General features: G+C 32.7%; 5 protein-coding genes, 1 non-coding gene and 1 pseudogene across 8 annotated transcripts; 4 read left to right on the top strand and 3 right to left on the bottom strand.

The window, feature by feature from the left end:
• Positions 1 to 14,099: 14,099 nt before the first annotated feature.
• Positions 14,100 to 14,170, bottom strand: TRNAG-GCC. The gene has a single exon. It is a non-coding gene; the product is annotated as a tRNA-Gly (tRNA).
• A 70-nt stretch (positions 14,171 to 14,240) lies between these two features.
• LOC123201513 (putative DEAD-box ATP-dependent RNA helicase 33) lies at positions 14,241 to 15,413 on the top strand. Its single transcript, XM_044617048.1, has 2 exons — positions 14,241 to 15,048; positions 15,234 to 15,413. The coding sequence occupies exon 1, from the start codon at positions 14,324 to 14,326 to the stop codon at positions 15,032 to 15,034; it is 711 nt and encodes a 236-aa protein (XP_044472983.1). The 5' UTR covers positions 14,241 to 14,323; the 3' UTR covers positions 15,035 to 15,048; positions 15,234 to 15,413.
• Positions 15,414 to 16,351: 938 nt separating this feature from the next.
• LOC123202225 lies at positions 16,352 to 17,803 on the top strand (annotated as a pseudogene).
• A 3,058-nt stretch (positions 17,804 to 20,861) lies between these two features.
• Positions 20,862 to 23,318, top strand: LOC123201514 (protein NRT1/ PTR FAMILY 5.6-like). The gene is made up of 4 exons (XM_044617049.1): positions 20,862 to 21,000; positions 21,305 to 21,522; positions 21,700 to 22,244; positions 22,332 to 23,318. Exons 1-4 carry the CDS (start codon positions 20,862 to 20,864, stop codon positions 23,191 to 23,193), a joined length of 1,764 nt encoding a protein of 587 aa, XP_044472984.1. The 3' UTR covers positions 23,194 to 23,318.
• A 2,192-nt stretch (positions 23,319 to 25,510) lies between these two features.
• Positions 25,511 to 54,283, bottom strand: LOC123202103 (protein NRT1/ PTR FAMILY 5.6-like). Its single transcript, XM_044617850.1, has 6 exons — positions 53,155 to 54,283; positions 49,256 to 49,260; positions 28,146 to 28,250; positions 27,796 to 28,013; positions 26,469 to 27,013; positions 25,511 to 26,395 (listed from the first exon to the last, which is right to left on the bottom strand). The coding sequence occupies exons 1-6, from the start codon at positions 54,102 to 54,104 to the stop codon at positions 25,528 to 25,530; spliced, it is 2,691 nt and encodes an 896-aa protein (XP_044473785.1). The 5' UTR covers positions 54,105 to 54,283; the 3' UTR covers positions 25,511 to 25,527.
• Positions 41,125 to 46,401, top strand: LOC123202104 (BEL1-like homeodomain protein 9). The gene is made up of 4 exons (XM_044617851.1): positions 41,125 to 42,468; positions 44,630 to 45,000; positions 45,191 to 45,251; positions 45,431 to 46,401. The coding sequence occupies exons 1-4, from the start codon at positions 41,521 to 41,523 to the stop codon at positions 45,959 to 45,961; spliced, it is 1,911 nt and encodes a 636-aa protein (XP_044473786.1). The 5' UTR covers positions 41,125 to 41,520; the 3' UTR covers positions 45,962 to 46,401.
• A 6,165-nt stretch (positions 54,284 to 60,448) lies between the features above and the next one.
• LOC123202440 (serine/threonine-protein kinase ATG1c-like) lies at positions 60,449 to 66,341 on the bottom strand. Of its 3 annotated transcripts, none has more exons than XM_044618387.1 (13): positions 65,758 to 66,341; positions 65,543 to 65,660; positions 65,371 to 65,429; positions 65,065 to 65,129; positions 64,601 to 64,694; positions 64,442 to 64,522; positions 64,174 to 64,282; positions 63,861 to 63,933; positions 63,400 to 63,776; positions 62,934 to 63,292; positions 62,000 to 62,288; positions 61,347 to 61,421; positions 60,449 to 60,883 (listed from the first exon to the last, which is right to left on the bottom strand). In XM_044618387.1, the coding sequence occupies exons 1-13, from the start codon at positions 66,001 to 66,003 to the stop codon at positions 60,657 to 60,659; spliced, it is 2,172 nt and encodes a 723-aa protein (XP_044474322.1). In that variant the 5' UTR covers positions 66,004 to 66,341; the 3' UTR covers positions 60,449 to 60,656. The 3 variants fall into 3 exon arrangements, with proteins under 3 accessions (XP_044474322.1, XP_044474321.1, XP_044474323.1); XM_044618386.1 differs by having other exon boundaries at positions 60,449 to 60,887; positions 61,351 to 61,421; positions 65,758 to 66,338; XM_044618388.1 differs by having other exon boundaries at positions 60,449 to 60,887; positions 61,351 to 61,421; positions 65,761 to 66,338.
• Between the last annotated feature and the right edge of the window lie 4,509 nt (positions 66,342 to 70,850).

Raw genomic sequence — 70,850 nt, 5'->3', positions numbered from 1 at the left:
AAGATTGGTAGATAGGAACATATTTAATCATTATTACTATATCTAGTTGATCATAAGCCATTAAATGTTGCAAATTTGAATAAAGAAAACTTTCTCCATATAACTATTGCAACCTAATTTTGGAGTTTGTCAAGAGTTCGAAAACACTTTGTCTTTTAAGTAGATAAACACGTAACAATCTATGATAGGTTGTCAAACATTGGGATGATAACATTTGTATATTGTATTTATTGTAGAGTATGCTTGCACCATACATTAATTATTATAATTTATGATATCAAGAAGTCTTGGTGATCATGTTTCATGCACATTGCTTGGATTAATAACACGTGTTCTAGGGTTACAATGGATATTAAGGATTACTTTCCACTTAACTCGAATTTTCTTATAAAATTTAGTGATAATCACATTTTTATATTAGATTTTTCTAAAACTCTTTAACATTTTTTGTTTTTTTGTAGTGTTTCATACTATTTGAATAATTTTTTATTGCAGTTATGAGGTCAAATATGAAGGAAACTCTAAGAGGTCACCCACTTTTGTTTTTTTGTTTTAAATTTTTCCCATTTGATGAATCTAGGTCTAGTCCTTTCAAATACTCTCTTGTGAACCTATCAATACTAAGTCAACTATTAGTGGGTGAAAAGTGTTCGTTGGAGATTGAGAAGGGAAAGAGGTCAATGGGGCCTTTGGAAAAGAGATTACAAGATAATGTAACACCTCACTTTAAAGGTGTTGACCTCTAGAGAGGAATGTTACAACTCTTGACTTATATGCATGATATAATTTAATATAAAAATTTGAGAAATTAAAACAACATATAATTATTGAAATACCCTCGCATAAAAACCATTAAAATATAGGAAAATGTAAAAAGATGTCAATTAAAACCTTTATACATAAGTGTGTTGTGATAAAAATGTAACACCCTTACTCAAAAGTATTGTCTTTCGAAGAGAAGTGATACTATTTATGTGTATGTTTTTATAAGATGTTTTCAAACTATTTTTTATGATTATTTGATGTTTGTATTTTGCTACACACTTTATACTTGGAATATGTATTTTTGTTAGACATATTTGTACAATTCCATCGGTTGTGTTTGTATAAAGGTATTAAGTCATTTTATGAAAGTTTTGATTTTTTCTGCATTAAGTTGTCTAGTAATGCTTCCATTTGAAGGACAATATTTTTAGAGCAAGTGTTACAATTAAGTTATTATTCATGTTGAGTAGTCAACACTTAAGCAGTAATATCTCTTATCAATTGCACATTCACCTTATAGGGTAGTATTCTAGAGAAGCATGTTACAACCAATATGCATTCAGGTGGTTGTGCACATTTGGCTTATAAGCTTGGTGACTAGATTTGGTTCGATGACAAAAGTCAACTATATATATAACACCAACATGCGTTGGTACTAAATGAATGTTGTCCATTCAACTAAAGGCCTAATTCTTGTGTCAAAAGTCATTATCAACTAATTTTCATTTTGAAATTCAATTTTGATGACTCAAATTAACTTTCTTGTTGTAGTCGAGCGAAGAGCTAGTACATAGTGGTGGTATATGGATGGCGTCTATTGAATAGGGATGTTGTCCCGTAGGTTGTGTAATGTCATCCACTAAAGTGCATTTGGCCATCTTTTTCAGAGAGGCCTGATGAACATGCAAGATTTGTCATAAGGTTTGCCATTCAACACTACTTGTCCCATCATCAACTGATCTTCAACAAATGCAAGGCTTATTAGTGCCTTGGGTGGCGATCGTAAGCTTAAGGTATGTTGTTTGGTAAGTAAGGCTTAATGTTCTATGTTCGAAAGTATTATGTTCTCTCCTTTATTTTAGGGGTCTTTGTTGGAAAATCAGAGACTTAGGGCATGAGGTATGCTAGGGAGGATATGAGATCCTATGCTCGGTGGCGTTTTATCATCATTGTCATTGGTGAGAGTAGGTAGTAGCTGAATGGGAAGTAGATGCTTCCCTCTAGCTAGCAAGTCCTCTTGATGATAAAAACATTATCAGGCTAGCATTGCATGTCTATTCGGTCATGTTACAGAGATTTCCCATAGTTGATTTTTGTTGTGTAGTGTATCAGAAGTTGGTTGTTACGTTGTAGTCATTGTAAGTGGCTAACTATCAATGATGGGATTAGGTGGTACGAAACTATAGCTTTTTTTTTTTAAGTATGAAGAAGATAATAAAAGAATCACATAGATGCTAGAAAGATGTATTGTCTTGTCAATTTTTTCTTATTATATTTAGATAAGAGGCTTATCTACACTTCTAAACAATTGGTCAATAAAAAACATATTTAGTTGTTTGTTGTCATAGTAGATAATCACTTATCATAAGCTATTGGATGTTGTAGACAAAAATTATAGTTAAGAAAACTTTCCCCACATAACAACATTGGAATAATTTAAAATGACAAAATCATTTAATAGAAGATTTGAGGAAAAAAAAAAACTTGATAATTATGGATAAGATATTATTAAATAAAGAATTATAAAGTAAGATAAGATAATGATATCAACAAATCAGATATTTTATTTTATTTAATCAAATCTTTCTTATGGGCAATAAATAGATTAAGATATGATGAGTATTCATTTTACACTTGTGCAAGTTTATCCATAGAAATATATTATATATACTTTCTAACGGGTCACTTAATTAGATCTAATTAGATGATGTAGATAAAACGTTAAGTTGTTAAAGTATTTTAATAATGATTTATTTTTAACTAAATATTCAAATAATTTATTATTATATGATGAAAAATTATATAATTTAAATATTTAATTAGATACTCATAATTAGGTATATATAAGTTGATGTAGATGACATTGCAGATGATGGATAAGAACAAATGGAAAAGGAAAAGAGAATCAAATGGAGGAATACTCAAGAAGGACTCAGCAAAGTTTGTTTGTTTCTATGGGCTTACAATCTTGCTGACTTTATAGTCAATTATGATAATCAACTTGGTATAATTTTAATTCATTAATTGCAGAATGGGTGATGACAAATTTGACTTTAAAACTCTTCTTTTTCATAATCCAACAAAATAGAGGACATGAAATATCAACATTTCTGTGAATGCTGAAGTGCCTAAACATGTCAACTCTCATTGTTTTTATTCCAAAAATAGTGATTTGTGTTTACATAATAATACAATTGGGATTTTTAAGGGTAGTTTGAGTAGTTAAAAAGAAGATTTTATATATAAAAGATTATAGATTCAACTCCTTTTCAATGATATATTAAGATCAAATTTTTAACTTATCTGATTCAGTAATTATATAGTCAATCACTGGATTCAGAATTTATCCTATTCAGTATGATTAGTTTAAAATTAGATGCATATAAAGTTGATCTTTGCTTAATCCCTATTTGCACATTCACTAATTATACGTATACCCCAGGGATGTTTCATCCAATGTTGCAAAGTTATAATAGAAGAGATTTTTAACCTCTCCCTTCCTTTGACAATTTTTTTAACTTATGTTTTTATGTGAGATTTAAAAAAAAAAAAATCAAACTTTTATGTGGAAAATAAAGAAATTGACAGCTTCTGGAAATGACACAAAATGCCAGCAGCCCAATGGGCAATGGGTGTTAAAAGCCCGAAGGCTGAAACTGTGGAGGACTGCTTGCGCTTAATTAAGTAGGCCAGCCGAGTTCCTGGCAGAGTCCAACAAATTTGGTATATTCGACCTTTCATAAATGGTGGATTCGAAGCCGAGCTGAACCCAAACAAGATATTTTACCTTTCTTCAGGGATGGATTCCAGCCCAGTTTCTGTAAAGCCAGAGACACCAGTGCGATGAAAGGATTCAAAAGGAGTCAACATTAATTCGAATTGCTTCCTGCTTTTGGCTCCCTGCAAGAGTTTCCCTCCAGATTCAACAAAGTGTATCCAACAATATCCTTCCACGGTGGCTCTGGTCCTGATGTTTACACATTTCTCTGCTGGCTGGGTTCTTTTTTGCTTCTTCTCTGCCATCATTTCGCAAGTTGGAGTAGTCTTTGTTACTTTCAGATTGGCGTTGTAGTCTATCCTTCTTCGGAGTGGATTCCTCCTTTTGTTTTCTGGTTGCTGTTGGGTTCTAAGCTCTCTGTGGTTCAGGAATGATGCTCTCTTTTCTAGTTTGCCTGCTGAGGTCCATGGCATTCCCTCTGTCAAAATGATGCAGATTCCTTCAGACAAGAAGTTTGTTTTCCTGTGGCTCCTGTTTTGGCTGGTTGATGGTCTCCTTTTGCTTGGCACTTTCCGTTATTGAAACCTATCACCGTCATTATCTTGATAGTCTTTCAAGAGATGATTCTCAAGTTACCTTTTTTTATTGCGTCTCCGTTATGCTCTTGTTCTCCAAGTTGGGTCCTTTTTCTGTAGGCCGCCCTTGGTTTGGTTATCTTTGTTTTGTTAGCTGTGTACATGTTTGTTTTTGCTCTTATAGATCTTTTGCATGGTTGCTGCCTTAGCTTCCTTTTTGTTTGGTGTGCTTTGCTTGTTGTGCTTTGCTTGTTTTGCCTCCCTTTTGGTTAATATCCTTTACTTACCAATTAATAAAAAAAAAAAAAACCTTAATCCAAACTTGAGTAGTTCAAATTGAATTTACCCATATCCTTAACTTTGTCATTGTAAGATATTAAAAAAGTTAAATCAACAAAACTAAAATAAAACATATAATAGTTTTATAATATTTGAATAAACTCATTAAATCTTTTTTTAGATGCAAAAAAGATGATTTCATATATTTTGTAATGTTTGAACAAACTTATTAAACCTCTTTTTAAATATGAAAATAATGATTCAATTCAAATAAGTGTTACTCGTTTGCAAAAAAAACAAAAACAAAAACCAAATCTCAAAAGCCCATCTATAAAAGAAAATATTCCTCAAAAATTTGATGGTCACTTTCCAAATTAATGTACTTTTCCGTGACCATTTATTTTCTTGACCAAAGCTTAAGAAATGAATGTTACCGAAATGGTGGAACTTTCAGAGAAAGTAGACTTTCTACAACGCAACATGCATTTATTTATTTTGGGTGTTAATGAGAGATGAAAGTATCTCGTTGAGTACCCTTCAAGACATTGACATTTAGTAATACTAATTAGAATTAGAATACTAGTCAGGCTTATGATATGTTGTATTTTAATCAAAAAGTAAGATTGTATCATAATTATCAGTGTCTTATGATATATAATAACATACGATACAAATAAAAATGAGAAATATCATAAGATATATCGAATTAATAGATACAATGAACATATTATATGATATAATATATATCATACGATATGATATATATTACTAATATAAATTAATACATATTTTTAGAGAAAACGATGATATAATAATGTTATATATAAAAATTTTTAAAATTTTAAAGGTATTTAAATATTTTCTAAAATGATGATATGTCAATTATAATTTTTTTATTATTTTATTTTTTAAAAGGTATATCATAAGATACGATATGATACATGATACAAAAAATTAAATTTTTAATACATGATATAATTACCATATGCTATATATATTTAATTTTGAGTATCAAATTAATTTGAATATTATGTATTATTATGTAATTTAGTATATTTTATTTTTAATTCTAAATCACGTAATCATATAATGATATATCATTTTGATATTTAATTTGATATTCAAAATTAAACACACATAATTTTATTGAATATGAGCAAAAGGCTGGGCTTGGTCATCAATGTTATTAATACAAAAGGAGTACTGTCCTCCTATTCAAAAGATTGCCCCTTACATTTATCTTCAAAATTTTAACTTATAAACTAAGTGGACAAGTCTTCATTATATATTATGTTATATTTTTTTTACTAAACTTATGAGATGACATCGAATGAAACAATAAATTACAATAACAACAACTAAACACCTCCTCGATACAATTCGAAATGTGGGTAGATGCACAACTATCATGTGCTTAACTAGGAAAATAATAACTTTTTACTAAAATTATCCCATTTTCATATAAAATTAAATTTGAAATGTTATGGATAAGATTATAATTTTATCTTTTATGATAAAGAATGATGGTGGGAAAGGAAGATGAGAGACATAAAACCAACAAAAATCTCTAGACAAACAAGTCTTTATATATCTTTTAACACTATGTCAGTGCATAATCGAATATGTAGGCTTTCGAATTATAGATAAAAACCTTGTTTATCTTCTTGTCAAGTGCAATCAAAGGAAATACTCTAAATTGGGTATTCTAGTTGGGTAGGAAAAAAACAAATTCAAAACAACAAAACGCATCCTTTTCACTAGATTAAACTCATATAACAATACTTTTTGAACTTGCAGAAGTTTGTGGCCATCCAATTCCCACATGCAGAGCATCTTAGTGGGTTCAATTCAAGCGACAAACTGGTTAGCTTGAATTAATTATGCTCTAAATCAAATTGGTTTTACTTCCTGGTTTCTTAACAATCATCTAAGCTGAAGTAGAAGCTATAGCTTGAACTGAATCAAGTTTTACCAAAATTGATGTGGAAATGTAAAAAACAGAAAAGCCAGAAACAAAAAAATACCCATGTAAAACTCAAGTTATAAGAACAAGCTAGTCTCTTGAACTGATTTAAACACTTAATTTCAATGTATATAGATATATACGAACCATATGCAAAAAGTTTAACTAGGTTGAACAGTAGTGTTTCTGGTATACTTCCATGGCAGACACTGAAGCTTTGAGCAAGGCTCAGTCCAAGTACTTGAGCATTTACTTCCACTCACATCACAGCACTTGCAAGCAATTCCAAGTGTTTCAAATATCTTCATATATCCTGAAATTCACATACACAAAATAAGAAACCTAACTAAATCGTCAAGAATCAGTAACTGAAAGAGATGAATAAACACTTTCTGGGGTCTAATTCTTACTGTTTTGAGGCTGGATGGACAGTGGCCTTCCTTCTGCAGCTCTCTGTTCATGGGACATGGAGACAATCATAATCATCAGGATCAGAAGTAAAGAAGGCTTAGACATGCCCATGACTCAACAAAGAGCTAAACCCAGAGAAGACTAGCACTGGGTTTGAACTTTGGAGCATCAGAAATAAGGGAGATGGCAATTAATATTAAAATGGTTGGTTGGGCTAAAGAAAAAGTTTATTAACAATTAATTAATCTAGAAGTTGGTGGCTGTTTCTGTTTGAATTCGTGCAGATTAGACGCAAGTGATGAGCGGTTTCTACTTTCTAGAACCGATTAAAAGGGACGTGCCACACGTTTCCAAGTTACTTACGTTTCCTTGGCTGAAGGGAATCTTCAAGGGGCCTACCCCAGTTTGTCCCTTTTAAACCAAGGAAGAAAATCATTCATGGGGTGTCTTGCTCTTGGCTTTATTCACATTTTTTATTGAGTTTGACGTTCATTATGCCATCTGATACATTGTGAAATCAGTATTTTGTGTCGTGTCTGCACTAGAGATTGTCCTTTTTCTAGCCTCTAATTGTTGAAATTTTGCATTAACTGTCTATCCTTTTTCTCGAGCTGTAAATGCTCAAGAAATTACACTCCACCATAGGCATATGCCTAGGAATTCTCTTGTGCTGTAAATGCTCAAGAAATTACACCCCACCATAAGCATATACTTAGGGAGCTTGGAAACACAAATGCGAAAATATAAAAACGTAGAAACGGAAATATTAAAATATATTTTCTTAGAATTATAAAAAAATATAGTATATATTTCTTAAAAAAATAATAAAATACAACAATTTTTTAGTTACAATCAACCAACTTCATCTATCAATCAACAACCGTGTATATCAAATATGTTGAAGCAAATTTTTAAAGCATTTGCGATAGTTGAATAAGTTGAAGATGGAGAGAAAATAAGTTTTAACACGATGAAGAGAAAAGATGCTTTAGATATCGGAGAAAAGAGGAGATGAAGTCAAAGTTAGAGTTTAAAATTGTGAAGGGGAGTGATATATGAAATCGATTTTTATTTTTTTTCCCTAAAACATCTTTCAATTGTTTTTAAAATTTTTAAAATGTCCCAAAACGTTTCATACCAATTAAAAATAGAAACATTTCAGAAACACAGAAACACATCATCTGTGCTTTTTAGGGGCATAGACTTGTCAAATGTTACTCTGTGTCGACTAACTTATGCATACTACAATAGGCCAAAAGACTTGTTCCCACCCAAGGTTAGGTGTAATCCCAAACTCTTACCCTCAGTTTTCAAAAACCTAAAGTTTCACCCATAAACAACATCCTGCTAAAATTTTCAGTTAAAGTTAAAGGTAAAACGATTATTTAACAAAATAATTTTAAAAACTAAAGTTTCATTACATCCCCCTCTCAGCTTGAAAATCTAACATTTTTTTCACGTAAAGTTTGAAAAGTAAAATTTTTACCCTTAAGGTTTTGAAACCATCGTAGCAGATTGTTTCATCTTTATCGGAGGATATCACTTTTGTCGATGGATGAAAACAAGTTGATAGGAGAAGATAAGTTGGGAGGGAAGTTTAACGCTATTAGAGACGACGAACTTTGCCATTTCCGACGAAGGTTTTAAAACCTTAAGGGTGAAATTGCTAGTTTTTAAACTTTAGATAAGAAAAATATTAGATTTTTAAACTGAGAGGAAGGATGCAATAAAAACTTTAGGTTTTTAATTTTTTTTATTAAATAACGATTTTACTCTTAATATTTTTTTTAATATGATTTTATTCATAATGAGAGTTCGCATTTTAAAAAAATTAGAGGATATCAATTTGGAATTACACTTAACATTGGTGGGAACTAGCTTTTGGCCTATTGCAATATTTGTAGGGCAGGTGTTCTGTAACATCGGCTCTAGAAGGAGACTGTCTTTCTGGGTTATTTCCTGTGACGAGAAGCATTATTGAAATGTATGCGAGGATTTTGAATGAGTAACAGTTGTTATTCAACTGTTTAAATTGACAAGAGAAAAGGACAGGAAAGCCGCAAATGTTGATTTTCTTGCAATAGACAATAAACTACTGCTCCCTCAGTCTGCCCAGACGCAGTAATGTTTATAAAAAATTAACAGCTGATTTGGTGGTTGAAAAGTTGGACGAAATCCAGATGAAGGGTCTTCGAAGTGTAGTCTAATTTATATTATTTTAATTTCTTCTCATCTTCTCGCGGTAATTTCGTGTAAAAGAATCTTCAGATCAGGCAGAAGTTTCATATGTGACAATGGAAATAGACAAACGAAACTCGAGGGCGGCTGGTTTCGAATCTGCATGGGAAATGCCCACAAAATTTCTAGTCTTATCCTAACACTGCAGCACAACCATGCAATGAATCTGTCTCTCAGATTATGTGAAGAGAATAATACTACTTTCCAAGTGGATTGTGGCTTTCCTTCCTCTTGTTGGTCATCATCTGGTGGCAGCAAATCATTTGGTGATATCAGTTGCTATATATATATATTTTTTGTTTTATAAGTATGATAAATATTCAAATTCAGGTCTACTTCTTGAAAGATTTAATATTTTACTAGATCCTAATCTTGATGTTACCCGTTGCCATCTTGGTCTGCCTTTGGGCTGCGTTTTTATAGTTGATTTGAGTCCTTAATTGAGTTCTGGAGTTTATGCTGCATTGGGATATGTTCTAAGTTAGGATTTAATTTTGAGTCGGGCTTTTGATCTCTTGGGCGATCTATAAATGATGATTGTATTTGGTTTAGTTAGTAAATACAAGAACAAAAAAAAAAAAAATAAGTATAAAAATTATATGGACATAATATAATATATAATAAAAAATATGTTTATAAAAAAAAGATATGAAATATATATGTACAAGTTTAATATGACATATAATCAATAATACGTTTTTAAAAATATAACAATATCAATTATGATTTTAGTATTTTTTATAAATCTTCTGATTAAAATCAATATAATAGTTTAAATATAAAATATTTAATTGACTGTTAAATATAATATAATATAATATATAATTAAAATTCAATCATTATAAAAATTATCATTTCATAAATTTTTTATTAAATCATTACTAAAATATTATGATTTGTTGATATTTGAGTTAAGAAAATTAGCGTGTCATGTCTTGGTTCACCCATTGGCTAGCAAGCATGGCAAGGGTTGTGGCACGATCAAGGCCCCATGGACCGTGCTTCTGTGCATTGGTTTGCATGCTTTTGCGGGTCGTAACAACCGACCCACGGGCCATACCTTTAGGTCCTGGATATGGTTCGCAAAACCCGTAAAGCCTCTCAAATTAAGTTAATTTAATTAATTACCTATATGTAATTATTTAAATACTACTAACTCTAATTAAATTGATGACATGGACTAAATTAATCATCAGCCCATTAGCTGAAGTACCCAAATGAGGCCCATTATACCCTTCTTCACGTTAAGATTGATTTACTTCAAAATAAAACAAAAATAAACTGTAATTTATCACCAGAAATGAAAGACGAAATTTTGTTCTATTCACTTGCACTAATGCAAACTTAGAAATCATTCATCTAATTTATCATATAAAATCTTTACTGTAGCTAAATGTATAATCACAAGATTGCAAGTTTTAGGCATTGATCTGATTATTATCTGCCTTCTGTCTCCCAGTGGCTCTTATGTAACAGAAAACTGCTACTAAAAAGGTGGTGGCTAATCCTCCAAGAATGACACCACCTCCAGCGACTGACTTGTCAATGGAATGGTGATTGTTCTTCAGATGGACCTCCTGTCCTGCCACATTCAAGTTCTCTTCCATGTTTAATTCATTTGAAGCTTGTTGTTGTTCAAAAGAATTCCCACTTTCTTTTGCAGCTTGGGGGGCTTCAGATGGGCTCAAACCAGCCTCTGATGGGTGCTTTCCAGGTTTCCTTGTTGAAAATGGACTCTGTGCCGGTGGATTTTGAGTCGCCATGGCTAGACCAAGAAAAGCACAGGCTAAGATGGAGAAAAGAAGAAAAACTTGAGCCATTCTTTGAATTTTTGTGTGTTGCAGAAGACTGAGGGGGCTTATATAGGGAGATTTGTGCATTAAAAAGGAGATCCTCCAATCGTGTGGGTTTGAAGGAAATTTCCATCTGGTGGATTTCATTATAAATATAATAATTTTGGGGTTCATGGGGCTGTCTGTTGAATGGGGGAAATTGCAGAAGACACAACTGGAATCATTAGAATATTAGAATACAACGAAGATCTAAACCAAGAACAAGATCCCTAATATGTTTATTTGTAAGCTGTAATGCATTTGGATTCAATTATTTTAGTAGGTTACAGAAGAAAAATAATTAATAAATTTAACACTGGCTCTACTCCCCAGTCCCCATAATTTCTCAATGAGAACCAGAAGATGATGAGAAGTTGCTAAATATTCTAAGAAAAAATTTATTCAGGGTTCCAAATATTTCTCAAATTTGCATTGTCCTAGTTAACAAATCATTCACAAACCCTCAGTAAATAGTTTCTTTTACTTGCTGGGATTAATACTCTTATCTGATGGTCAAGAAAGAGCTTCACATGTGTTAAGATCCTAAGTATAAGATATAAGACTTTGATATCACATTAGAAAACATGAACTTCTAATGTAAGTTTTATATAGTCTTGACTTCTAATGTGCGGTTAAAGTTAATGAAACTCTAATCTCTTAAAATTTATTTCTTTTTCCTTCCTAAACCCTAAAAACCAACAATTTCCCTCATAGACCAAATTTGAAAAACTGCATCCCCCCCTAGGGTTTAATTTTCAAACTCTGGAGCCATCTCTGGTAGCATTTCCTTTCTCTTCCTCTAGTGGTTGCTCCCTCGCCATCTCCCCCTCCGACCGATTGTCCTAAACCCAGTAGGAGACGATGTTTCGTAATGAGATCTCTCATCTTCATCGAATCTCATCTTCATTTTTCTTGATGAACAGAAGAGTCTCGTCTTTGTCGAGGAAGACAAACAGTTTCATCTTTTCGACGAAGTTGAGAGTTATTTCTTATGTCAATCGACGTTGTCTAAGCTTCCAAATCAGAGAAGCTTGGCCGCCGGAGGGAGAGGAGGCATCAGGAGATATTTGTTCCCAGCGATGACATCGGAGATTTGGAAACTAAACCCTAGGGTGAAAATGTCATTTTTTAAAACTTAGTTAGGGGGAACTTGTAGTTTTTAAGGTTTTGAGGGGGGGGGGGGGAATGAGATTAAATTTTAAATTATTTTTTATATTATAGATAAAATAACGATTTTATCCCTAAAACCGTTAATTTTAACCATCCATGGGTGGGTGTTTGATATTTTCAAAGTTAAAGGGTGAAAACTTAGACAATAAGATACTTTGGGTGGGAATAAGTCCTTGGGCCAATTGTTAATCATATTTTTACTACTATTGTCTTTAAATGCAGGCAAATCATGGCAATTTTGCTGGTTAATTTGAGGTTGCCTTGCTCCTGTCTGGGGTGCATTAGAATAAAAGTTTTTATTATTGAATTATAATCCAAGAATAAAACAAGAAGAAAACATGCTTCCCCTTTGATTTACACCAAAATCATTTCCCCCTTCTCTTGTCCTTTTATTCATCTATCCTAAGAGGAATTTCTTGTCTGTAAATTACCCTTGACACTGAATTTCTGATGCTTGTTTGTTGGATAACCATAGACTGATACCTCAGAGTGATTGTTCTTAAATGTCGAAGTGAAAATGCATGTATAATTGGTGAAATACTAAAACTTCGAGTGAAAAGAGCTAAATTCGAGTTTCTGTCATACTTATGAAACTCCGACTTACCCAATGTCAAGATTTATCCATCCAACCAATTCAGACAGATTCCTTGGTTACCCAAAAAAAACAAAACAAAAAAAGGAAATGCATGCGTACTTAACAATGAATGTTGTAAATTAAACTGCTGATTCATTAGAAATATATGTATGTCTGCAAGTATCATTTGATACTCAAGTCAGTATCATTACAGGCATATCATTTGTGAAGGTCAATGGGAATTGGCACTATCTGGGAGTTTCTTCTCTACATTTGCGGAAGAGTGTCCTGGAAACATGAGACAGGAGGAGTGAAGACCTGGAGAAAGTAATGTAGATGCCTTTGTATAAGGGAACAGTGAAGGTTTTGGACACCTTGGAGTGAAGAGCCGATGGCACAGTCTTAGTATATTAAAAGGGCTGTGTCAACTCATTATGGAAATTTGATTGCACTGGGTTGTTGATTCAAAATTGAATTAGAATTGTTTACGGGTGAATGGGGTTCCTTTGCCAGCTCAAATTTGTTGATGGTCAAAGTCGAAACCAGTGGGGCAGCATGTTCGGGGAGACACACACGTGTATCAGTTGAGCAGGGAAGGCCTAGTTGGGTATAGTTTACTATTGGACTGGATTCCATTTGGTTCATTTTTCATGAATTCAGAAAACTTGTATCTTCATTTTCATCAACCATTTTTTCGATCAGTAAGTAGTTTTGAAAAATAATTAAAAAAGTTCATCTCTTTAGATCTGTAAGTAGTTCATTTTCATGAATTCATATAACCCGGAATTAAACCCATAAATAGATATTTCAAGTTTTACTTAAAAATAATAATTTCAATCTGAATTTAGAGTTTCATCCTGACCCTGATATATTCTTATTTAAAATATCAACATATTCTTATATTCTTAAAGTATTTGTATTTTTTAAATTTATTTATATTTTTACTATACATATTAAGGTGATTAATATATATTATCTGTGACATTTGAAATAGAAAATTAGTTTATTTTGTTATTTTGTATATTTATATTGTTTTTAAAAGATATAACTCACAAGGATAAGAATAAGAAGAGAATTTTTCTCTACAAATAGAAGATGAGGAGAAGATTTTTCTCACAGAAAAAATGTGAGAATCTTTATTATTTCTGTAATAAAAACGGATTGAAAATAAAAATTGATATCTTTTGTGGGAGGACACCTCTCCCTCCTATCATTATTACTTTTACCATTTAAGTTACTCTTTAGCACATAAAACAAGACATTACCCAAACAAAAAACTGAGAAATTACAAAGGTAAATATGCTGACGAAGCAGAAAAATAGCTGATAAACAAAAGGTAAATATGCGAAAACACTGCACCAGCCGGGAATCGAACCCGGGTCTGTACCGTGGCAGGGTACTATTCTACCACTAGACCACTGGTGCTTGCTGTACAATTGGAAGAAGACTTGATTATGACATCTTTTCTTACAAGATCCTTGCTGGTTTTCCTTACCCTGATTGATTCCTGCAAAATCAAACCACAATCGCCGCTCCACCATCACTTCACTGCAAATTCTCTTGTCTTCAATCTTTCCAATGCCGCTTTCACTCACTACCCTATCTCTATCTCGCTCTCAAAGCCTCTCCTTCTCAAAAACATTAACATCTCCAATCCCACTTTTCCTCCAAGCTAAACTCTCCAACCTCTTCCTTCACCACCACCCCTACCAAAAATCGACTATAATCCGAATGGGAGGCGGCCCCAGAACATACCCAGGTGGGGTCTCTAAGTGGCAGTGGAAACGGATGCAAGCCAAGAAAGCCAAACAGCTGCTTAGGGCCCGGCTGTCCCGCGAGAGACAAATCTACGAATTGCGCAAAAGAGCTGAACTCAAAGCCGCTGTTTCGGAACTCGAACGGCCCTGGGAATCCGTTGAAAAAGCCCCCACGATTTTCTCGGTCACCGCCGATGAACAAGTCAACGTCTTGGCTGACCGGTTTCAGAAACCCGGCGGGTTTGACCTCTGGACCGCAATGGATGGACCCCAGTTGTTTGAGACTCCTGATGATGGCTTACCATCTACCAGGTTTTTTCCCAAAGGAGTTGTTCATAGTGTGAAACCGTACGGTCTTATTGCTTCAGAGAGTACTCAGTTAGAAAGTAAAAAAGATGAGAATAAACTTGATTCTGAATCTGTGGAGGTATCGAGCAGAAATATTTTTAGTGGAAATGGTAGAAATTTCAGGAGAAAAGGGAAGAAAAGGAGGGTTATTATGGCAAAAAATTCTGCATCAAGACGAGATTGAATTACTAATTGTTGGTAATGTTTTTCAATCTTGATAATGGATTTGTTTGTTGCATATCAAAGATGTAAATGGACTATGATTTTTATGTCACAGATTTTCATTAGCTAATGCTGCTATTAATTAGAAAGTTCTTAACAGTTCTCAGTTGTATATAAATGTAGAAACTAGCAGGACTCTAACATATGATGGTTGATTTCAGGGGGGAAATTTTATTTTGATTTCAGTTTGGACAAGCTCGGTATCCTTCTTTCCGCAAACTGTGTTTACTTCTGCATTGGCAAAAGAAACTATTCTTGTTGGCTTTGTTCTGAAACTGTTTTGAAACCTTGGTATTTCATAAGGAAATTTGAACATGTTGATATAGGAGCAATTTACTCCACTAGAAGAATTTCCTTTAAATTACCCAAACTAGTGATCAAGTTTTCTGAAGTAGCTTTTGGTCATCAGCTGCATATTGGACTGAAAAACCGTCCGATAGTTTGACGATTTAAGGAAGGGTGCATAGATAACTCTGGACTTCTCTCTCTGGCTAATCAAGCCTCTGTTTCGTTTATCCTTTTCTGGATGACGGCCTGTATGATAGCACTTAGATAGAGATGTGCAAAGTTTTCAATTGCTGGAACTGATGTTCTCTTTCTCTGTTGAGGCACAAGTTTATCCAAATCAAACCCAAACAAAATCTCATATCAAACAAATTCGAATCAAAATCCAAATTAAACCCAATTAGATCTATGAATGCAACGATTGCTGTTGGTGATGAGGCAAAAGTGAGTAGCGACGGTGAGTGATGCTATTGAATATGTTGTGAAAAGCAAGAGAAGTCGATGGTGTGAGATGACACTCGGGTTAGCAATGAGATTTTGGTGCAATTTGGTTAGAATCGCCCCAAAATGTGAATTCCGATCAAATTACACCATCTTGAGTGTGATATGACTGAAAAATAGCATAATTGTATATATGTACTTCTTCGAAGTTATATTAGAAAAGGAAAAGAGAAAATTCTCATTTAAACAAAGAAAACAGCATAAGAAAAAGTGAATCAATAAATTTATTTTTAATGTGATAAGGGAAGGAAGTATAAGTTCTCACTAAATCATCCATTTAATCTCATAAAACCAACAAATTTCAAATATTAAAATAAGAGAAAATAAAACCATGTGTCTCTGATTTAGTGGTTGGTATTTAGAAATTATTTTAATTATTAATTATTTTACAAAAAAAATAATTGTCTTTGACTGTTACAACAAAACTTTGACTTTGATGGATAAGTGAAAAAAATAAACTTTTCAAATTGATAGTGAAAATTGCCATTTCATTAAAGTTTGTGATGCAGAAGTGTGCCTTGAGCCTAGAAAGATTCACGTGGTGATCTTTTTTATTTCAATATACTTGGTCTCTGGGAACTGGAGGGCACAAACCCTCTTTGGAGAGCTTTGAAGCTGACCAGTTTGATGAGGATCACACTGAAGAAAGAAAGAAGAAAATGCCCTTTTCAGTTGGTGGAATTTTGGCCTCTGTGCTGGAAATTTGCTTGGGGTCACTGTTGTTATATATTTGCAAGACCATGTGAACTGGGGTGCATAATATATTATCATTACAGCAGTTATGGCTATCTCGTTACTTATTTTCATTGTCGGAAGGCCATTTTATCGCTATAGGATGTCAACTGGAAGTATCTTGACACCGTTGTTGCAGGTTCTTGTAGCTACTGTTGCCAAAAGAAATTTGCCTCATCCTTCCAATCCTGCTCACCTCTATGAGGTTCCCAAAGCACAAAAGGCTAAGGGAAGGCTTTTGTGCCACACTGACAAGCTCAAGTAAGCAAGTTTTTAATTGGTTCATTCTCATAAATGACATTCTTATAAATTTGAGAATATGACTTCACATTATTTTAATGCTTTTCAGGTTTCTTGGGAAAGCTGCTATTATTGAAGACAATAAAACTTCAGTTAAGACGCAAAGTCCCTGGAAACTAGCAACAATTACCAAAGTTGAGGAATTGAAGCTTGTACTTAATATGATCCCCATTTGGCTAGCTGCCTTACCATTTGGAATTAGTATGGCACAAGCCTTCACATTCTTCATCAAACAAGCTGCCACTCTGAATTGAAAGTTCGGTGATGGATTCATGATCCCCCCAGCCTCAATATTTGCTCTTGCTGCCATTGGAATGATAATCTCTGTCACTGTTTATGACAAAATCCTGGTTCCCATATTAAGAAGGGCAACAGGAACCGAACGAGGCATAACAATTCTCCAGAGAATCGGAATTGGTATACTTTTCACAACTATTGCAATGGTACTTGCAGTCTTGGTTGAGAGAAAGAGACTTGCTGCTGTAGAAAAGATCTGAAATTAGGTTCAATGTCCATGAGTGTGTTTTGGTTGGCCTCCCAGTTTGTTATCATTGGTGTTGGTGATGGGTTTACTTTGGTAGGTCTGCAAGAGCATTTCTATGACCAAGTTCCGGATTCCATGAGAAGTTTAGACATTGCCTTCTTTCTGAGTGCCATGGGAGCTGGAAGCTTCCTTAGTAGTCTCTTTGTAACACTTGTTGACCAGATTACAGAGAAAACTGGGAAAAGTTGGTTTGGTAAAGATTTAAACAGCAGCCGCATAGACAATTTCTTCTGGCTATTAGCAGGAATAAACACAGTGAACTTGGTCTTCTATGTGTTCTTGGCTAAACGATATTCATACAAAAACGTTAAGAGAAGTGGGCTTGAGGCTGGTTGCTATGAAGGTGATGGGTCTGTGGCAGTGGTTTGATGGTTCAAGTAATCTAGTGTTCAATTCAAGTGGAATTTAAGGTTGTAGACACAAATAATGCTTCAAGTGCTTGCCATTGTAGGTTACCTACTTAAATAAAATTATCAGAATAAATCTATCAAGCAAATAGTGTTTCCCAGTATCTGAAATAAATACTATCTGCAACTTGGAAAATTCAGTGAACTGACAGCAGAATTTCAAAATTGTTTAGAGCTCACAGCTGAGAGAGAGTTACAATTATCCCTCCCTTGAAGTTGAAACAATGATAAAGACTAAAATGAACAAGCTTAAACAAGGATGAGACATTTTTATTCTCAATATTTGTTTGCAAAACAACATACACTTGGAAACAATGATATTAGTTTATAAATGAATCAAAGATGAAGAAATCGATATCAGGAGTGGATGTAGAAGTCGAATCAACACAAAAGATAAGTCGTTGAAAGTGAGAATGACAATTAAAATTTGGTAGGCCCTCAAGAAAGGGGTGAGAGTGGAAAAAAAAAAAAAAACAAATCACTCAAACCTTTAAAATTTGAGGGTTAGTGTTTGCTTAGCAGTCCATACGTTGGTTGTAACCTTGTTGGTTGTTGGTGCAATATCTCTCTCCCTTGTATCCTCTGGATGCACACATGTTCACCATGCACCTACCAGTTTTCTAGTTCTCTTTGAAACACCACCTTGGTTCTCGTGTAAAACCTCATGTATTATGTTTTTTTTAATCTTAGTAGTGTTTAGTCCTTCCAAATTGAGGTACTCCTAGATCATCTCATCGTATAAACCCACAAAACATTAGCTTAAAACTTAATTTTAAAAACAGGTACCTTATAATAATAGACATGCGAGAGTGATCACTTTAACTTACACACACACATTTACTGAAAATTTTTTTTTGACACTTTTGGATATCAAATCCGTTCCTTGATACAAAATATGTAACACTCGTATTTAGATAAATACTCTTTGAAAAAAATATGTATAGGAAGAGCAAGTGTTAGCTCATTTAACTCAAATTGCATCGGAACTAAACATTTTTTATAAATAACAAATATGAAAAAGAACATAAAATAACATGCTTCTAAGTAGGGTGCAAAAGGTATAATAAATTAACAAAATATCCATAAATAAATATGTATAAATCGAAAGCACACAATTCATAAACTCAAAAACATCATAGTGAATTCCCTCTTGTCTCAGCTCAGCTAACTCAACTCCTCCCTCTACCTCCACACTCACCTCTATTCGAACACCAAAAAAAATAAAAGTGATAAACACTTAATAGACAATCTAGTAGTTCTTGGTAACCGTCAGAAAAGAAGAAAAAAGTTGTTGGAGATAAAAAAATAGATAAAGGAGGAGAAAAATAGTTGAAGTAGGAGCTTGACAAGAAGAAATGTCACTACGGAAGATGAAAAGTCGTCATGGATGAAAAATTGTCGAAGAAAATGAATTTATTAATAACCTTCCAATGACTTACTGGATTCAAGTTAATTCGATTTGAACTTAAGTTAAGACTGTCCTAATTCAAATCCAACTTGTTTGAATTGAACAATGAGCCATGTGTCAATGATTAAGTGGTTGGTATTTTATAAATTATTTTAATTATTAATTTTTTTTACAAAAGAAAAAATTGTCTTTGACTGTTGCAACAAAAATTTGACTTTGATGGATAAGTGAAAAAATAAACTTTTCAAATTGAGACTGAAAATTTCATTAAAGTTTGGGTGGACATAGTCATTTGGCCAAATAATAGTCAATGGTCTCATGGTCTATATATATATTAAGGTTGAATTTTCATATCTTGTTTTCAATTCCAGTCCTTTAGTAAGTATGGACTGAGCTCGATAAATTTTAAAATCTTAATTCGAACTCAAGGAACTTAGTTTAGACTCAATCCAATTGGGCTAACAAATGAGTTTAAATCAATTTATTTCGAATTCAATTATATATTTTACTTTTCGTCTACCAAGACACTATCTATAATTTTCTCTTCATACATGTCTTACAACATATTTCTATCTTTGATCAGACAATATCATATTTGATCAGTTCTCATATTGATCACATGTTTATCAATAAATCTCTACCATTAAATTTTCTTCTTTATTTTAAAATTAAACTTTTATATATAATAAATTACTTGACATATTTGCCTGGATGGTATTATCCTGTCCATATCCACATTTATAATTAAAATCTCTACCTTTTTCCCAATAAGGAAGTAATCCTTTGTACATTTAAGGTCCAAAGTAGGCTAAACTAACCACCTACTGATACATCAATACAATGGGAGCCCAAAAGCGGAGTGATTTTAAATTAAGTATAAAATAATATTCAATTATATGATAATATATCATTTGAATATTTAATTAGATACTCAAAACTAAGTACAACTTTTAAACTTTTAGGGTGCATTTAGTTTGGGTATCTTTTATCGTAAAAAATTAAATATTACTCATTGATAGATTACTTAGAGAATTATTGGGTATACATTATTACCGTATTTGATAAAATTTAGTAAAAATTAATATACATAAATAATTATTGTGTTTGATTGGAGGTAATAAAAAATATTAAACTATTATTTTATCTAAATACCTTTGGATATAATTATTCTTAAATATTGTTTATGTTACTTGTTATCTTAATTGAAAATGAGATTATTATTTTTCTAAAATATTACTAAGTAAAGATATAATTATAACTAAATCAAAATAATCTTAGTAATCTTATAAGTAATCAAATTACCTCTTATATTATTTATTACATTACTATTAGTAATAAAATATTTCTGAAATATTTTATTATTTAACAAACCAAACTAATGTAAGTAATAAAAAATAAATTACCAAAATAATTTTTTTATATCTGGACCAGACACCCCCTTATGTGTAATAAATTACTTGACATATTTGCAAATTCACATATATAATTAAAATCTCTACTTTTTTGTTTTTTTCAATTTCCTATTTTATTTTATTTTGTAAGAAAGTAATCCTCTGTATATTTAATGTCCAAAGCCATCTAATCTTACCACCAACTAAGACTATTTTCTACCATGAAGCCTGAAAATGGTGCTTTAGAAGTTGGAGATGTTGATGAAGAGAAATGGGTTTATGATTCTTCTGTGGATCATAAAGGAAGAGTTCCTTTTCGAGCTTCAACTGGTGTTTGGAAAGCCTCCCTCTTCATTATCGGTAAGAAATATAATGGAGAACATTTTGACATAACGCGTGAGTGTTTCTTGAATGTCAAGAAAATCAAAATGAAAGCCATTCTAACTCTTGATGAAAGTTGCAAGTGGTAATTTATTTTGAATATAGTGCCAAAAACTTATTTTCTTTTTTCACATGGGTTAGACTGATTACTGAACTCAGAAGTTTCATTAAATGACACAAAGTTTTGAGTTTAAGTTCTTTGGTACATTCAGAATATCACATATTCAGATAGATTTATTTGTTTTGTCTGTTTTTCTGATTGTTTGTTAATATGTTTGAACAGCGATCGAGTTCAGTGAGAGGCTGAGTTATTTTGGGATTTCAACAAGCCTAATAATTTACTTGACCAAAGTGATCCATCAAGACCTGCTGACTGCGGCGAGGAATGTGAACTACTGGGCTGGTGTGACAACTCTTATGCCATTGGTTGGAGGATTTGTAGCCGATGCTTATTTGGGCCGATTCTCAACCGTCCTTGTTTCATCCGTTATTTACCTCTCGGTGATTTTCTACACACTAATCTCAAATGAACTAATTCTGAGTTGTTTGCTTCATCCGAATAAACTTGCTATGTTGAAAAATTTAACCCATTTTCGATTTGATCAGTTCTCCTTTGTGTAGACAATTTCTTTTTGCTCAATTAAATGGAATACTCTAACAATTGACCTGTTAAAACAGGGTTTGCTCCTGTTAACATTGTCCTGGTATGTGCCAAGCTTAAAGGCTTGTGATGCAGAAGTGTGCCTTGAGCCTAAAAAGATTCATGTCGTGATCTTTTTTATTGCAATATACTTGGTCTCTGTGGGAACTGGAGGGCACAAACCCTCTTTGGAGAGCTTTGGAGCTGATCAGTTTGATGAGGATCACACCGAAGAAAGAAAGAAGAAAATGTCCTTTTTCAATTGGTGGAATTTTGGCCTCTGTGCTGGAAATTTGCTTGGGGTCACTGTTGTTATATATTTGCAAGACCATGTGAACTGGGGTGTATCATATATTATCATTACAGCAGTTATGGCTATCTCGCTACTTATATTCATCATCGGAAGGCCATTTTATCGCTATAGGATGCCAACGGGAAGCGTCTTGACACCATTGTTGCAGGTTCTTGTAGCCGCTGTTGCCAAAAGAAATTTGGCTCATCCTTCCAATCCTGGTCACCTCTATGAGGTTCCCAAAGCACAAAAGGCTAAGGGAAGGCTTTTGTGCCACACTGACAAGCTCAAGTAAGCAAGTTTTTAATTGGTTCTCTCATAAATGACATTCTTATAAATTTGAGAATATGACTTTCACATTATTTTAATGCTTTTCAGGTTTCTTGACAAAGCTGCTATTATTGAATATAAAACTTCAGTTAAGACGCAAAGTCCCTGGAAACTAGCAACAGTTACCAAAGTTGAGGAATTGAAGCTTATACTTAATATGATCCCCATATGGCTAGCTACCTTACCATTTGGAATTAGTATTGCACAAGCTTCCACATTCTTCATCAAACAAGGTGCCACTTTGAACCGAAAGATCGGTGATGGATTCATGATCCCCTCAGCCTCAATATTTGCTCTTGCTGCCATTGGAATGATAATCTCTGTCACTGTTTATGACAAAATCCTGGTTCCCATATTAAGAAGGGCAACAGGAAACGAACGAGGCATAACAATCCTCCAGAGAATCGGAATTGGTATACTTTTCACAATTACTACAATGGTAGTTGCGGCCTTGGTTGAGAGAAAAAGACTTGCTGCTGTAAAAAGGGATCCAAAATTTGGTTCAATGTCCATGAGTTTGTTTTGGTTGGCCCCCCAGTTTGTTATCATTGGTGTTGGTGATGGGTTCACTTTGGTAGGTCTTCAAGAGTATTTCTATGACCAAGTTCCGGATTCCATGAGAAGTTTAGGCATTGCCTTCTTTCTGAGTGCCATGGGAGCTGGAAGCTTCCTTAGTAGTCTTCTAGTAACACTTGTTGACCAGATTACAGAGAAAACTGGGAAAAGTTGGTTTGGTAAAGATTTAAACAGCAGCCGCATAGACAATTTCTACTGGCTATTAGCAGGAATGAACACAGTGAACTTGCTCTTCTACGTGTTCTTGGCTAAAAGATATTCTTACAAAAAAGTTCAGAGGATTAGGGCTGAGGCTGGTTGCTATGAAGGTGAGGGGTCTGTGGCAGTGGTTTAATGGTTTAAGTAATCTAGTATTCAATTCAAGTAGAATTTAAGGTTGTAGACACAAATAATGCTTCATCTAGCGCTTGCCATTGTAAGTTACCTACTTAAATAAAATTATCAGAATAAATCTATCAAGCAAATATTGTTTCCCTGTATCTGAAATAAATACTATCTGCAACATGGAAAATTCAGTGAACTGACGGCAGAATTTCAGTATCTTTTAGAATTCAAAGCTGAGAGAGAGTTTCAATTATCCCTCCCTTAAAGTTGAGACAATGATGAAGACTATAATAAAACAGGCCAAAACAGGCTAAAACAAAGATGAAACGTTTTTATTCTCAACATTTGTTTGTAAAGATACATACACTTGTCTAATATTGAAGCCATGTTGTACTGCACAGATAAGAGACGAGATAGTGACAGACTGACAGTATTGATGAGCCCATGTCAATAGAGCAAATCACCTATTCCCACCCAAGGTTTGGCCTGACAAACACTTTCCCATCTCTTAATGAGATAAATCATTTTTTTTTTTACCTAAAATCAAATTTTATTTAAAAAAGTAAAAACTAACAGTATAAGGTTAAAATAGTATTTTTACCAATAACTCTTTTTCATATTTCACCTTAATATTTCAAATATGATAGTTTAACATTTTTATAGGTTTGAAAACCTATAATTCAATATTTAATAGCCTAGTTGTCATCAATTGGGATCTCACTATTATCGTCAACCAAGTCACAATATAAAGGCTATCAAGAATGGCAAAGTTGTGCAATATAGAGGTGTAACATATACTAGAAAGAGAACAAGCCACATCATAGAGATAGATCATGAGAGTGGTGTCTTTGGGTTTTGAAAGTAGACAATGAGTCAATGGTGAAGTTAATGTTAGGGATATTAATTAAAATAGGCAAAAATTTTTCCGCTTATACCTTTTTAGGCAAACGCACAGTAGTTTTATTTTTATAAGCAAATTTTTTTGTAATTTCAAAAATACCCTCTCAGCCCTGTATACGTAGACGCTGAAAGAAAAATTTGAGTGTGTGAGTGCGTGCGGAGTGCACGCGGTGCGTGCGTGGTGCGCGCAGTGCGTGCGGTGCGTGAGCAGTGCATGCACCCTGATTAATATATATAAACAAAGTGTGAGGGTGCCCTTTCTTTTATATATATATATATATATATATATATATATATATATATATATATATATATATATATATATATATTAAATAATAATAATAATAATTTTTAAATATATATTATATTATTATATATTATATATACAATATTATAATATAATAAATATATATAATAATATAAGATTATATATATATATATAATATATGTACAGTGCACTGTGCACTGTGCACGCACTGCACATGCACGCACTCCGCATGCATCCACGTACTCCGCGTGCACTCCGTACGCATCCACGTACTCAAACTTTCCTTCTAGTGCCTACGTATACAGGGCTGAGAGGGTATTTTTGGAGTTATAAAAAAATTTACTTATAAAAGTAAAACTACTGTGCATTTACCTAAAAAGGTGTAAGCGAAAAAATTTTTACCAATTTTAATTAATATCCCTTAATGTCAGATGGAGTGGAAAATGGTAATATTAGTGAGATAAACTACTGAAGGTTATAATTAACCTCATAAAAAGTTAGAAATGGAGAGATCCACACATAGGATGGGCTATTGGAGGTTTTGGTTAACGCAAAATGAAATGATGATATCATTTTGGGAATAAGCAAGAAATTTTATTGATTTAAAATTAGGCAATAACACCAAAACGTACCAAATTTTGTGTGCTTCCTTGAAAAATTAAAATTAAAATTAGGAAGCATTTGATCACATGGTCAATCAATAGAAGTCGCCCACGTAAACTTGTCATCAAAATTTTGTAACTTCGCCGGTAGATTTCTTTTGGGACCCATTAAAACCGTGTATACACTTTTGGGTATACAATGTCAATATGTAATTAAATAATTTTAAATTAAGTATAAAATAATACTCAATCATATAATAAATATTTATACATTCAAAAACGTATGTATATAATATTACTCTTCATGAACTACGTCTCTTAGAAATTCATTGAAAGTAAATTCGATATAAGCATTTCAACTCCAAAGCAATATTCGTTTATGTTTGCGTTCATTTTAGTCTTCATTGTAACTCTCTCAGCTGTGAATTCTAAACAATTCTGAAATTCTGCAGTCAATTCACTGAATTTTCCATGTTGCAGATAGTATTTTTTTCAGATACCGAGAAACACTATTTGCTTGATAGATTTATTTTAATAATTTTATCTGAGCATGTAAATTGAATACCAAGTTACATTAACTATCAACAACTGCCACAGACCCCTCACCTTCATGGCAATCAGGCTCAGCCCTGCTCCTCTTAACATTTTTGTATGAGTATCGTTTAGCCAAGAACACATAGAATAACAAATTCACTGTGTTCATTCCTGCTAATAGCCAGTAGAAATTGTCTATGCGGCTGCTGTTTAAATCTTTACCAAACCAGCTTTTCCCAATTTTCTCTGTAATCTGATCAAGAAGTGTTACTAAAAGACTACTAAGGAAGTTTCCAGCTCCAATCACACTCAGATAGAAGGCAATGCCTAAACTTTTCATTGAATCCGGAACTTGGTCATAAAAATACTCTTGCAGACCCACCACAGTAAACCCGTCTCCAACACCAATAATGACAAACTGGGGGGCTAACCAAAACACACTCATGGACATTGATCCGAATTTCGGATCCTTTTCGACAGCAGCAAGTCTCTTTCTCTCAACCAAGGCTGCAACTACCGTTGTCGTAATTGTGAAAAGCATACCGATTCCGATTCTCTGGAGGATTGTTATGCCTCGTTCGTTTCCTGTTGCCCTTCTTAATATGGGAACCAGGATTTTGTCATAAACAGTGATAGAGATGATCATTCCAATGGCAGCAAGAGCGTATATTGAGGCTGGGGGGATCATGAATCCATCACCAATCTTTCGGTTCAAAGTGGCACCTTGTTTGATGAAGAATGTGGCAGTTTGTGCAACACTAATTCCAAATGGTAAGGCAGCTAGCCATATGGGGATCATATTAAGAATAAGCTTCATTTCCTCAACTTTGGTAACTGTTGCTAGTTTCCAGGGACTTTGCGTCTTAACCGAAGTTTTATTATCAACAATAGCAGCTTTGTCAAGAAACCTGAAAGGCATTAGAATAATGTGAAGTCATAATCTCAAATTTATGAGAATGAACCAATTAAAAACCTGCATACTTGAGCTTGTCAGTGTGGCACAAAAGCCTTCCCTGGGCCTTTTGTGTTTTGGGAACCTCATAGAGGTGACCAGGATTGGAAGGATGAGGCAAATTTCTTTTGGCAACAGCAGCTACAAGAACCTGCAACAATGGTGTCAAGACACTTCCGGTTGGCGTACGATAGCGATAAAATGGTCTTCCGATGATGAAAATAAGCAGCGAGATAGCCATAACTGCTGTAATGATAATATCCGATACACCCCAGTTCACATGGTCTTGCACATATATAACAACAGTGACCCCAAGCATACTTCCAGAACAGAAGCCAAAATTCCACCAATTGAAAAAGGACATTTTCTTCTTTCTTTCTTCTGTGTGATCCTCATCAAACTGGTCAGCTCCAAAGCTCTCCAAAGAGGGCTTGTGCCCTCCAGTTCCCACAGAGACCAAGTATATTGCAATAAAAAAAAACACCACATGAATCTTTCTAGCCTCAAGGCACACTTCTGCATCACAAGCCTTTAAGCCTGGCACGTACCAGGACATTGTTAACAGAAGCAAACCCTGTTTTTACAGGTCAATTATTAAAGTATTCCAATTAATTGAGCAAAATCAAATTGTCTTCACAAAGGAGAACTGATAAAATCCAAAATGGAGTACTTATGCAAGATATTTCAGCAACTTTTTTTTTTGTTTGCAAGTGCTTGAAACGAAAACGTTGAAAAATATATTTTTTTTAAATATAAAAAATGAAAATATTGAAAAACGAATAAATATAAAAAAATGTAAGGGTTTTTTTTTTAAATATCAAAATTTATTAAAAAACCAAAAATATGTATTACATTAAAAAAATATAATTTTTAAGCAACAATAAAACGTGTATTCAACTAACGTAGCTTATCAAACGATAATCAAATAAAAATGCATATCAAATTTGATGTAGCCGATTTTTTGAGTATTCACCTACAATTAGAAAAGTTGAAAATGGATAAAAGATGAGTTTTAACACAACAGAAAAGAGAAAAGCTTCGAATGCTGGACAGGAGAGCAGATAAAATCAAAGCTATGGTTTAAAATTGTGAAGAAGAGTGAAACATAAAATTGATTTTGGACCGAATTAAAAGCTAAGGAAAAGAAACATGTTTAGAAATTTTCGATATTTCCTTGATGCTCTCGAAACATTTTGTACCAGTTTCAGGGTGTTTTGGAAATAAAAAAGTTTTGGAAATGCAGTTGTGCACTCATTGTGCGTTTCTGTGCTTCCTAGTTAATATATGGTTCAAGTTCATTCGGATGAAGCAAGTAACTTAGAATTAGTTCATTTGAGATTAAAGCGTAGGAATCACCAAGAGGTAAATGAGGGATGAAACAAGGACGGTTGAGAATCGGCCCAGGTAAGCATCGGCTACAAATCCTCCAAGCAGTGGCATAAGAGTTGTCACACCAACCCAGTAGTTCACATTCCTCGCTGCTGTCATCAGGTCTTGATGGATCACTTTGGTCAGGTAAATTATCAGGTTCTTTGATATCCCAAAGTAACTCAGCCTCTCACTGAACTCGATTGCTGCACAAAAATATAAACGTACAATCAGACAAACAGACAAAACAAATAAATCCATCTGAATCTGTGATAATCTAAATGTACAAACCAAATAAAGAACTTATACGTCATATTGGTCTTTTTTATAGTCCTTACCAATAATGAAGATGGAGGCTTTCCAAACACCAGTGGAAGCTCGAAGAGGAACTCTTCCTTTATGATCCACAGAAGAATCATTAACCCATTTCTCTTCATCAGCATCTCCAACTTCTAAAGCGCCATTTTTTGGCTCCATTTTGTGCTGCTTGTTACGACAAGATTACCACAAAACACTGGCACAACAAAGATATCTTAAGCTGTAGTAGAAATTGTATTACTTGAGGAAATTGGGAAAAAAATATAGATATAAATTATACCATATAGGCAAATATGTCAAGTAATTTATTTACTGATCAAAGTTTAATTTTTAAATAGGAAACCTTATTAATGTTAAAGTTTTATAGATGAACATGTGGTCAACATGAAACTAACGAAATATAAAAGTACCTTAATCAAATATACGAAAGAAATATTATCGTCGGATATATACAGAGAGAAAATTATGGTTGGTAATTTGGTAGATAAAGAATTAGATGTAGGGTTGGATTCAAAAACACTTATAAACTTTTTTCGTATTTCCCAATCCTTACAGAAAATTTTATATAAAATAACATTCTTACCTTTTAACTTAATAAAATTTACTAATTTACATGGATGAGAATCTGATTTTAAAAAAAAAAATTTAAGGTGGGAATTTGCCATTTCAAGAATCTTTGGTCCAAACTATCATTTTACCTAAAATAAAATAGGAAATTGGAAAAAAGGTAGAGATATTAATTATACTTGAATAATTAAAATGTGAAAGTGGACTAGATTATACTGTCCAGGCAAATATGTCAAATAATTTATTACCCATAAAAAATTAATTTTAAAATAAGAAGATAAAATGGTAAACCTTAATGTTAAAGTTTTGTAGATGAAACCTTAATGTTAAGGCTCTATAAAGTATGGGGTAACAGCTCTAACAGTAAAAAATAAAAGGGGCCTGAAAAAAATAACATTTTAAAGCTAAATTCGAGAATAAATTATCAATTTTCAAGTTTAAAATAAAAATGAGAATAAAGTTTTATATTTTTTAATATTACTAATTAAATAATATTTTTATTTTTAAAACTAGCAAAAAAACTTTAACACAAATTAAACCAATAAATAAGTATTTAAACTTTAAAAAAATTAGGCTTAAAATAAAAGTATTAGGGGTAGCAGCCATAATGCAGAATGTGGACCAATTGAAGGAATATTGGGCCTGTGGAGAGGCTGTGGCCTAATTCTATGACCCAAATTACAGATTTTTCAGCAAAGTGCATGTAAATACACAGGCGAAGCTATAGACCTTTAAAAAAGCTACTGTTCACACAATTGAAAGGTCTCCTAGATATGAATTTAAAAAAGCTATACACAATCGAAAGGGTATATTAGTAAATTAACCCAATTATTGGTGTTCAATGAGGTTACATATGAATTTATCGCTAAAACAGATGAATTTATAATAAATAGAGTGTTTGGTTTAGAAGTGTAACATTGTTTATATAGTGGAATGGAATAATAATGTTAACAAATTTGAAGCCTTACATTTATGAGATAATGGGGTACAAATCAGAATAGATTAGAATATGTTATTAAACACTTCCATAAAGGTCTCCTAGATAGCCGATCAAAGTTATTTTGGATAATATGTATTGAGATACTATAATGTAATTTAATTAAAACTATCCGAAATAGTTCGGGAAATTAAATTAGATTAAGTTATGCATGGCCACTTGGCGATAGTCGCTATTTGTAGTCATTAATTACTACTTGTGATTGATAAACACTACACGTAGGGCTAGATTTGAGTTAAGTTGAACTTGAATTTGATTCGGTTTATATATAACTGAGCTTGAGTACGTGAAAGTCAAGCTCAAACTCGGCTTTATTTCAATTCGACTAGTTTTTTATTATTAAAACGATATCGTTTTAATACATATTGATCAAAACGACGTCATTTTATATCAAAATTTTTAATTGAAAAATTTGACGAGTAACTCGAGCTCCAGCCCCAGCTTGAGCTCGTATAAGGCTGACTCGTTTCGGGTTCGAGTTCAAATGGGTTCGTTTCGAGTCTAACCCTAACTACACACTAATCATTAGGCAATGCCAATAATTGGTGGTTGCAAAGTGTGATTTTACCACTTATTGTACTTACCATTTTGACCAAAAACTTGTTTTTTTCCTTTTTCCCTTCACCAAAGAATCGATACTTCTGGTATTTTTCTAGCTTTCCTTTTGTTTTTCAAATAGTTTTAATGTCAACGGAAAATACCCTATGAGCGAAATATACATAAAAAAAAGAAAGTGTTAATTACTTAAAACATACTTATTCAGAAATCTCAAATAAATCCAATTAAGATAGGATTTATTAAAATTGGGAGAGGAAACAGAACAGAATTGCTCCATGATTTTGGGCTGCCAGCCCAACTAGAGAAATGAAATTAAGAGTAAACGGCCTTTTCATAACAGGGTTTTGGAGTGGAATAGTAGTTAATTATGGAGACTAATGTATTCATAGCTAAAACGGGTTTCATGAAAGAATAAAACAATCTATGGATAAATTATACAAACTAATTTGTATTAATTGATGTGATAGTTTATTATTAGATGACGTAATTGTATATTATTGGGTTTTGGATCTTAGGTTCAATCATAATAGATTAATCCGATCCGATTATTTTAAAACTACCAAAGGGCAGTTGAGAAACATTTGGGAGGTACTTGGACTGTTCTATATGCCTAAAAACTGCACTCCCAAGGGATTTTTATGCACATAAAAAAAATTACAGAAGCAATTTTGCTTCTTCCTCTCCCTCCCAACACAGAACACACAGAAACCATGTTTTTCAAAATATGCAATCTCAAATGGTAGTGCATGAAGGCAAATAGTATTATGGAAATGATTAATATCGGATCCTCAAAGCATTTTCGAATCATCAACTCAAATAGAATTGAATCCGGGTATACTTTACTGTTTTATATAATTATAGAATTTGGTATGAATCGTGTATATTATTTCCAACATTTACTTTTTTTATTTATTTCAAAATCATTCAATTTGATGTCATCACATCATATTGTATAAATAAGTTTATACATACAGTATTACTCTTTCCGAAATGTTTATCAAGTAAATGCAAAATAAGTAAAGCAATAATTTTATGAAAGTAGATTGAAAATGTTGTCTCCTTGTCAGGTCTTATGGCATTTTCAACTAAAGCTTCATTCACCGGTAGGTTATGCAGTAAATGACACACATGTTGTAATGTTGTATGGGCTAATTGGAGTTGATGTATCTTCTCGTCTTGGTTGTTGCGATCAATCACTTTAATCTTATGGCTTAATTATCAATTAAGCTTTCCATTATTGCACTTCTAATTGCGTCTATATCTTCTTGATTTGATGGCAACATCGAAGGAAATCTGAAATACAATGACATCTCCATGTTCTCTACATGTGATTATGGGCCTAAAACATGACTAAACTTTTTTTATTATTATTGATTGTAATTAGAGGTAAATTGATTCGGATATCTTGTTCGAAAATAGAAAGTTAGAATCAAAATCATAACTGACTAGGATAGGTTCTTAATAATTAGTTAGTTTTGAATCCTCTCATCATTATCTTGATCGAATATATTCTCAATTTTTCAATGATTTAATCTCTACAATATTCGTTAATTTCATTGAAAGATCTTGAATGATTCAATCTCTAAAGACTATAAGTCATACCTCTTTCACCGATTGTCTTCGCTCTCCCTTTGCAAACAACTTCATGGGAGTTTTAGAGTTATTTGGCATGACATGAGATTTGATAAAGGGATTATGAATTTCAACACCGACTTGCTAAAAGACGTATTCGAAGAAAATAACAAATTCTTCAACTTGAAAAAGCAAAATGATAAATTGATTGATTGTTTAATTGACCCTTAAGCAGTTTTAAACATTAATTTAAGTAGAGTTAGATTTTAACATCTATAAAAAAAAAAGAATAGGGCGAAATGAAGAAAATGCTTTAAGGTAAAGTGAAGAAGAAACTAAGGTTTTAACATTTTTATATGTTATAACCAAATTACATTTGTTTTGTTATTCACAAATGACGTCAATTTGATTAAATAGATTTTGAAAATAGAAGAAAATATTAGATTGGGTATCTCACTAATTACTTTTTTTTTTCACTCGCTAATTTCCAAACTCAAATCTTATCTGTGACCTTTCAAACTCTAACCAATCTTCATGCATGAAAGCCATAGATCTGCAAGACAAGTTCTATTCAGATAAAAAACATGATAAGCTTTCTACCTACCGAGTTCTGACACCTGAAGTTTGATTTATGTTATATTTTTATGCAGTTTGTCAAATTCCTCGTTCAGTTATAGACCTGATGAGAGCCTGTCCAATGTCTTTTGTAACCAAATGATTTTGTCTTAGGGCAAGTCCAAATGCTGTTAGTAATTTTCTAAACCAAAAATATTCCAAATGATAATGGCACGGCTCTAAAGGTTGATGAGCATAACAAGTGTTTGTACAAACATGGTTGATGGACGAAATTAAGTATGAGTCTTTGTGGTTATTGATTTTCTAAATCTGTTGTTACTTGTCTGAGATGTTGTAGCCATGAAACGTGTATGACATAGTCGAAAATGTATTAAAGAAAGATTAAGTTATCCTTATACAGACTGATCGAAAATTTGAGTCCCTCTCTTAATGAATCCAAAACAAAATAAAATTAATAATCCTAACCCATAATTTGATCGTATGCATGATCTTCGAGAAGAGAGTATGGGAAATGTTGGGCGGATGAGAAATGTTGGTCCGTGACGACGGTCACTTTTACATAAATTCCTGTTCTGAATTTTCAGATGGGTAGATTAGAATACAACAAATAAGTTCCCAAAAAAGGCATCGGGGTAGTAAGCAAAACATTCTCTCTAGTCCTGGAAAAGAAACTACGTCGTTTGAATGCTGGCAAAGAAAACATAGAAACAAAACTGCTGGGCCTGGGGAGAGAAAAAGTAGGAATTGTAAGATGCACCGTAATAGCTGAAATGTAATTGCGGGGCCGCCAAAGTAGATGGCAGCAGAGTATCAGGTTTGAATACGACATTCGAGGAGAGCATCGGACTGTGTAAACGTGACGATGAACTTCTGCAAATGTATCACATCCATCATTAATTGAGTAAAGCTTCAATGTCTTACACTACAATGACGACGACGTATTAAAACACTGTAAAGGAACCCCTTCACGCAACTGACGCCATTGCAGTCTCTTTTTATTTAACTCCTTTAACTTTACGTCCCTTTCTCGTCAGTGATAATACCTCTCCAGGCCTTGTTTCTTTTCTTGATTTCTCCAGGCGAGCTAAGTTAAGCGACGTTCACACTTAAAACCCACGTAACAGCTTTTAAATCTCTTCTTATTGATCACAATTCACAAGATTGTGAAAGCGAAAGGCCCCTCTTTTACCCATGACGTACGTCAGAATCTCTGTTGTTTATTTGTACTTGTATTAACTGCGCAAACGTCTGATAAAAGTACAGTGAACTTTACGTTGGAGGCTCGTCATCAACGCGTGTACATCACGGAAAGAAGACGCATGATAATCTGGCGAGTGGGGGTGGCGCTGGGTCTGTTGACAGCTTCTGTACGTGGTTCTGAAAGCTGTCGACGGCAAACTCGGGGGCTCTTGTTTTATCAAGCAAAAGATTTGATGACGAATTAAGACCCAAAAAAAAAAGACAACGTTAACATGACGATAACACTGGAAAACTCAACTCACTTTGAACAGTGCTTTTGATCTCTTGTCAGACCTAAGATTAGCTGCCAGTAGAGCCATGTGGAGCCACGTACTTTAACTTCTTTCTGATCAAATGAAAATTAGTCTTAATTAATCTTGTAAGTACATTTTATTAACTTAATTTTTTTCTGAGGTTAATAAAAATATTTATATAATTATAATTATATTAAAAATTTGTATCCTTAACCCAGTTTTTTAATATTGGGGTTCGTTTTATATAATCTTAAATTAATTTAAAATTATTTATTATTTATTATTTTTTAATATTTTTATTTATTTATTGAATTATCTTAATTTATCATTAATAAAATATATAATATAATATTTTATTTGACTTATAAATATTTTAAAAATTATATATCATGATTTTTAAAAATACGTTTTTATTAAATAATAAAATAAAATATTTACTAAAAATAAAAAACATATACAAATAATTACAATTATATAAATATATAATTATATACCATTAATAAAAAATTTAATTATTATTGAAATTGTTCTTTATTACTTTTTATAATTTATTCTTAACAAATTCTACTAAAAATACATTTATCTAAATATTTGAGTCATTTCAAATTTGTTCAATCATAGTAATTGAATCGTGTATTGAAAATTTAATTTTACGTAACTTGTATTGAATGTCGTATTGTATCATATGATATAATTTTTAAAAAATAAAATAATAAAAAATATAATACACATATCGTCATTTTTTAAAATATTATAAAAATTTAAAATTTTTCATATACATTGTTCTATATTATTATTTTCTTTAAAAATTGAATCGATCTATATCGTACAATACATTTATTATATCATATTAATTATAATATATTTTATTATATGTATTATTTTCTATCGATTCATATTATATATATATTATAAGGTACTGATAACTATGATTCAAATATTTTTATGTTAACTTTGATATTATTTTAGTTTTAAATCAGATTAAATTGATTTAAAATAAATTAAGTAAATTTTTTAGACGTAATAGATTATACTGAAAATTTTAATTTGTTAGCCCCATCCTAGGGCACAATAATTGTTAGAACTACTGGGTGAGTTCGACCGACCCACATGCTGCAAGCGATTTTATGAAGTTAAATGGCGAACTTTGAGTGATTGACTCATACCAAATTTGAAATGTGTGGACCTGAAATCACCACGTGCGACAGCAGCATTAAGATTACAGAACTTTCATGCAAATGTTCCCGATGAATCAATGAGAGATGATGCTGGCTGGCCAGAAATATTTCCACCGCTTTCAGTGTTGTCAAGTGAGGATGCCCATTGATTCTTCACTTTATTGTTAAGTGATTAATGACCATGTGGAATCAAATAGTCTTTCTTTTATGTGAAGGAGAAACCGCCTCCTACTGTGAAAGGCTGTACCATAAATACCATCTCTCTTGGAAGCTAATGTGTTGTCCATTTTTTACTGCCCAGCTTGATTAATTGATTCCAATTTCCACTCATACTTATGAATACCTTCAATTTTTGCATATGATATAATTGTGAGGATGAACTTGCAATTTTTAGGATAAAGATGAATAAATCAGGTTGTAAAAGTGGCTCTTCAACTTGCCCTCCTCCAAACAAAGAGAGGGTTCTTGATAAAGATAGAGATAAGAACAAAAACGACTAAAATTTTATAATCGAACACAGAGTGATGATAATGATAAATACATCTTTATCCGTCTTTCCCTAACCAATTTTCTTTCTTACATAGTTTTAAAATCCTCTTGTATTGAATTATTCTTAAAAGTTTTAAATAATTATAAATATATGTATTATCTAATATATATTTTAATTTTTTGACAGTAATAGAGAGAAAAAGTTATGGAGAATTTTTTCACCAATACGGAGAGAGAAAGAAAAAGAAATTTTTTTTTTAAAAAAAATGATAAAAATTTTCTATTATTTTCATATCAGAGATAAAAAAATAAAAGTTATGGGGAATTTTTTCACCAATACGGAGAGAGAAAGAAAAAGAAAATTTTTTTTATACAAAAACGATAAAAATTTTCCATTATTTTCATATCATGGATATGATAGAGATAAAAAAATATTTTTTTTATAAGAATAAAATCGAGATTAAAGTATTTGGCCATTATCTGTTAAATGTCATCTCTAATTATGAAGTTACCATAAGAAGACAGGTGGGGTAGGTGGAATTGATGGTGTGATGTTGGACAACCAAGTTGATGGAGTTGTAAGTTGTAACCAGCTTACTTTGCACGCAATTATGGAGAGGATTAGATACAGCTTCTTCATAATTAAAATCTGGTTAACTAAGAAAAGTCAAGGGTTTAAAATTAACCTCCGCCAACTTCTGATTAAGCCGATTTCAAAGTATCATTTTCATTATTTATTCAAACTGATATTGGGATCAAGAAAATCTTGGTTTAAAGGATGGTAGAAGTGATGTTTAATATTAATATGTTAGTTGGATTTTTCATTAATTGTTGATAATATCAATTGGGAGAAATTAGGTACTTTAATTTATATAAATAATTACTATAAAAATATCTAATTTTAATATTAGGCTAAAGGACTATTTCCCATCTACGATTTGATGAAAAGATAAACATATATTTATTCAAAGTTTAGTTTATTGTCACATACTCAATAATTTTTTGTTTGGGTTCATGATCAAATTATTATTTTATCAGTAATATTAAAATAAATAAAATTATATTTTATTTTTTTCATTTGATTTAGAAAACTAACAATTTTCTTCTAAAATAAAGTTTTGAAAAATTTATTTTTTCCTCTAGGGTTTGATATATTGAAATTCGATAAACTAATCTCGCAAATGATGACCTCTCTCTCCCAACGGCTCTTTCTCCTGGAGGACACTCTCTAGACAAGATAACGAAAGATGACATTTCGTTGCCCAAATTTAAATGACAAATGTCATTTTTAGGTATGGGGTAGTAGTTGTTCTTTGTCCCTAGGAGAAAAGAGGGACAACGACGAAGATGGTGTCCAAGTTTATTTTGGAAACTGACGATTGTCAATGGCTGGAGAGGTAAAGAAAAAAAGTTTGAGACAAAAAATATGACTATTCAAAAATTGTAAACTTTGGATAGGAATAAAGTTGTTAGTTTTTAAAATTAAAAAAAAAAGATAAAATTATATATTTTTAATAATATTATTAAAATAATAGTTTTATTCTTATATTTAACGATAATTTTAATAAAAATTTAAGAATTAGTAAATGTTTAAATTTTTAAACTCTCACAGTGTGTGTTTATATTTTCACTATACCTTGATGAAAAATAGCCCTTTAGCCTTTTTATTATAATAAAACTATATATATATATATTATATAATTTAAATATATTAATAATATATTATTACCTCAATATATATTTAAATAATTTTAAATTATAAATAAAATAATATTTATTCATAAAAAATAGGCATAATATTATTTTTTTTATTATTATAGAATTTGCCCTAAATTGAAGAGCAAAGGGTACAACTTTTATGGTACAATGATTTAAAGCTCTTTTAATTTCAGAGGGAAAAACCAACGTCCAATGGATCCTGTCCAACGGACAGGCAACATAATTAAAAGGCTCTTGCAGTTGCACAGGTTACAATTAATGCTAAATGTTTTGGTTCCATCGAAAGATTTTATCCATAAATTTATGGTGGTGATTTAGTCAAATGAACAACCAACTCAACCAATTTATTAATGTGCCTATAAACTTTTATAAACTATTGTTTGAAGTCCTAATAAAATATGTCACATATCTTTTGAAAAAAAATTATAAAGCCATATTCTATAGTATTTTAAACTTAGGTCAATTATAATGGTTTTAGGGTTTAGTAGTAAAATAACAATTTTATTTTTATCTCTAGCAAAAAATTTTAATAATAGTTTACTTATAAGTAAATGGATAATAGTTAAATCGTGTATTAAAAATCTAATTTTATATATTGTATATTGAATATCGTATTGTATTGTCAATTTTATAAAATATCACGAACACCTATAAAAATTTAAATTTCTCATATATACCTTTATTACATCATTATTTTTTTAAAAAAGTGCATTGATCTTTATCAATAATATATATCGTATTATACGATATATTTATTATATTATATTAATTATTATATACCTCATGATACATATTATTTTTTATTTGTATCATATCGTATTATAAGATACTAATAATTATGGGTGGATGTTTAGATTTTAAAACGTGCGAGTGTGCTTTTGAAATTACGCTAAAATTTAGATAGAAAAAGATCCTTTGACCATTATATTAAGGATGGAAAATAGCCTTTTATTATAAAAATAAATAAAAGATTACTTTAAAGATAAATTATTTATAAAAATATTGAGTATAAATTATTACTATATTTGATAAAATTTGATAGGTCTAAATAATTAATGTGTTTGATTAAAAGTAATAAAATAATACTAAGATGTTATTTTACTTAAATAACTTTTGGTATAATTATTTTAAAATATTTTTCATGTTAGTTGTTCTATTAATTGAAAATAAAAATATTTTGGTTATAAAAAATTAATAAATAAATATATAATTATAAAAAAATAAAAATTATCTTGATAATTTTTTTATATTTAAAGTGACGATACTGACCAGATTACTTTTTATATTATATATCACATCATCATTAATAATAGAATATTATCAAAATTTTTTATTACTTAATATATCAAATAAATTAATATAAATAATAAAAATAGATTATCAAAAAAATCTTTTAATACTTCAACCAATTGCCCCTAAATCTTACTAAAATGTGTCAATATCTCTTAAAACCCAATAATATTACTTTATAAAATAACTCATATGTATCAATAAATTTACCCCCAATTTTTTTACCTTGATAAATTACTAAATGTTTGAAAAATCATAAAGCTAATTTCACATACTCTTTGAGTATTTTCAACTGAGGTCAATTATAGGTGGTTGTGGAAAAGTTTCATCATAGTTAATATATTGTACAAGGTCTTTGTTCTCATTAGACCCTAAAGTGTAGCATTTGAAAATTGAAAGAAAGTGGTTTAAGCTTTACTTAGGAAAAAAGAAAAAGCGGTTCGAGGTTTGTCAATATTATGCTCGGTAACTTTTAAGTGGTAGTTTAAGTAACAGAAGAAAACAATGCTAACCATAAAAACGTGAGAATATAAGTTTAAATCTTACTGATAATATATCAAAATCAAACTTTAAACTTATTTAGTATAATGATTATAAAGTTAGTTATTAAACCTAAGATACATATATGATATATCACAGTATGATTAAATAATATTAATAATAAAATAATATTTAATTATATGACGAGATTTTCACTTATGCAATAAATAATTATTTACGTGAGTACTGTTGCAATATTGCTTTACTGTTGTGCTCCATGCTTTAAGATCTGTAACTTTTTCTCCTTAATTCTACACTGTTTCAAAAGTGGAATGCAGTTTGTTAAAAAAGAAAAGGTGAAGTCTTTATATTGTATAAAAAGGGAGACTCCAACTCAGAATCCAATCAACAACTATGTCCCTGCATGCAAGACTAATCAATAATTTAAACAAGGAACATTTGCACTATTAATCACTCCAACCCACATCTGTAATTATTAGATACAATTTGAGATTACGACACTAATTTACCTCCATTCATAACTTAAAAACACCCTTTATGTCTTTAATCTCAATTAGAGTCTAATTAATTACTTAACAGAATTACCTTAACACAAATCATCATCATGTGGACGCAAAAGTGAATGAAAAACAAGGTCTCACTAGGCTAAGTACTTATGTAAAATAACATTCTTTTATTCCATCATTATAGTTCTTCATATGTAAAACCCACATTAAAATCATTAATTTTAAAATCATGAAATTCCCCCCCCCCCCCCCCCCCCCCCCTTTTTTTCAATTATAATAACATCATAATTATCAGTATTCTATAACATACGATATATATTTTATGATATGATATAATACAGAAAAAAATAATATGTATATAAAGTATATAGAATTAAGGTAATACTATGTGTATAATTTTATGTACAAATAACGATATATGATTGTGTGATTGAATAGTTAAAAATTAAAGATAAAACAACAATCAATTACATAATGACATATCATTGTTTATATATAAGTTTTGCATATAGTTTTGTTGATAGAAATAATACGATACAGTGGATGTATCGTATAAAATGATATGTATCGTACAATACAATATATTTTATTAATACAGATCAAAATATTTTTTTAGAAAAAATAATAATATAGTAAAAATGTATATGAAGAATTTTAAAATTTTAAGACAAATTTTTTATTTTACCTTTAAACATTATATTATATTATATGATATAATATTTATTATATAATATAAAACATTAAATTTTTAATATAACATATAATAGGTGATTTGATTATCACAATGATATCTCCACTAATTAAGTTAATAATTTAAATTTGTTTAGGAGACGAGATAGTGTAGTGGCATGAAACTCGTTGGCTGAGACAAAAATAAGAAAGTTAGGAAGATGACCTCGTAATGAAAGCAATAGAAAATAGTGTTTGTTGAGGGGTCTACGTGAATGAACATAAACATATTTCTGAAAGAAATGATATGAAAGTGATTAAATAATACAACAAATCTCTTCAAAAAATAAGATTAATATATAATTCTACATAAATTAACAAGTGGGTTGGGGTTTTAAATTAAAATAAACATATATTTCCAGGCCACCTGAAACAAATAAAAAAAGAAACCTCGTTAAACGAGAATGAAAAAGCTGAGGAAGAAGGATGAGTGTTGAGAAGGGCAAAGTTTGATTAGATTTTGAAGTCGTTCTTTGTTCATTCATATTTCAGGCATCTATATATATATATATATATGGGATGGTGATGATGGCCTGTTCCTGTGTTCTCACGTGCGTCATCTTCTTCCTCTCTTATAAATTGGTAATTACTTTTGCCTTAAGAACAATTTAACTCCAATCCAATCAGATAAAATCGAATAAACCCAAGAATGTAGAAAACGACAAAATCCCAAAAAAGACCTGTCAGAAATATCTGAAACACAGTTTAGTTCATTTATTACCGGAAATAGCCGGTGGTTGTCCGGTTGCTCGAAACCCTATGCTTACCAGAGCCTTCGTTATGGAAAAAGACATGGCCAAGAGTGAGAGCGAGCGAGCGAGCGAGTGACAAACAAAGATTTTGTTGTTTATGGGTTGTGTTGTGTTGCGTTGTGTTGTGTGTTTGTGTGAGAGTGAGTGATTGTAGGAAAGTTTTCTTAGTAAGAGTGTGTTATTAGGATGGGTGAAGTGAGCACCTTATACTCCGATTCTCGATCTCTTCACTCCACGTATCTCTGTTAACCTGCGCTCTCTCTGCCATATTGGCAGCTCTGAAGATCATGATAACCCTTCATTTCATCATCGCGACATCTCTTTCACAGTTCCCTCTCTTTCACCGTCACTATCATCCTCTCTTGTATCTTTACACCTCCTCATCTACCTTTTAAGTAGCAACTGTTTTTCTCTTTTCTTCTTTCTTCTGTGTAGTGGTGAGGTTTTTCTTTTCCTTTCTTTGTGCTTATGGCGGAGGGTTTTGAGCCCTACCATGTCCCACAACAAAGCAGAAGAGATAAACTAAGAATTGTGGCTCAAAACCATTCAGGCTGTGTTGAATCAACGGCTACTCTTCAAGGCTGCACGGGTTTACTCCCTTTGTACGATCCTTCACTTCTCTCTTCAGATTTGCTTAACTGTGCCAACTCCAGTGGCCACGACTTCCACCACAACAACAATCCAATCTCAGCTTCTGCTGACCCCATTAAAGCTAACCCAGTTTCTGTTGTTAAAGAAGAAGGTATGAATTTAATGGGTTTTGTTGGTGGGATCGTTAATGGCTCTTCTTCTACTTCTACTTCACTCCATCCTTATTTGGATCCTCAGTCTTCTTTGCATCTCAACCCTAGTTCCATTCAAGATATTAACAATAGCCCCTTTCTTTACGCCCCACATAACCTCCAAAACCTTAGAGATTTTGATCAGTCCTATAATGGTGGTAGTGGTGAAGTTGTTGTCTTTAAACCCGAACCCTTATCTTTATCTTTATCTTCTCACAGTAACAACCAAAACAATCTTCCTCTAGAGCTAAATCTTCAAAGATATGGGTCCACAATTTATGGAGATAAAGTTACTAGCCCTGGTGGATATATCGCTACAGGAATTGTTGGCGGTAGTGGCGGTGGCTCCACCTCCAATGAGCCATCTAGGAGTTCCGTCCCTCTCGGACCATTTACGGGTTATTCTTCGATTTTGAGAGGATCTAAATTCTTAAAACCTGCACAGCAGTTGCTGGAGGAGATTTGCGATGTTGGTCAGGCTATATACGCCGAAAAAATGACTGTTCATTCTTCGTTAATGGATCCTCCATTAGTAAATTTAAGCTCTAGTGGACTTGTTGATGATCCTCTTGGTGTTGGAGAAGGTAGTGAGAACACAAGTAAGAAGTCCAGGCTGCTTTCTATGCTCGACGAGGTTTGCTTTCTTTACTCTGATATAATGCTGTTCTCATCAGTGCCCCCTATTTCAGTTTTTTTTCCTTAAATCCAACTCGTTTTTCTTTAAAGGTTTTTATTTTGAGATAGTTCATGTTTCATATTCGATTGAGTAGTCATTTTACAACTCCTTTTCTGCAGCTTAGTCATGTAATTTTAAGTTCTCATGGCTCAGTGTCATTAACTATCCTTTTCAATCTTCCTTCGACATCTCTTTCTAATGAACTCAAATAATATTTCTTATCATAGGAGCTTTTTTTTGTACTGGTGTACGGTAAATAAATTACTGATAGTTCTTGTAACAATGGAGAATGTTATCTATGCTGATTTGTTTAAGAGAATGTGTAATTTATACCTTCCTCAAGTTTATTCTGTATGAATTAGATTCTTGTGGTTGATGAATAGATGGCCTCGGTGATTACAAAATCATCTTTATTGAAAAGGTGATAGGAAGGAATATATGCACAGAGATTAGTGTTATAAAGTGTCTGACAACCATAGAAAGAGTTAAACAGGCGACACCTTTGCCAAGTTTGGAGCGTAATGTGCTTAAAGTGATTGAAAGAATCCATTTGAAAAGATCTATACTCCAAAAAAGCTTGTAAACAGCATAATGGTGATGCAAACCTAGAGAAGAAGAGTGTAGAGGAAAATTAGGTGTCTCCTTTTTCATATGGATTGGCCTCTGTTCAGTACTTTGTCTAAACTTGCTGAGTTATCTAGTTAGATGTAATTCTGGCCGCTCACAAGGCATATAATTAGGTAAAGGGTTTAGATGTTATAATTCTTCCATGTGCAACTCCTTTTGCTTGTTGGCATATGAATTGATATTGTGCCTGGACCCGTCGATCCCTGCATGATATTTTGTGCACCATCAAGTGAATGCAGTTGTTAAGCTGAAATAGTGTTTTGAAGTTTATTTGATATTTGCCCATTGCTGCTTTATCGATATTATTGAAGGATAAATTTGACAAACTGATGAGAGAATTTGAAAAAGGTGCTATAGGATTGGATATTATTAGTTTTCTTTAATAATTGGAGTGTTGTTGCACATTATTTTTATGCTGAAGTGGGAAAGCAAACTCATGAGAAATATTGGCCACACAATCAATAGTTCTAGAAAATATTCAATGTCAAATGTCTCGCTGGTTTTCTTTTGACTTAAGGCAGTTTGATTGGGGAAAAAAGACATAGGCCAGCGCCTATGGTCTGGAGTAAATCAAAGGCAAGGGATGTGTAACTTATTGGCCTGTTAAATTTGTTTTACTTGTCATACAAAGGGTTGAAAGTAATGGTGAATGATTTCTTGTTGAGTGGTCTAATTTATCTTAGTTGTAATACATTATTACAAGCTGATTCAATTCTGTGTTTCCTGATAATCATTTGATATACGTCTAGTTAGCATAGCTTCTCGTTGAAACTTGACTTTGACTGGTAGGTAAACTAGTAAGGCTTGGATTAATATCAGTTTTTGTGTGGTGGTTTTCTGGTTTGTCTCTTAACTAGTCAGTATCATTTATGATCTGTGTGTACGCATAAAATTATATTAACAAAATCTTTTGAAGTTATTTAGTTGTCTGTGTGTTGTACAGTTGTCTTAATTATAATATAAAATTTTAGCTTTGTTAAGAATCTAACTATTCTTCTTTGCTAGAGTTGAATATTATTTTTTCTGCTTTATGAATGGTAAACGCCAATCTCCATGTCATTTTATCTTGTGCCGAACTCTACTGTTGATTTTCTAGTGAGGATGGTGCATGGCTTGAAGAGACAAGTTACCTGTGACTAACACAATTGAAATATGAAAAATTGTTATCCAGGCTCAACAGTTTGGTGCTTTTGTAAAGTGTTTGTTAAACATGTAGTTCATTTATTCCTTCATCAAAACATGGGGGCATGAGTGAGGCATTACCATTGTTATGTGTCGGTGGTAATTTTTTTCTCCTTGTTCTCCTCTTTGGAAAATAAAGTAATTTGTGACCTGTTTCACCAAGTTGTTATGATTGGGATCTTATAAATATTATTGCACATGGATTATTAGATTCTTGTTCTTGCACATGAACCTGTTATTTCCTTGTCTTTTCTCATAGACTCGAAGTATAGAAAACTTACCCCGTTTTTGTTCTTTTTATCTGCATTAGGTTTACTGGAGATATAAGCAATACTATCAGCAAATGCAAGCAGTAGTTGCTTCTTTTGAGTATGTTGCCGGGCTTGGCAATGCTGCTCCCTATGCTAACCTGGCTTTAAAAGCCATGTCTAAGCATTTTAGAAGCTTGACAAATGCAATTACCAACCAGCTTCAGTTCACAAATAAGGTTCAAGGTCAAATAAACCATGGGAAAGAAGAGGCTGCCACATTTGGAAGCAGCGATAGAGGTCTTTATGGACATAGAGCTGCACATAACTCTGGATTCCTTGAACGGCAACCTGTTTGGCGACCCCAAAGGGGACTTCCTGAGCGTGCTGTGACTGTTCTCCGGGCATGGTTATTTGAACACTTCCTACATCCGTAAGTGCAGTTACCATGAAAATTGTTTGACTACAAACTTCTGCCTGCAAAACTTAGTCTTTGTATATGGAGTCGCAGTTAAATAATTATGCTGAATTTGGCTTGAAAAACATCTGTTCTTCAGTTTGGAAAAAGCTTATTTAGATACATATGTTAATTAACGTTCTCAGGCTATTGATTTGTATTACAGTTATCCTACTGATACGGACAAGATAATGTTGGCAAAACAAACTGGTCTATCTCGGAGCCAGGTGAGCATTATTTTATTTAGCTTGTTGATTTATTGTTTTAGTTACTTGTATCTGAAAGGTTTGTGCCTACTAGCATCAAGATCAATTATCACCGGATCACATATAAGTTATTTTAATATGCCTCTGAATTTTCGGGTAGTGATTCAGTCAATTTCTGATGATATACACTTGTGAACCAGGTTTCTAATTGGTTTATCAATGCTAGAGTTAGGCTTTGGAAGCCAATGGTTGAAGAGATACACATGCTAGAAACCCGGCAAAATCAGAAAGCTTCCCATGGAGAGGAAAGAAATGCCGATCGCCCAATGGACCGTTTACCTTCCTCAAACTCTCTTCCATCTGAAAACCCATCCACCTCCACCCACAGGTTCCCAGACACGCCATCCAAACGCACAAGAAACGAATTTCCTGATATTCCGGTAGGTGAGGGACACCCAAACTTGTCTTACGACAGCATGTCAAGGCATCCACATGCTGCTGTTGGTGTGAGCATGGGAGGTGGCAGTAGTGGTGTTTCCTTAACACTCGGCCTTCATCAAAATCATGGGATCGGTATATCAGAACCCTATCCTTCTATGAGTGTTCAGCGATTTGGGCTTGGCCTTGAGACAACTAATGAGGGGTATGTTTTGGGTGGTTATGAAGCACAGAATCGCCATTTTGGAAGGGACGTTGTTGGAGGCCAACTTTTGCATGATTTTGTGGGTTGAATATATCTATCTTCTTCAGGCTAAAATCTGTCCTGGCATCATTTATATTGGAATGACTAACAAAGTTTCTCCTTGGTGTGCTTATATTCAAATCTGAATTCGATGCTGAGACAAGCTGGAGTGGTCAAATGATTGCACTCTAAGGACATCAGGCGTGCTATCACAGTGTACGTCATCAACCTGTAAAAGGTGCAAATGACTTAAGTGATTGGTGTAAAATTCTTCTGTAAATTTATCACCTATATGATAAGAAATATGATACTTTTTTAAGACCAGCAAGCAAGTCAAGGTTATAGAGCCCTTAGAGTATTGCTTTCAGCCAGAATGAAGCCTTGATATTGAAAGCCTAGGCTGCCTTAAGTGAATTAAGCCAGATTGTACACAATTCCCGCAGTTTGTGAGGATTTTTTAGTGATATATACTTGTGACAACTTGATTCATCTTCTAGTTAAAGGAAAAAAAAAAAAATGAAAGACATAATCATTGGTGAAAGGGGGTAAGTTAGTTTCCCTAAAATGAGATATTATCAATTTATGTAATTTTGTATTAAAAAATAAAAATATATATCTATGGTTTTATGTTGTTTATATAATGGGATCATTTATAGGTGTTAATATCATACTATATATATAATATGTATTATATAATATGATACAATATAAGTAAGAAATGATATATATTATAAGATATATTAAATAAATATGTGTATTATATGATATGATATATATTATATATTATAGATTAATATATTTAAAAAAATAATGATATAATAGAAATATATATTAGAAATCTTAAATTTTTAGAGGTGTATGAGATTTTCTAAAATGATGAAATGTCAATTAAATTTTTTATTATTTTACTTTTTAAAAACCGTATAATATAATACTCTATTCGACTATATAGTAGAATGAGCAAACTTCTAATGCTTTTTCACACTATTTTGAAAACTAGAGTGGGTAGTTCAACCTGTTGAATCGAGAATCGGTTTTAATTCAAATTTGGGTAATATTAAAGAATGGTTTGCTTGTTGACTCAATTAAACTTGGTCAAAATCTAAAAAATCGGGTTTGCCCAAAATTTGAGGTATTTAAAAAAAAATTTAATTATTTTTTAGTAATTTGATTATTTTAGATTAGATTAGATGAATTTCTAAGGTTTATAAGGAGAAAATAGTATCTTATATTTATTAAAATATTTTCTATAAATAATGAATTACAGAATTATGTTTTTTTCTTTATCATAAGATAAATATATTTTTTATTGAAATCAAATGAATGGTTATTATTCTTTAAAAATGATATATTTTAATTATTATAAGTCTGAATATTTTGATTAATTTTATTTTTATATATTTTTAAATAAAATTTATTTATTATAATTTAATAATAAATTGAACCGACCAATCCTTGGTGGAACTGATTAAATCATAAACCTATGAAATAACTAGTCCGATCACCGTCATTTGCTTTTTCACTTAATATGTACCAGTGGGGAGAGTTGCTTCACAATAATTGCAAACTTTGTACAATTTTCTTCTTTAATTTTACTCTTTCCAGCCTAATAATTATAGAATGGGCCAATAAATATTCAGTGAGCTGGTGAGTGTGCTTGGTCTTTATCGATTCTGAGGCCCAGTTCTTGGTAGTTAGGAGACCAGATTGTTGGCAAACCCCAGACCCTAACTTCACGCAAACGGAACCAAGTCTTTTTATTTTGTGCTTTCAACGAATTGATTTCACACTGACATACCTACCTGCAAGGGTCGTTATACTTGACGTATTGAATGCATAAAATGACAATTAAATAATTAACAACTCAAAATTACCAAAATACCCTTAGATAAAGCAAATCACAAAAGTAACACCAAGTGTTATAAACATAATATCCAAGCGTGTGTACGGAATCCATAATTTATGTAAGATAAACAAAACATCAATAGGCTATGAAATTGCAAAAAGAGTTCCTCTCATGTTGCTCCGTCGCTAACTAACCGTCTCATGACTGTTATGTCTCACATATAGAATCAAATAGAAAAGTATGAGTGATAAACAATCAGTAAGTAGGAACATCTATCTTATAATCAATCATACCTCATCAACTATTTTCATTTTTTTATCTCGCATTTGTATTCGTAATCCCTCTTATCATTTAAAGTTTATTTATAAACTCTATATTGAATTACATAGAATGCATTGCATTTGGTCATGGTTATATATGTTTGTGAATTAGAAAGTCATTTACAAGAGGAAGGGATGCACACCCATTAATCTGAGATATTTAGTCGTGCATTAGAACAAAAAATGAATAGACGTTCATAGTAAATGCTCATTCGTTTGTAGCAAAGTCCCGATAATTTGAATGAACATATAGGGTATATGATAATATCAAGTCATGCCAAGAAAGTGCACATACAACATTCAGACATGAAAGAAAGTTAAGGGTGAAAGCTAAATAAGTGTTTGAGTTATGATAATGACTCGAGTATGTGCACATTAGTTACATAAAAACATATCATAGTTCAATTTTACATGAGATGAGTCTTCTAAGCATGTTTCCCTTAAGTTAGGGTGTAGTCATGTTTGGAACTGATTCTGTTCAGCACATAGATAATTAGCGATCCATAGAGCATATGTGAAAAATGATCCCATTATACACATGAGGAGCTAGTATATTCATAAATATGTGTGGGATAGATTTCGTAGTCAGAGTATTTTGTAATACCCATGAAATTGAAACATAATTTCTCATAATAGTTTTTTATTATGTTCTCATGATGAGGGTTGTTATGAAAGAATGTTTGTAAAATTCTCTCAACACACGCCTACAATAGGATATAGTCATGACATAACAGTACTATAGGGTGTGTAAGGCAAATGGATTGCACAATACACAACTCATGCAAAATTTACTTTTAATATCTTAACCTCAAGACCAAAAGCTCTAATTTTCTAATCAAAGTATATTGGCTTTAGCCTACATATTGAAACAAAATCCCAGAATAAGCAAGAGATAGCTTTTTGTAGTCTTTTATATTTTATGAAACAACAAACTAATTTTCTCAAGAGTAAAAGTGTTAATGTCAATGTTGAAAATCTTGCATGTTTGGCGAGAAAAGCAATGGTAAAGATGAGATGATTGCGATTATATATACTTAAATTTTTTTATTAGTTTAATTTCATTTCTGTCTGTAGTGAGTCCTTGATGGATTTTGCAATTCATGTGCCAAAAGCTATGTTATTAATAAACTTAAAAGAGAATTATTTGTTAGAAGACGCAAAAGGGAGATTATGAAACCTCGACTTTATCTGGTGTATTGATTGTGAGTTTAATTATTATGTATTAAGTTTATCTATCTAATAAATACAGACAACCCAAGTAACCAATATATATGTGTGTGTATATATTGTATATATCTGAATAATACATGAATTTATAGAAATATAAATCAATGTAATCAATGTACAATAATGTAAAAAAGAAAATTATATATTTAAAATATCTATTAACCTAGGAAATCGTATATTTAGGATATATTCTAACAGAGGAAAATATATATTTGAAATGTATTCTAATATCTTTTAATAAGATTATGTTAAGCAAATGGAATTATCTTAGAATAAGCTGCATGCAGGCCCCTTTGGAAAATATAACAGCCTTTGCATCTATTCCAGTAAGGTTCTTATTATACCATAATGTGAGCTGGATAGATATCCATAATTCTAACTTAAATTCGATTTGCATACTCTTGGCATCAATTTTCATCGCTTGTTACTTGGTTTAGAAGAAGAACAAATAAGATTCCACTTGCAGAAATTCAATGAAGTTAGCCTAAAACTCAGCCAATAGATAGGAAGCCATTGGAACAATTAAAGAGAACACTATTGTGATGAAAATATCGCTAATCAATTAAGCCACTTGCTCACGATTTTGATGCATGTCAAATTAAACAAAGCCTGCTGTATACTTGGGAGATGGAATAATCTGTTTTGAATAGCGGAGAGAATAGAATATGCTACGCTACTGTTTAAAAGCCGATGGCGACCAACAACTGTAAATCAAATGTAGCCCTCCTTACTTTTCGTTGAATGAGCATGACGAGCACATGCATATCAGAAAGCTTGAATTAGATTCTTCATTTGCAGACTTATTCTTCTACAATACTAAACATCTGTGAGGTGGGTTTTTTACTATAATTTGGAAGAGAATCTTTTTACAATTATATAGCAACAGAGGATCTCAGTGACCGTCAAAAAGCAGTCAACATCGAAACATCATTGTCTGCGTAAAAAAAGATCCTAGCCGATAATTGGTCTAAGAGGAACAGAATCAATGATGTTCATTTACAACATATCGGCCCAACTTAGGGAATAAATCATGTTCACTTTATGTCGCATTATAAAATCCTATCATTACCCATGTGGAATAGGAACTCAAGCTCTCCATCATTGAAGCTTGTTACTTTCCATTATATTTCTTTTTTTTTGGTATGTGGAGATGATATTGATGAGGATAGCATAATCTGCATCCTGAGGTTTGGATCGGCATATTAGTTGTATCTAGATCTTAGGATGCAGGTTACGTTTTCCTTAATGGCAGTACAAAACTTTGTTTTTGAATCTTTGAGTGATTAATCTACTTGTGCAAGGTGGCTGGCTACAACTATATGTATCTATCTTGCAAAATGAGAGCCTTGCCTCTTTGTTGGGTATATTTTTATTTGTTTATCCATGCATTTGTATGTTGTTTTCTTTCCTTCTTCTTCTTCTTCTTTTTTTGGGTTAGGTTTGGTAAAGCCATGTTCTTGAAGGAGGCTGAAAGCTCCAAAACCACCCAGCATCATCGACAGTTTTGATGCTGTGTTGAAACACAAATATTGAATCCATGAGTACATATTGTATGTGACAGAGAATAACAATTTAATATATAGAAGTGTTATATATAATTATAATTGTCTACGATGGTTAATAAACTTTCTATAGCTTAAAAAATTATATGTTTTATGGTTATTTTTTCTTGGATTTTTGCAGCATGTGACAACCTGAGACAACTCCCACATCAACAAAAGAAGGTATTGGATATGTGTATACATGCCACATTATTTGGGATGTTAAAATATGACCAATTAAATAGCCTCTAATCGTTTTGAGTTATAAAACCCAAAAATAAAATCATGATAAATTATATGTCAAAATGGATAATATCTTAATAATACCTCGGTCTATTAAACTAGGGTTATTATAAATGATATCAAAATCATTTCATATGTCTTCTTAAGTGATCTGTACAAGTGCACCATAATACCCTCTTTGCTCTCAGCCAACTTCTTGCCATCCTTTCAGCGAGGAAGAATATGAAACTTCCACATAAATGGGTAATACAAGATCCAAAGTCTTTCCCCCTACACAATGCCTTCAGTTGGTATGAACTTTGTCCTACGAAGAGAAATACAGAACCCTTGAAAGTCCTTTTTTGTTAGCTTTTTCTTTAACTTTTTGCTTCAAAGTGGAAGAAATTCTGCAGGTAAATTCAATGCTGGAAATTAGAGTTCCGAAGATGATATTTAGAAGGTGAAAAGCTTAGATAACCCACTTTCATTCATCCGAATTTATTGGGCAATATAAACGAAGTCGATTAAATGATGATATTCTTAATTGTTAAATATCAGAGAATAACTTAAAGTGAAACTTCAGATCTATTAATGCTTTGTTCTTCTATTAAGAAAATCTTCTTTCGATTTTGCTACCTGCGGAAATACTCACTTTTGATCCACTAGTTACTACTTTATCACTCTCTATATTTTCATCAAGCAACAAAACATTAACAAATTTTTCTACATATATACTAATTCTGCAGAAAAATATTCTGAGGAATAAAATAAGAAGAACAGGTCAAGGGAAGACAAGGTGTTACACTAGTGGAGAAATGGGAAGGTCTGTAATTACCAATATATAGTAAAAGAAGAAGAAGAATCTGTTGGTGGAGGTTAAAAGCCATACAAAGATATTTCTGTTTTCCATTTTGACATTTTTCCTATAGAGAACTGAAATTTGTTAGCATTAGAAACTGTTAAAATCAATACAGTTGTAACATTAAATATGTTAATCAGGGAATGATAGCATATGATTGCAGCTTTCTGCAATAGGGGAAGCAGCAAATACCCAGCAAGCATGTCACAAAATTCTTAAGGTCACAGGTAGATTGGTCCTGCAGAAACTTGCAAAAAAATTGCAGCCACAAGTGATTGATTGCCATTTGCTTTGTTGATGCTTTGTTAGTTGGAGGTGGTCCATGGTTCTGTTGCCAAGACAAAATAGTTTTGGCCAAAAGGTTTGTTTGAACCCTGTTGGCATACTGTAGTTTTATTCTTCCTTTTCAAGTCATGCACTGTGTTTTGGTTCGAGGGAGGATGCCAAGAAGAATAAATCTTTTTTAACAGGGTTAGTGGCTGCTTACACTTAGTTAAAAAACGGTGTGATTTGCAAATGTTAAAACGATGAGTTTAGAGTGTGCATAAGAGACAAAACAATGGAAAAATATTTTTGTTTCTCTCTCACTCTCGATCCAAAAGAATTTTCTCTCTTCCACTTGACACTTTTGGAGGCGACCTATGGCTTCAATCTTTTTGCGGCAAATTAGACGGTGAGATGTTGTTTTGTAGCTTAACCGTGCACCAAGCATAGTTTTCCGGACCAAACGTTGCCTATTTGTGAAAGGATATGCTTAAACCTATGGGATAGATTACCAAGAGACTTTTGCTCCGGTGGTATGAAATGAAAATGTAAGAATCTATCATCTCTACTTGCTCATTTTGAATGGAAACTTCAACAATTCAATGTGAACAATGATTTCCACATTGACACTTGCAAGAAGAGGTGTACATGGAACCCTACAATGATTTGATGGGAATGGTTTTTCATATTGAAAAAGATAATCAAAATTTGTATACTTTCTTATGTTAATAAAAAAATATGATTGTTTGAATTAGTCTAAGTTTGCCTAAACACAGAAAAAAATGTAATAGATGTACATGCTTGAGAGAGATGAAGAAGAATAACCTAAATTATTCATGTTGAACTTGAACATTAAGTTAAACAGATTCAGCAATCTCCTGCTTTTCTTCCTTTCTGGAATTGGGATCTTTTTCTTGAGGACAAAATCGGTATGCAAAGACATTGAAATATATAAGATTCAACACTTCAATTCCTGCAATCAAGAAATAGAAATATTCCAGGGTATCTTTGTTAAGATCAGTGCCACCAAGCCATGGGACAGCTCCATTTTTACCAGTTATACCATGAATCACATTTACTAGAAAGGAGTTCAAATAGCTTGCAATTGATAAGCTCAGAAAGAATGTTGCCCCCGAAACAGTTCTCATGGATTCTGGCAATTCTGTGGTTAAAAATTCCATTAAGGCCACTGCAGCAAAGGCTTCTGTCAATCCTGAGAGGCAAAATTGTGGGACCAGGGCTAGAATACTTAGAGATGACTTAAATGACTTTTGTTCTAAAGCTGAGACTCTTCGCTTCTGTTCCATAAAACCAGCTACCAATAAGCTGAAACTTGACATCACAATGCCAGTGTTAATTCTTTGTCTCATTGTCATTCTTCTTTTCTTTCCGGTCAGGATACGAGACAGAGGTACACAGATACGTTCATAAATGAATATCCAGGATGAGAGTGAAATCATTGATACTAGGCCCATCCAACCAGGCGGCACGTTGAAACCCCAAATTGTTGTGTTAGTCTGAATTGCTTGAAGCATCCCAATGGTGTTCTGTTGGTCCATGGCTATGAAACAGATAATTCCTGTAACCCAAACTGGAAACATTCCCACCAACATTTTCAGTTGTTCGACTTGTAGCACGCTGCATAATCTCCATTCATTCTTCGCCTTCCCTTGGTTATCCAATTCACTTGGATTGAGTATCACAGCAGCCTTGTCAAGGCAACTGAATCTATTGCTATGGGGAATTTTTTTCGTCTCTGAAACTGATGCAGGCAAGGGAGGATCGTAAAGGGAGACTTCTGAAACTTGGGCGACAGTTACTTTGCGCTTCCTAATAGCAGCTGTGATCACTTTGGCCATGTCAATAAAAACACTTCCTTGAGGCTCCTTGAGAATATAAGTATGATAACCCATCAAGAAAATGATTATAGAGAGAAGAAAACAGCCGGTTGGGATGGCGAAGCCGAGAATCCAACTGACATTAGTCTGAATGTAGACAACCGCAGTAAGAGCTACAATAAGGGCCAAAGTAAATGAAAAGTACCACCAATTGAAGAAGCTCTCTAGTTGATGCTTCCCCTTGTCCGTTGAAACATCAAATTGGTCTGCCCCAAACGCAACGTTGCAAGGTCTAATGCCTCCAGATCCAATGGCGAGTAATGCAAGACCGGCATACAGAATGCCCAGTTGCCAGTTCTCAGACTTTTGACATTCACTTCCATTGCAGGACGGGGGTCTAAAGTCAGGTATCCATGCTGTAATGGTCATAACTCCCATACCCTGTAAAAATAAACCTCAGATTTTCAATAAACATATTCTTGTTCCAAGATTCATAGCAAAGTTGTTTTTGTAACATCGTTGGTTCTGTCAAAATATTGTTTATTTTAGACACACGGTTCATCATAGTTTTGCTATTGGATTTTGCAACCCAAAATGCATATTGACTTAAGGAGCTTAGACAACTTAAACGAGGTTGCACATTGCAAAGTGGACACCCCTTTAAGGGACTTGGTCCTCGCTAAGGTTTATGTCACTATTACTCAAGAGAAACGCGGAGTGGCTTTGATATCATCTGTAATATCTCTGATCCAATATCCTGACCCGCTTTGAACAAAGAGTCCATCATATTTTTTTTTTTGGGTTTTGCAACAAAAAATTCAGTATTTCTCCCATGTTTTGCCAATTTGGAATTTACCTAAGAGTGTAACTGTTCTAATAGATTATAATTAACATAAGATGTATGTTAACATGAACACATCCACAGGAAACTGATAATCAATTCAGCCATCCAACAAATTACAGAGAAATCAATTGAACCCTCCATATCATCCTGGAAGACACAAGATTCTATCTAACATTAAAGAATACACAATCACATTCCAGATCTTATTAAATTGACATAATTTTTATGTTTGGGCATGAATATTTATACCAGAAAGGAGGATATGGAGCCGAAGAGGAGGGTCTTGAACCTGCCGAGGTATGTATCAGAAATCAGAGCACCTGGTATAGCTGTTAAATTGGAGGTTCCAGACCAAATACTAACCACATTAACCAAAAGAATGCCATCCATATTATATCTGGTTCGTAGATAAACAGTGATGTTGGCGATCAAACTCATGGAAGCCAACTTCTCGAACGTCTCATTTCCTGAACAATACAAACAACAAAAGATCCATGAAATGAAAATGTACACATAAAGAATCATGGGAAATGCTAATTGTAAAAAGATTTCCATTTCATTTCATTACCCAGAATATATTTTACGGCTCTCCATCCTCCTCTTGATCTTGTGGAAATACGAGGAGCAAACGTATAAGGTGCAGGAAGTGAGAGATTATGACTGAAGGAAGTTGAATAAATGGGATCCTCTTCTTTCACCATCTTCATACCCCTCCTTGCAAAACTAAAGAACTGAGTGATGGCAATTCTATGAAGTGTTGAACTTGTGTGTCGAACTCATAAATGTGATCCTAAGATTTAGATTTTGCAGTTTGCACTAACTATCAAAGTTATCGGAATTTACAGTTTCTGTTGTAGGACTTGAATTCTTTGCATTAATGTTACATGTCAACATTATTTCATAACACTAAACTTCCTATTTTTGTAATTAGGCCAAAGGATTATTTTCCATCCAAGTTTTAGCCCAATCTAAAATACATACTCACAATAGTTCAGAAATTCAAATATCCACTTATGAACTAATTGCTATTAAAATTTTTAATTAAAGGTAAGGATAAAATCATCATTTTACCACTAAATCTTAAAACCTCAGAAATTCAAATATCCACTTATCTCTCCGACGTGATTCTTCTGGAATCAACATATTTTCATCGATTTCATACAAATCAATGAAGATACGTCAATTTGTCTGAATTGATAAAGACTCCTCGATTCCAAATTTTACTTTTGCATTTAACAAAAAATTTTAATAATAGTTAACCTATGAGTGAATGTTTAGGTTTTTAAATTGCCGCAGGTGTGCTTTTGAGATTAGACTAAAACTTAAGTGGGAAATAATCTTTTGGCCTCGCAATTGTTATAACAATTTTCTAGTTGCATTATGTATCATTAAAGAGAGAAAATGTTAAACCTTCATGTGGGTAAGAAAATTTGATCATTGTTAATTGGTTGTCATAGACACTTTAAGAAAAAGCACATGAATGGAGGGCAACTACTAGAGATTGTACTTCTTTTGTTTTCCTGAAAAGCTAGGCTTATCATTCACTAACTTTTATTTACATATAAAAACATCTATTTCCCCCCCTTTTCTTATACAATAAAATTATGTTTACTACATTGTAGATACAAATAGATACACAGTTGATGTGTACACATGATCACGTGATAATACACATAAGCTTAGTCTACAAATTACATGCCACCATAGACATTGTCGGCGAGTCTCACACCGACCGTGAAAGCCATTGTAAATGGTGGAATCTGCTTTGTCAGGGGTGATGCTTCGATCAAACGCTCCATTCCATTGATGATCTGATAGCGGGTATTGGACGAAAGGCCACATTCTTAGCAGCCTCGATCATATCTGAAGGAAGACTAGCTCTTTAAGCCTCCACCTCCTTCATGATCTCTTCAAATTTCATAATTGGTCTAAACTCCTATTCTCTCTTATGATTATCATCATTGTCATCACCCCGGCTTAGACATGTCAATTGGATTAGATCAAATAGAGATTCGACCGGGCATTATAGCGTGTCAGACATGACCTATGAGCCTTTTGAATCGGATTGTAGGCTTTAATATTAGACTCATAAGCCAACTCAGTCAGACACTGTTTAAAAATTTAAAAAAAAAAAAGGTAGAAATTTCAGTTGCTGCTTGTGGCAGAGGCCTTCAATGGCTTGTTTTATTTTTTATTTTTTCTATATAAATCAATCCAAATTTTTTTTATTTCCAAATCTCTCGATCTCAATTATTTCATTATATTCTCAATCTCATTTTCTTTCACCAATTCTCTTTTAAAAACTGTCTGAATTGGCAAATAACAATTTTTTTTGTTTATAATTTTATTTTTATTTCAATTTTATCATTACAAAATATTATAAATAGATCCAATGTCAAATAAATCCAATGCCAAATGAATTCAAAAATTTGGACGTTGAAAATGATTAGATAAATCTTATGGCATAATATTTTATTTATGTTTGTAATTATAAAACATGTAAATTAATTTATTTGTCTTATGTTATAAACTTATAATATTTTTCATCATGTAACCACGGTATTTTTCCGTCAGAAGTGAGAGATTATAAAAAAAAATATTCGGGATACTGTCCTCTGTTTTAATAATTAAAAAATAATTTGTGCTTAAAAATTTTAATCAAATTAAAAAAAATTGTTTAAATGGGTCGTCTCGATTAAGGGTTGATTTTATATATATATAGAGCTAGACCTTGGGCCTTCAAAAATTCATGGACTGTCTCGGCCCAAAGGCCCATTACTATGCAAGCCTAAGGTCTTACCCGACCCATTGACATGTCTACCTCCACCACCACCGCCTTCACCTCTGCTGTTGTTCAATTTATATCCCCACCATTGCCATCAAACATTTCCCCACAGTTTTTGATTCATAGATTGGCTCCAAAATATTAACATCTCTTCCTTCCCAACCAATTACCATCATCTCCCTCTTTTGTAACAATAGTTGTTGCCACACCAGATTGTGGTTCAGCATGTAACTGTCATATGACTCATGACAATAAGCCTCCGTTTTGTCTTCACATAGACATTTCTACTATCATTTTTTCCACAAAAAATTGGAAAAGCCATATCCTTTACCAAGTCTCTGAATCTACCACCATCAAAAATCAAAGTCTGATTCCATATCTTCCCCAATACGAGCTCATTTCTCAAATTCCTTGCAGCCGTCTGTCACTGTCGAACACGTGAGTCAAGAATAAAGTCTTGAAAGATACCAAGAGATCAAAGTTTGATCATTATAATGTTTTGCAATGGTGGTCTAATTTATCTGCACAACATTATAGTTCTCTATCCGCATGATGTCTCTTCAAACCTAACAATCTCACCAAGGGTGTCCCTTTGTATTCAAATCCCCATGAGGACATTCTTTTGTAATCTTTACTTTCACTTTGCCAAATCATTCTCCCAAAGCTATCAATTTCATAATCGTGAATGTAATTTATTAAACAATGGGTTGAACTATGTTAAAAAAACTTTTATGTACAATTTTTTCTCTACGCACAAATTATATTATGGCAGTGGATATCAAGGTTCATTATTGGACCCTCAACGCCACTATTATAGTTTAATTTGTGCGAGTTTTTAAATTATGTATATTAGTTGGTGACGAAAAATCTCATTAATATTTAGTGCTAGGCGGAGAACCCTATCATGATAAACATGTTAGCATGTTGTCAATTTGTAGCATACTGCTCCCCCAAACGTCTACCAACAGGAAAATGAATCCTAGCATCTCTTTCAAACCCCTCTAAGGAAGAATTCTATAACATGACTTACTCCACGTACAAGTAGACAAAGCCAACAAGGGATATGCATCCCAAGGAAATTGAAGCTCAGGAACTAATTGTCTTCGTTGTTCAGAGTCTAATGTTAGAAATTGTCTTCGTTGTTCAAAGTCTAATGTTAGAAATTTGTTGATGTAGACTAATATTAATTACATTTTTAATTTAATAAAATTAGATAATTAAATAGTCTAATGTCAATTTATAAATGAGTTTAAGTAATCCATAAAGATAAACCCAATATATTTAAAAGTTATAATTTGAGTGGATAATATAAATGTGGCCCATAAGGTTTATTGGATCTTGATGGAAGATTAATTAACCTATTACATATTAATTTAGTCTCTATTTCGAAGCTTAATGTATTATACATGTAGTATAACTTACCCATTTAAAGTTGTCATTCAAGGAGGTTTTTGGACTAGAAGACCAAATTGTATTAAGAGGTAATCTTAGCAGGTAATTTCAGACACTTTATGAATTCAAATTATTTGGCGATTCAAGATTTTTAAAATCCTAAAATTTAATTTAGTATTTTATAATTTGTGCGTATATCTTGGAATTATAATTGATTGATTGATTTTATTTAGTTCATACAAAATAAATCTTACATCTAATTCTCTAGGCACGATCAGGAGGTATCGCCTGGAGCATGTCACTCCCTTTCCTCACATCATTCCTGGTGTAAGCCTCCTCGCATCTCAAGCCATTAACTTGCAACATCAATCGCGGGCGTATCATCATTGACGCACAAGCCAAAGACGAACGCCACCTTGACAACTAAGTCACGGACCTCGTTCCTACTAATCACATCAAAATAGACCTCAATCCTCAAAAGCCACTAGCAAGTAATTCTTACTAGAACGACCAGCAAAATATTGAGTCCTATTTGCTAAAGACCAATATCTTATCACTCCTAAAAGGCTCAATGTTGGACTATAACAAGCAAGGTGACTCAAATCATTAAGTCTAAGGTTCAGAACGAAAATCTATGGATTATATCTCTCAACACTCGGAGTAAGAATCCAACCAAAGGATAACATCCACCTATTGGTGTTATTATTGTTCCCGAAAAGTGAGAAGAAAACAGTTGTTAGACCTACATAACCATTTGAATACTCATTAGATCTCTCCAGAGAAAGTGGTCGAATGCAGAGCCTTGGAATCCATTATAGACGTGCAAGACATAGCTTACGTCAACAAAGGTCCCCTCCCTTAGTGTGTCGAGCACATGGCACTCATAGCGCATCTAAATGGTCAAGACACTCGAGTTTTATATTCAAAAGAAAATTGACATCAAGTTAATATTGTCTTTCATCATGCTGGAACTATAACTCATGTCGGGGTTAAAGATTAACATTGAATGTAGGAAAACAAAACACTCCCCACCATCAGGGCGTCCACCTCTGGTGTTCTGAATCTTATTCGTGCTTGGGAGTTGCTTTGCCATGCGCAACAAGGTGTATGCTGGCGTGAATGATTTGTATAGGTGTATTTCTTCAGTGTAAATTTGAGACATCAAGTGGTAGGCTATAGACAGACCTGTAATAACTCTATGAAACACACTCAGGTTTCAGTTCCCCACAAATAACCAAATTGAGATTAATTGCCGCCCTCCTTGTTTTGTAAATACTGGAATCTAGCACTGTTTAAAAAGGAATATAATAAGCTGATGAAGTAAACTGGGTTAGATAGAATGGCAATATGCCTAATGAACCTAATATCGAGGCAACATAATGATGTAAAAACTTAAGCTTCAAGAAAGGTGCACAAAGCGGCGAATAAATTCATATTTCATCATTCAATCAATCACAGAAATGAGGCTAATCTATAATCCAACTTGAATACAGGTTGACCCATCATTTCTCAACAACCCAATTGCAAGTCACTCAAAAGAATATCTGTACAAATAAATGTTTTACACACAGCTGGTCATCCTAAAAAAGCATTAGCATTTTTAGCTTTATGGTTGATCCTGGCACTTCAGAAGAGCCATCCTCTGTGACCGGGAATGACCTTGCCGGTTTTTAAGGATCTCAATGTAATTCCGGAGCCTATATCGATCTGAGTTTGTTAGAGAAAATGGTGGGTTGAGTATCAGAGATGGTGCTTCCTTTAGCAGGAAACTTAACAATTGCACTGCTTTTGAATACAGTAAAGCTGCACTGTCCATATCACCCATGAGCTCATCTACCTGTCAAGGCATACCACTTATTAAGAGAAAGTGGATAGCTAGTTCACTTCAAGCAACATCTATCACCGCATTTCAAAATTTTCTGAGGAATTCAAATATATGTTGTCTTTCATTAATAAGACACATTTAGAAACAACTTTAGCTCAGTGGTTTTTTCATGTTTTATAATCCTTATGAGAGGAAATTTCTTCAATTTTTATCTCCAGCATGTTACAAATTTTGTTAACTGGAACCAGCCAAGCCTGTTTTGAAAGGATCAATCAGTAAGCCTCAGAGATACTTCAATCAGAGGAGACAATTTCGTCAAAAGAGCATAACTTTGCAGGTCCCCCAACCCAAGAAAACAAAAACCCATGATAGTTCTTCCATGACATGAGACTTTATAAGCACAGGACATAACCTCACCAATAAAGTTTGGTTAGAAAACAAATACAACTTAAAATGGATGGGGAAAAATACTTACACCACCATGTCTTCCCAAAGCAAGGGCAGCCTGAAATATCGTTTCCATTGCGTCAGGCATCTCTGTACTTCCTGCAATCATTATGAATATATAACATTATAGAATGAACATGCACAACCCATGTTTCAACCATTTTCAATTTAGAAACATTAATGACCCAAAAATATGTTGTTAATAATAGCCTAGGAAACATTTTATAACCTCCAATGCAATGACAAAAATTCTCTTTTAATAAACGTGTTTATTTGTGTGAAGATGGAAATAAACCCCAGTAATAAAGCTCCATATTCCTATAAACGCGCCAAGCTGAAACAAGAGCTCACACCATCCACTCCCTCACTTGGCATGCAACCACTAGCTCATATTTTTATCATCTTGTGGTAATAATGATTATTAACAATCAACTTCTTTTTCATCATATTTTAATAACTAAGATGTTTTAATGTTAGACCCTAAAAAAGTATAATTTACTATCCAACAGTTTCCATAAGCACAACTGGCTTAGAAATAAGCAGAAAACAACGGAATTGTCGGATGAAATCATGTGATCTCACAGGCTATAAAAAACTGTGAACCAACATTATAAAACAAATAGGAAATTTAAAACATTTTTGTACAATTAAGAAATATTAAATAACCAAGGCCATACCAGGCTCGATGACCTTGGCAAGTTCCTCAGCATGCTCAACTTCCCGTAGAAACTCCCTCTCAATCTGAGAGGACATATCCTCTAGTTCCAGTGCATTAACATCACAACATTCTTCAGCATCGGTAGCACCGTGTTTCTTGCCGGAGCTCCTCAATCTAGTAGTCTCTTGACTTGGACTACCATCCATGGCTGAGGCAGCCTGTGTATGACAAATATGCAGTGCCTGCTTCCATATTGCAAGAATCACAAGCTGGATTGAGAATGCTTCTAGATGCCTATCTGCCTCCATCTATTCAAATAACAGTACAATATCAATTGAAAACTAATCAGTATGATTTTGGAGGTTTATAATACTTTGAAGAGAACCATGAGAATACATAACAGAAGCACATTGCATGATAGTCTATTATTAAGTAAACTGGAAAGTTTAATTCATCCAGACCTTTAATAAGTTTATTGAATGACAAAGAAACTGCAATTAAATTTTACCTAATCCAGACCTTTAAAGTCTAGTTGGCGATTTTATACGGTAGGCACTTTCTGTCATTAAACACATGATTTTTTCCCCAATAATTTAAAATTAACACCCAAAATGGTATGGTACCTATAAGGTTCCAGCCTTGTGCTCCTAGTACATAATGCTAAGGCCAGGGCACCATATGGTTCCAAAAGAATCCAACCTAACTACAAATGAGAAAAGTAATAGTTGGTCCAGAGAAAATATTTACACAAATGTACCATATCATATAAATAGATTAGGAACACAAACTTTGAGTAATTTTTTAGCAATAGGCCAACTATAATAACTTCTGTGAGATATTATTTATGATTAATTCCCCAATACATAATCCACTTTTAAGCTCCAAGATATTTATTTATTCAACAGACCCTGAACAAACTGGTTTGTTGCACAAACAGGCATACCGTAACTTACCTTTCCATGTACTAACTCTGTGATGGAAGACACATACTTCTGCAATGACTTTATCCTTGTCATGCCATGCGTTGACGGCTGCTCAAGAGCATCTCCAATATCCATGGATCCAAGTGAAGTCCCAGGACTTTCCAGGCTTCCAATGAAACACATGTTACTGTTTGTGGGACCAATAATTGGCATAGGGGCAGTGAATGTAGTGTTGCTAGCAATAGATGTTCTGGGTGGACTATTAGATTTGTATGGGATGTGGCTTGGCTTGGATATACTTGCTGAAGAGGATGACAATTCTATAGGAGGTCCAGAGACAAGAACATAATCTTGATCAATTAGTTCCAGTGAATCAGCAACTGCAGAAGCTGTAAAAAAAATTAAATAAAACAAATATTGTCTGGTAAGACATTTCTTTAGATCTTGATGGTACATCACTAAAGTGAAAAGTGTTACATAGTTGTATTCTTCATACCTCTTGACCGAATCTCTGCTGATCTGTAGTCCATGGATTTTGGAAGTTCACTTAATTTTTCATCTGAAAAATTATTGCTATCAATCCTGAAACCAGTATTTTCTAACTTATGTCTGAAAGTACTGCCATCTCTGGATGTAAGATCCTTGTTTAAAGGATTTGATGTTGCTTGCCTTACATCAACTTTTGCATCTATAGAAAACCCAATAGTAGACTTCACTGAGGTTCTCCTTCTCAAAAATGAAGGGCTACCCTCAGGACCGCTAGAATCATCATCTAGAAAGAAAGGTAGACAATCATCTTGAGAACTTTCCTCTGTGTCCCTCGCAGAATTACTTTCAAGGAATGGAAAATCATCTGTTGATCTAGATGACCTCCTACTCTTGCAGACAAAGACAATATCATCATTTTAAAAATTCTTATATCAATGTCATGAGGACTGGTAAGGCTGTCAAGTTTACCTCAAAAGCCTATCTGGTCGCCTCTGAGAAAGGAATGGATGATTGAAGAACTCCTCAAATGTCAGCCGTTCCACTATAAATACCAGACAATCAGAAGATTCAGAAAATAAGGCATCACATTTTAGATAATAATAAATAAGGAACCAACACCTTCTGATTCCAGAAAATATATTCAGTGAACATTTAACACCACCTAGAAACAGTTTGCTTTTTAGTCCAGACCTTCATTTTTGAAAGTTCTCCTGATCATGTAGGGTATGACACAGCTCACCTTTAGACTATTTAAGTTTCCAATTACAATACAAATATATACCTGGATTACGCCGCAACAATTTCTGGCATAGATCTTTGCAGTCAGCACTTAAATCATTTGCACCTGGAGGAAAATGCAATTCAGTTGATTTGACAATGTTCTGGAGCAACTGTGCAACACAAGAGATAGAAAATATAAGTCAGGAAAGCTATAAAACTGGAAAATCACCAACTCAGTACTACTATAAATTCATAATATAACGCTCCTTCTCCAAGCACTCCATGGACCACTTTAGATGCCTAAAAAAGAGAGCTGAGTTAATTTAAACCTGTATCTGGTTGCTTCCAGTAAACGGGGTTTTCCCAGTTACCAGCTGAAATAAAATGGCACCAACACTCCAGAGATCTGCCTGTGTATTCAATTCAAGGTTAGGCAACCAAAGGAAAATGTTTATGAAGGCTTCCCATATGAAAATTGTGAATCTCACCTTAGCATCATATTTTTGAAGTTGCATTATCTCTGGAGCCATGTAAAGGGGTGAACCACACAAGGTTTCTGCAAGGCCTCTAGGTTGCAAAGATCTGCCCCAAGAAAAATATGAACATCAAATTTGGACAATCACAACTTTTCTTGTCACATGTAGAATTGATATGTGTTAAGAAACTAAATAAAGATCATTCTCTAGCTATGTGAAACAGGCTAAACACAAAATAATAAAGAATGCCAGAGAGACAACCAACACAAGAACGAAGTCTTAGTTCGTTAGCAAAATATCAAGAATTACTCTGCATGTAGCCACATAAGATAACCATATATATGAAGACTAAAATGTAGGTTCACCTACAAATTACATTGATTTATGGAAAGCAAAAAAAAAGTGAAGCAAGATGTGTGTGTGAGAAAGGAGAAGCAGAAAGTGTATAGACAATGATAACAATGTTAATGATATACCTTGCAAATCCAAAATCTGCAATTTTCAAAACTGCATTGCTATCATCTGTGAAGAGAAGGAGATTCTGCACCAAACTTATATATATTAATTAAATTGTCCAATAGAAAAAATTTTCACAGTTTGCCCGAAGAAAATCAATAGACATAAAACAATCCTCAGTATCATCATTGAGCTACTGTCTTACATGGAAATTTCTTAGCCTTCTACAATCTCACAGAACAATATTCTCACTTAAATGATACCATCACAACTTAATTGCGCTTAAAATTACAACACCAATTCAACAAATTATGTTTCAACCAAACCTGGGGCTTTAAATCACGGTGTATAAGATTATTGTCGCGAAGAACTTGTAAGCCCGCAGCTGTCAAGTAGAAAATTTCCAAGTATCACTACATGACCCAGTCAACCAAAATGCAGAGAAAAACAAAGAACAAAACAAGGAAGTTTTTTTTTTTTTTTTGGTTTCCCACATACCCAACTGCTTCATGAAGTGCTTCGCAGTTTCTTCCGGAACACATCCATGGCGTTGAATATACATAGAAAGATCACCACCTTTACAATACTCCAATACAAGATGTAATTTCCCAGGAGCCTATAATAAGAAAACAAAACATAACTACTAACAAACTACAAACTTTCATGAGCTCATAATGTCTCCTTAATTAGAGTAAGATAATAAATAAACTAACCTCCTCAATTATCTCATGTAATCTAATAATATGAGGATGATTAATCCTCTTCAAAATAACAATCTCCGACACGAGACTCTCTTGTAACTTCTTGTTGAGTCGACCCATGACGATCTCTTTTATCGCCACTTCTGTTCCATGGACTCGGTGCCTGGCGTGCCACACCACCGAGAACGAACCCGACCCGATTTGCGGGCCCACCAAGTAGTCCCCAACCACCCGAGCCCTCCCCGTCGTTTGAGCCATTTTAAAAACTCGAAAACCCTAAGTTCCGGGTCCGAATACTGGAATTCAACAGTTTGTTGGATCCTCTGAAGATTCGAACCAAATTCAAAAAGATCGAATCGGCTGTTTCCGTTTTGGTTGTGCTTCGATAAATTACAAGTGAGCAGGAGCAGAGGCGTTTAATGCAAGATCGGATTTTAATTAATTGATGATTAATGAGATAAAATAATTAATGATTAGTGGAGTTTTGATTTGATTGCTTCTGTTCTGTTTTGAGAGAAGCGAGGAGCTACAAGTTAAAGGAGAGATTAGCGAGAGAATGTTACCGTGCGGGCGGTTGTACGGTCTATCTGAGATGGCTCCTCCAGTGGATTGAGCAAGTCGTTGTTTGTTGGTCCGTTATTGGCCTGCAATTTGTCGTGATCAATAATTGATAAATTTACGGACGTGGCAGTCAATTACTGGTTGGAAAATAAAGGCACTTTTCTGACTTTGAAAATTCTTTTCTGTTGAGTGTTGAGTGTTCGGCAATAGTCTCCCTTGTTCCCTCTAAAATGTAATGTTAAGAATAAGCATTTTGGACATTGAATTTGCTTTTTTCCAGCGTTTTTGAAACTGGATCGGATTGTCTGGTTGAATTGATTAAATTATAAATTAGCGTATAATCTAATCTAATTTCATAATTTAATTTAATTTATATATAAATATTAATTTATATAAAGTTCGATCAAATTTGATAAATTTGTTAAATCGAAAAAAATTATTTAAAATTAATAATTTGTAATTAATTTTTTTTTATTTATGTAATAAAATATCAATTAAAAATGTTTCATATATTTTATATGTTTTATATTAAAAAATATGATAAATGTTTGATACTGTTCAAAAAATGTATAATAATTTGATAATGAATTGAATTATAAACTAGTAAAATAATCGGTTTGATGACCACTCTGATTTTAAAAACACGGTTTTTTTTTATGACATTATATATAAATCAAATAGGGAGAAATTAAATTTAATAAATGCCAAATTAGGTTCAACTAGTAAACGATTTCATTTTCATAGTATAAGGTCAAATTCTTTTTTTTTTTTTTAAGAAAAAAATAATTCTTAAGTCTTACACTTGTTATAAAAAGTCAATTATTTTGGTGTTGTGTTGACTGCTTCTAAGTAAGGGAGCAACATCTTTAATTGAAAAAAAAATTATAGCTAATTTATTTAATTTATAATAAATAAATTATGGATACAAATTATACTAACATAAATAAACAAATTGAAATTTATCGCGTAATAAAGAAACCAAACAATAGAATAATTTGTTATACCGTAAAACTTTTTTTAAATCAAATTCATAGAGTAGCACCGAAAATAGAAAAATCACTTGTAGCAATAAATTATATAATCAGTGATCTGGATATATCCCTTACACGAGAATCAATTTGACATATTAATAGAAACTCTACTCTACGTAGAAACAACAAAGAGAGTTAAACTCGAAGAAGAATTTTGACAATCTCTCCGATGTAATAAATTTAATATCCTTTATTAGTTGGGTTATTTGCTTATGTCATTCAGTGTCTAAATAGGAAAGTAATTGCTTACTAAAAAATAAAGATTATGTGATTATCTTATTTTTATATAAAGATGGAATAGAAATAGAAGTCTAGATTCATTGTACTATAACTTATTGAGATGTGACCCTAACTTAATTCATATAAATAGAAGATTATACATGGTAAGGGGACCGTGTTTTGTAATATCTCCTTCAAAAATATTATCTTCCAAAAGAAGATGTCATCCAATTGACTATTTGAATATGTTTAACTTTTCAAATTATTTAAAACTTCATAAATAAATTATTATAAAATTATTTTGAACAAACATCATTTATTAATCATAAAAAAAAGAGAAAAATATCCTTGTTATAAAAAAGCAACTAGAAGCGTGCAAAAGATGTTGTCAAACTAAATATAAAACTGAAATAAAATGTCATCATATATATAGTCAAATAAAAATAATAATAATAATTTGAGACAAAAACGGATAAAGCTAAAACGATAGCAATGTCATCGTAACTCTATGCCCTTTAACAGTCATTTGTCCCACAACTGTCACGATCACCTGTGTCTATACACATAAAAGTAGAGGAATGAGTAATAATAACACTCAATAAGTAGAAGACTCAACTAATAACTTTTACTGAATTTTTCAAAATACCCTTATGATCTCCTTAAAATGTCATCATATATGTAGTGAAATAAAAATAATAATAATAGTTTGAGACAAAAATTGATAAAGCTAAAACGATAACAATGTCGTCGTAACTTTATGCCTTTTAACAGTCATTGTCCCACAGCTGTCACGATTACTTGTACCTACACACATAAAAATAGAGGAATGAGTAATAATAACACTCAATAAGTAGAAGACTCAACTAATAACTTTTACTGAATTTTCCAAAATACCCTTAATCTTGACCTATACTATCTTTATCTTCCAGAGTTAGTATTAAACTTCTATGTGGATGATGGCAACTCTTGTATACTGGTACGTGCTGTCGTTGACACCCAAATTAAATCCTAAATTCCTACAACAAAAATGTAGTAAAGAAAAGTAGGGATCGTTCCCTCGAAGAGCTTTGATTAGTATGTCGTCACAAATAAATCGAAACAAATAAATAAAAAGGGGGGTTTTGAAGTGAATGCAAATTATAATGAAAAACACTAATTAAAAATGCAGTAAAATAATCTAAAAGGAATAAATCGATTTAACAAACCTTGGTCTTCGGTCACATCCACCATTGAAACTACGATTGATTATCGAAACAAAATATCAAATTAATTAATTGAATATTCGTTGTGGTATTAAATTTACCTGTCCTTCCTTACGATTAGTTAACAAAAAACATGTATTCCAATTAACCCTTATTGATTAATAATTCGGATACGATCTCGAATTTAATTAAACAACAGCATTACGAATTAGAAAGACCATCGAAGCAAGACAACACAAACGTACGACGTTGTATTTAATCTAGTTGATTATTTTCCTAGGATTTAAAGTTTCTGACGTAGCAAACGATAAACCTAGTTGCCACTTCGATTAGATGGATTGAACAATTACGGATTTAGCACCTAAACTAGCAATAGATTATATTAATTGATAAACTAATTGCGCACCTTAGAAATCAACCAACACAATCATGAAAAATAATTCAGAAAGATAACCAATACTCAAATAATTAAAAGATGCATTAAAGAACAAAAAAAAATCTCACAATCATTGTAGTTCCATGGTTTCAGATCCCTTCAACCAAGATAAATTATTCAGCCACTGTAAACCATATTTTGCTCTCTAATTCTCTAATTACAATGGTTGATAATTCTCAAATAAAAATAAGAGTATATATATTGCATTCCTACTAAAAATCTAGAAATTGAAAGTGAATCTTAATCTCCTAATCCAACCAAGCAAAGTGATACATATCTTCCCAAAAAGAAAGGAAAAGATATGTATTTTTAATGTATATCCTTCTTCCAAAAATATCCTTCCTTATCTAGCTCAATTAATCCTCTTTTCCAGCTAGTGATTATCTCTTTCCTAGGAAGCAAATCTTAATATTTTATGGACTCTTGCAGCTGATCTGGGCGTTCAGATCTGTTTTCCGAATTCTGCTCTCATCTTTCACGTGCCCACGCCGAGTCTGCATTACGAAAATTTCAGATTAATAGATCTGCTTCAGTTTTTCATCTTTTTGGCCCAACTTATTCCAAAAATGCTCAAAGCTTCCTAAATGCAAAAAGATAAGTAATTCCATTAGATTGAATCAAATTTCCACACAACGCAATGGAATTATAAATCAAAATACTAACAATTAATGGCCTTATCATATACTATCTCTATGTTTATATTGTACTCTAGAAAATCTCTAGGTTGTACGTTATAACTCTCGAATCGAATTATGTCCCGTTCAGTTACTGAGGAATCACTCCTCATGGATTCTTATCTGATGTGACTATACATAACTCAATAAAAGCATTTGAATTTGGAAACTATAATTAAAATTGTATATAAGCCAATTGGACTAGATCGAATATAAAGACTTGACACTTCGAGCTATTTGAGTTATCTCTCTATTCCATTACGTTAAACTGTATCTCAACTAGATTTACTACATGCAAGTACCTTATTATAGGTCTGGTGTCCTACCATGGATATGCTCTACTGTTGGCAGTGTAGGGAATGTGTAATACCCTCAGATATATTTCAGGGGCAATTACGTCTTTTGACCCTGTTTGAAAATATTTCCAATTGTATGTGTGTTTTGAGATATATATAAAAGTAAAATAATAATAATAATAATATAATAATAATATATTGAAAAAAAAAAAAAAGAAAAGGAAGAGAAAAGTCAATAACCTGCTCCCTTTACCTTTTGCTTTTTTTTTCTTTTTTCCATCGTTCTTTCGTCTCTTCCAGAGAAGAAGACAATCTTCTTCCTTTCTTTGCTGCACAGTGAGTAATTTGGAAGGCTTTTGGAAGATAAATAAGAAAAAGAAAAAGAAGAGGAAGCATTTGGAAGCTTTGGTAACCAAAGATCTCCTTCTTTTCCCTTTTATCTATGTTTATATGCATGTTATGTGATTATGCTAGTGTGTTTTGGTATTGATTTAAAGTGGTCTTGGTGATAAAGGAAGCAAAACAAAGAGAAGGAAATCAATTTGCAAAGATCTGACTTGAAACAAGGTAAGGGGAATCATTATTGATATGTTGCATGTTTTAAGCTTTTGATTCCTCGGATCTATGTTATAAATGGTGATTTTGAAGTTGAGGAATGTTGTTTTGCCATCTGGGATGTCTATGTG

This window comes from Mangifera indica, chromosome 18, assembly GCF_011075055.1.
Source record: "Mangifera indica cultivar Alphonso chromosome 18, CATAS_Mindica_2.1, whole genome shotgun sequence".
Lineage (NCBI taxonomy): Eukaryota > Viridiplantae > Streptophyta > Magnoliopsida > Sapindales > Anacardiaceae > Mangifera > Mangifera indica.
This window is presented reverse-complemented; position numbering and strand designations above follow the sequence as displayed.

Excerpts from the sequence above, each read along its gene's own strand:
- LOC123201513 (XM_044617048.1), top strand. The coding sequence starts at position 14,324 with ATGCCGCTTTCACTCACTACCCTATCTCTATCTCGCTCTCAAAGCCTC.
- LOC123201514 (XM_044617049.1), top strand. The coding sequence starts at position 20,862 with ATGAAGCCTGAAAATGGTGCTTTAGAAGTTGGAGATGTTGATGAAGAG. Across the intron at positions 21,001-21,304 it reads AGCCTCCCTCTTCATTATCG|CGATCGAGTTCAGTGAGAGG; the intron begins GTAAGAAATATA and ends ATGTTTGAACAG. Across the intron at positions 21,523-21,699 it reads CATCCGTTATTTACCTCTCG|GGTTTGCTCCTGTTAACATT; the intron begins GTGATTTTCTAC and ends CTGTTAAAACAG.
- LOC123202104 (XM_044617851.1), top strand. The coding sequence starts at position 41,521 with ATGGCGGAGGGTTTTGAGCCCTACCATGTCCCACAACAAAGCAGAAGA. Across the intron at positions 42,469-44,629 it reads TGCTTTCTATGCTCGACGAG|GTTTACTGGAGATATAAGCA; the intron begins GTTTGCTTTCTT and ends TATCTGCATTAG. Across the intron at positions 45,001-45,190 it reads TTTGAACACTTCCTACATCC|TTATCCTACTGATACGGACA; the intron begins GTAAGTGCAGTT and ends TTTGTATTACAG.
- LOC123202103 (XM_044617850.1), bottom strand. The coding sequence starts at position 54,104 with ATGGGTTATCATACTTATATTCTCAAGGAGCCTCAAGGAAGTGTTTTT. Across the intron at positions 28,014-28,145 it reads AGCCTCCATCTTCATTATTG|CAATCGAGTTCAGTGAGAGG; the intron begins GTAAGGACTATA and ends ATTTTTGTGCAG. Across the intron at positions 27,014-27,795 it reads CATCCCTCATTTACCTCTTG|GGTTTGCTTCTGTTAACAAT; the intron begins GTGATTCCTACG and ends CTGTAAAAACAG.
- LOC123202440 (XM_044618387.1), bottom strand. The coding sequence starts at position 66,003 with ATGGCTCAAACGACGGGGAGGGCTCGGGTGGTTGGGGACTACTTGGTG. Across the intron at positions 64,283-64,441 it reads CTGGAAGCAACCAGATACAG|TTGCTCCAGAACATTGTCAA; the intron begins GTTTAAATTAAC and ends TGTGTTGCACAG. Across the intron at positions 61,422-61,999 it reads TGCCAAGGTCATCGAGCCTG|GAAGTACAGAGATGCCTGAC; the intron begins GTATGGCCTTGG and ends TAATGATTGCAG.